Source organism: Pseudophryne corroboree (genome assembly GCF_028390025.1).
Source record: "Pseudophryne corroboree isolate aPseCor3 chromosome 3 unlocalized genomic scaffold, aPseCor3.hap2 SUPER_3_unloc_90, whole genome shotgun sequence".
Classification (NCBI taxonomy): domain Eukaryota; kingdom Metazoa; phylum Chordata; class Amphibia; order Anura; family Myobatrachidae; genus Pseudophryne; species Pseudophryne corroboree.
Window position 1 is genome coordinate 7,274 of NW_026967586.1, and position 64,507 is coordinate 71,780.

Below are 64,507 nucleotides of genomic sequence, written 5' to 3' on the forward strand. Positions count from 1 at the left end.
ACCTGCCGCCCCCTGCCTGTCCTCTTCTATCCCCCTCACCTGCCGCCCCCTGCCTGTCCCCTTCTATCCCCCTCACCTGATGTCCCCTGCCTGTCCCCTTCTATCCCCCTCACCTGCCGCCCCTGTCTGTCCCCTTCTATCCCCCTCACCTGCCGCCCCTGCCTGTCCTCTTCTATCCCCATCACCTGCCGCCCCTGCCTGTCCTCTTCTATCCTTCTCACCTGCCGCCCCCTGCCTGTCCTCTTCTATCCCCCTCACCTGCCGCCCCCTGCCTGTCCTCTTCTATCCCCCTCACCTGCCGCCCCCTGCCTATCCCCTTCTATCCCCCTCACCTGCCTCCCCCTGCCTGTCCTCTTCTATCCCCCTCACCTGCCGCCCCCTGCCTATCCCCTTCTATCCCCCTCACCTGCCTCCCCCTGCCTGTCCTCTTCTATCCCCATCACCTGCCGCCCCCTGCCTGTCCTCTTCTATCCTTCTCACCTGCCGCCCCCTGCCTGTCCTCTTCTATCCCCCTCACCTGCCGCCCCTGCCTGTCCTCTTCTATCCCCCTCACCTGCCGTCCCCTGCCTGTCCTCTTCTATCCCCCTCACCTGCCGCCCCCTGCCTGTCCTCTTCTATCCCCCTCACCTGCCGCCCCCTGCCTGTCCCCTTCTATCCCCCTCACCTGCCGCCCCCTGCCTGTCCTCTTCTATCCCCCTCACCTCCCGCCCCCTGCCTGTCCCCTTCTATCCCTCTCACCTGCCGCCCCCTGCCTGTCCCCTTCTATCCTCCTCACCTGCCACCCCCTGCCTGTCCCCTTCTATCCCCCTCACCTGCCGCCCCTTTCTATCCCCCTCACCTGCCGCCCCCTGCCTGTCCCCTTCTATCCCCCTCACCTGCCCCCCCTGCCTGTCCCCTTCTATCCCCCTCACCTGCCGCCCACTGCCTGTCCCCTTCTATCCCCCTCACCTGCCGCCCCCTGCCTGTCCCCTTCTCTCCCCCTCACCTGCCGCCCCCTGCCTGTCCCTCTCTATCCCCCTCACCTGCCGCCCCCTGCCTGTCGCCTTCTATCCCCCTCACCTGCCGCCCCTGCCTGTCCCCTTCTATCCCCCTCACCTGCCGTCCCCTGCCTGTCCTCTTCTATCCCACTCACCTGATGTCCCTTGCCTGTCCCCTTCTATCCCCCTCACCTGCCGCCCCCTGCCTGTCCTCTTCTATCCCCCTCACCTGCCGCCCCCTGCCTGTCCCCTTCTATCCTCCTCACCTGCCGCCCCCTGCCTGTCCCTCTCTATCCCCCTCACCTGCCGCCCCCTGCCTGTCGCCTTCTATCCCCATCACCTGATGTGACACTGCAACCCTGGCACTCCACATGCATTCCTACTGTCCACTTTCTGTCAAGAACCTCATCTCCCAGTCATCAAACCCCGGCGCCCCTATTCCACTGTTAACTCGCTCCTCTGCCCATCCCCCCCCCCCCCCCCTCCTTACCTCCTACCAACTCTGACATCTCTCTTCTCTGTATCTAGTGTGGAAGTCATGGCCCTCAGCCGTTCCTCACCCCCTCCACCTCCCCATGTGACCCTATCACCTCCCACCTCCTCCGCTACCTCTCTTCTTCTGCCTGTTCCCATCTTGCCCATCTCATTCTCTCCCTCTCATCAGACACTGTCCCCTCTGCCTTCCATCATGCTCTTGTCTCCCCTATTCTTAAAAAACCTTCCCTTCATCCAACCAATCTCTCCAACTATCGACCATCTCTCTCCTCCTAACTCCTTGTGCGTATTGTCTACATCCGCCTGTCTTTCCTCAAACTCACTGCTTGTCCCATTCCAGCCTGGCTTCCGTCCTCTCCACTCCACTGATACTGCCCTCGCTGAAGTCTACAAAGACCTCCATGCTGCCAGATCCAATGGTCACTACTCTCTGCTTATTCTCCTTCACCTCTCTGCTGCATTGGACACTGTGGACCACCCTCTGCTGCAATTACTTTTCTCTAGCATCCACAAGGGATATTGGGGACAGAATTAGTACCATGGGGTGTAGACGGGTCCAAAGGAGCACGTGCACTTTAAACATTCTACCACTGGGTGTGCTGGCTCCTCCCCTCTGTGCCCCTCCCACAGCTCAGTTTGATAAAGTGCCCTCAGGAGAGAATGCACACTCTGCAGCTCCAGAGTTTTTCTTCATTTTTATTTCTAAATTTCTCTAACCTCCTAGTGGATGCTGGGGACTCCGTAAGGACCATGGGGAATAGACGGGCTCCGCAGGAGACAGGGCACTTTAAGAAATAATTTGGATACTGGTGTGCTCTGGCTCCTCCCTCTATGTCCCTCCTCCAGACCTCAGTTTGAATCTGTGCCCGGACGAGCTGGGTGCTGTTTAGTGAGCTCTCCTGAGCTTGCTAATAAGAAAGTATTTTGTTAGGTTTTTTTTATTTTCAGGGAGCTCTGCTGGCAACAGACTCCCTGCATCGTGGGACTGAGGGGAGAGAAGCAGCCCTACTCACTGTGGATAGGTCCTGCTTCTTAGGCTACTGGACACCATTAGCTCCAGAGAGATCGAACACAGGAACTCACCCTTGGTCGTCCGTTCCCGGAGCCGCGCCGCCGTCCCCCTCGCAGAGCCAGAAGACTGAAGCCGGCGAGTAAAGCAAGAAGACGTCAAAATCGGTGGCAGAAGACTCCTGTCTTCAGATGAGGTACCGCACAGCACTGCAGCTGTGCGCCATTGCTCCCACATTACACCCACAGACTCCGGTCACTGTCGGGTGCAGGGCGCAGGGGGGGGGGGCGCCCTGGGTAGCAATTAAGTACCTCCTGGCAAAGTGGGCATATAAAAAAAGCCATTTGTTTCCCCCAGCACCCTGAATCATAACCGTAACTAGATATAAATTCCACATGATAACAGAATTCAGAGATCTTCGTTACACATATTTGCGCAAATGTGTGAATAAGCCCCAAAGCCGCATCAAGGCATCTCTGTATATTTGGGGTCCCTAGCGCTATATCTAGGTGCATGGTGTGGCACCCCAAAACACCAGCATAAGCCAGAAAGCACAGCGCAGCATACCAGTGAAAAAACTATAGTGTTAATAAATTAGTATTTAGGAAGCCGAAGCTATAGAGAAAGTGATACAAAATGAAATGCAATTAAAATAGAGAAATAGTGTTAAGAAATTAATACGTGAAAAGTGTTAATAGAATGTAAAGGTATGCCACACTAAGGCCATCCAGCTCAGCCAGTCCAGAGGCACCACACCTCACACCTCCATTACCCCAATCTGGGTCTAGGATTAACCAGCAAGGAGCCACGTGATAATGGCTCCTTACTACAATATGTCTGAGCTAAGAGCTACCTACCTTGGAGCAACCCCATAATGCTCCCTGTGGCATGTCAGGGCCTGCACCTCCTCCTAATGCAGAAACCTCTCTGCCTCTCACAACAAACACATATATTGGTAGATGCTCAATTAGCTTAGTGATATCATTCAGGTGCTCGAAAGGGAGGGGTATTTCTAAGCAAGAAAAAAAGCCATTTGTTTCCCCCAGCACCCTGAATCATAACCGTAACTAGATATAAATTCCACATGATAACAGAATTCAGAGATCTTCGTTACACATATTTGCGCAAATGTGTGAATAAGCCCCAAAGCCGCATCAAGGCATCTCTGTATATTTGGGGTCCCTAGCGCTATATCTAGGTGCATGGTGTGGCACCCCAAAACGGCTTTGGGGCTTATTCACACATTTGCGCAAATATGTGTAACGAAGATCTCTGAATTCTGTTATCATGTGGAATTTATATCTAGTTACGGTTATGATTCAGGGTGCTGGGGGAAACAAATGGCTTTTTTTCTTGCTTAGAAATACCCCTCCCTTTCGAGCACCTGAATGATATCACTAAGCTAATTGAGCATCTACCAATATATGTGTTTGTTGTGAGAGGCAGAGAGGTTTCTGCATTAGGAGGAGGTGCAGGCCCTGACATGCCACAGGGAGCATTATGGGGTTGCTCCAAGGTAGGTAGCTCTTAGCTCAGACATATTGTAGTAAGGAGACATTATCATGTGACTCCTTGCTGGTTAATCCTAGACCCAGATTGGGGTAATGGAGGTGTGAGGTGTGGTGCCTCTGGACTGGCTGAGCTGGATGGCCTTAGTGTGGCATACCTTTACATTCTATTAACACTTTTCACGTATTAATTTCTTAACACTATTTCTCTATTTTAATTGCATTTCATTTTGTATCACTTTCTCTATAGCTTCGGCTTCCTAAATACTAATTTATTAACACTATAGTTTTTTCACTGGTATGCTGCGCTGTGCTTTCTGGCTTATGCTGGTGTTTTGGGGTGCCACACCATGCACCTAGATATAGCGCTAGGGACCCCAAATATACAGAGATGCCTTGATGCGGCATTGGGGCTTATTCACACATTTGCGCAAATATGTGTAACGAAGATCTCTGAATTCTGTTATCATGTGGAATTTATATCTAGTTACGGTTATGATTCAGGGTGCTGGGGGAAACAAATGGCTTTTTTTCTTGCTTAGAAATACCCCTCCCTTTCGAGCACCTGAATGATATCACTAAGCTAATTGAGCATCTACCAATATATGCAGGGGCGGATTGGGAACAAAAAGTGGCCCTGGAAAAATGTGTACTAGTAGCCCCACATGTACAGCACCAGAGGTGTAAGGTCTAGCCATGGGCCATGGCAGCTGCACCCTCCCCCCAAGACTTTCCAGATAGTGGGCTTGTCCAGCTTCAAGGGGGAAGGTAAAAGGAAATAAAATTAAATATTATGAGCACATTATATGATACACCTTCAGAATTTAGGAAACTATATAATTCTTTAGAAATATATATGTTCTTTCCTATTACACCAACCGTATCCCAATCACTATTCACTCAATCTTATATGTCAGCCAAGCAGGCAGACCATACACTGGATCATCTGCAATCAAAGTAATTTTCATATATGCAAATTATTTTGCATCTTATTCATTATGTCTATAAATAGGACCACATGTCCTCAAACAAAACATGCCCACCACGGGTGCGTCGGCCCACCGGGAATCTTCCCTGTAAGCCCTATGGCCAATCCGCCTCTGAATATATGTGACTGCTGACATCAATCCCAGGGATCGTGGTCTCATACTACCTCTGGAGCCTATGATCCCGAAGGCCTAGTACTGGTGCACCCTAGGTGGCAGCCACGTCAGTGACTGTTTGGTAGTCTCCTCCAAAACAGTGCAGCTGTGTCCGTGTTCCCCCTCTAAGCAGAACTGATGCCTTACCTTCTCCCCATGCTCCGGCCACAGCCTGGTAACTTCTGCTGGAATTGCTAGTATATATCCGACACAGACGCCCGCCAAAAATGCACTGTGTACACGTGGGTAAGCATTGTCACGACTCAGCGGGGATTTGTTGGAGTGACTCTTTCTAAGGTGCGTGTAAGACGCTTTTTAGAAAGATCACTCAAGAAAAAGACTATAAAAATAAAATAAGAAAGCTTATGGCTGCTAAACACCAGCAGCCCTCTGACCATGGTCTGGCTCCTGTCACACCAAACAAAAAACTGATTTGCCTGAGCCAGGAGGTGGGGGGATACATGGACGGGCCCACTGCATGCTGGGAGGCCAAAAGCTTTGACCGTTTGGTGCAAATCTGCTGTTGCGTCATCATATCCCAATGTTATTCTGTGGATAACCTGTGGACCCTGCAGGAGAAAAAACTGTTGCAGCAGCTGGGAGAGTTACATGAAATGAGGAGCTGGTGCAGCTGGTTAATAAGCTGGAGGAAATCACAGGAACTATACAGCAGCTGCAGCAAATAAAGAGTCAAAAGTTATATTAATGCTGATTCCATGGACCTGTGTGTGGCTGGCCGGGATGCTGATGCAAAGGAGATCAAAGCTGGTGGTGAAGGAAACCTGCAGAGTTCCAGCTTAGATGTGGAAAAGTGGCTGTCTAGGGGAAGGTAGATCTGATGGCGGGTAACAAAGTGCCAGATGTGGCAGCTTCTAGGTACACATTGTGGATCTGGTGGTGGCTGTGGTCTCTCAGGGTCTGGTCTAGGATTGGCTATCAACCATTGATGATCTGGAATCATTGATGGTCTATACCTGATGATAACTAGTTTTACCATCAAAGGAAGAGAGCCAGGTAGTTACCCACCATCGATAGTAGCAGTGAAGATACTAGGTTCCAAATCAATCAGGCACAGTGGTAGATGAAAATCCAACAGTGGTTTATTGAACAGAATGGGTTATAAACAGCTCAGCACACCTCTGTAATCCAATTCCACATGACAATTCCCACCACAAACTCCTGACAGAACATTTATTTTTAGTCAAGGAGCATAGAATCTCTTTCAGCTCTCTGGTTAGCTCTACTTATACCCCCAGAAGCTTCATATTACATGGGGTGTGTGTGACTTCTTTGTCTAAGCATCTTACAGCATTGGAATACAATACATATTCTAATCAAGGTGATTACATCAGCCAGAGAGCAACCATGTCTGGTCAGCTCACTGTTGGACAATAGGGAGTAAACAAAAAGGGCCAATGGTACCTTATTGTAACGATTTCTAGAGTTCTCTGTGTGTGCGCGCTTGGAAAGATGTCAGCTGAAGCCAGGTGAAAATTAAGTAAAGTTTATTGTAGAAAAAGTGATAGTAAAAATAAATATAAACTGGATCCTTGATTACATGGAACAAAACACGATAAATGGAATATTTCAGGTTAAACATAGATACAAAATAAACATGAAGATATCCGGGTTTAAATCAAGCAGGGGAAAAATAACATACCAAAAAATGAAGTGATCAGGCAGGAATGGAAACAAACTGCAAATAATAGTCCAGGAATGTAGATGCTGAACCGGCAGGGTAAGAAGTCCAGAAGCAAGGCACATGAATTGGCAAACTGCAGGGAAGTCTCCAAGATGCATATAAGGCAGAATCTGGACAAGGTAACTGGAGAGAGCCCAGTCTCACTCCAGACGGAACCACAATGATCTGCCCCTAGATGCCTGTGAGCTGGAGTTAAATAGCAGCACCAGGAGTTGGGCTCCAGGTGCACACAATCAGGTAATTACCCTGCAGAGGCAGTGTGCAACTGCCATTCAGACCTGAGGCAACAGGTGAGACCCCTAGAGGCAGGAATGAGGTAATGCAAGGCAAAAACAAACACAAACATTCCTAACATTATCCCCCCCTTAAACAGGCGGATTCCAGACGCCTCAAAGTTCACCTTCTCTTCTTTTTTCCTTTTTTCTTTATGGGTTGCCTAACCCTATTTGAAGGTGTCACAAAGACACTATTAGGCAATACAGGTCCATCAATAACGAGTCTCGGATCATCCAGAAGCTCACTCTCAGAGTCGGAGCCACCACCCAGCGGTAGAACTGACCTCTTATTTTCCTGGATGGAATCAAGAGCGGATGGTAAACTTGTAGATGTTAAACTTGCTGAGCAATCTGCGTGAACACCTAGAGATACCTGCCCACATCTGAAAAACTGAGGATGCTCCCCAGACTGCAAAGGCAGGTTCTCAGAGGGGCACACCTTAGTAGACTCATCTAGGAGAGTGAGGACAGTTGGTGGACTGAATCTTTCGGTCACAGCCTTGAGGAAAGCGGGCAAATCTTGTAACACTGGATCTCCCTTATCTATCAGACCATTTACCCACTTCAAGGCCCTCCCTCTGAATCTCATACATAAGTTAGCGATGATATCTATAGGGGACAAGTCATCAAAACTCAGATAATATCTGAAGAGAGCTAAACAGTGAGAGATATTTCCGTAAAAGTAAGGCAGTTCCTCAACGACTTGGGTTTCCAAATTAGATTTAACATCAGGGAGGATAGACAACTGTGGCCTCTCAGACAAGACGGACTCTTCTTGCACCTTAGACAGAGAAGTCTCAGATGGCCTCGGCTGGGCAGATACCTCGGGCAAATCTTGGATTTCGGGCATGGCAGGCACCTCTATCTGGTGCTGGACAGGCGGAACCCCCTCCTGGTGCTGGACAGGCGGAACCCCCTCCTGGGGCTGGGCAGGCGGAACCCCCTCCTGGGGCTGGGCAGGCGGAACCCCCTCCTGGGGCTGGGCAGGCAGAACCCCCTCCTGGGGCTGGGCAGGCAGAACCCCCTCCTGGGGCTGGGCAGGCAGAACCCCCTCCTGGGGCTGGGCAGGCAGAACCCCCTCCTGGGGCTGGGCAGGCAGAACCCCCTCCTGGGGCTGGACAGGCAGAACCCCCTCCTGGGGCTGGACAGGCTTTGGCCGAACCTCTGGCAAGGTGGACACCTCTCGGACCTCTGGCAAGGCGGGCACCTCTCGGACCTCTGGCAAGGCGGGCACCTCTCGGACCTCTGGCATGGCGGGCACCTCTCGGACCTCTGGCAAGTCGGGCACCTCTCGGACCTCTGGCAAGGCGGGCACCTCTCGGACCTCTGGCAAGGCGGGCACCTCTGGCAAAGCAGGCACCTCTCGGACCTCTGGCAAGGCGTAGACCTCTGGCAAGGCGTGGACCTCTGGCAAGGTGGGCACCTCTCGGACCTCTGGCACCTCTCGGACCTCTGGCAAGGCGGGCATCTCTCGGACCTCTGGCAAGGCGGGCACCTCTCGGACCTCTGGCGAAGCGGGCACCTCTCGGACCTCTGGCAAGGCGGGCACCTCTCGGACCTCTGGCAAGGCGGGCACCTCTGGCAAGGCGGGCACCTCTCGGACCTCTGGCAAGGCGTGGACCTCTGGCAAGGCGTGGACCTCTGGCAAGGCGGGCACCTCTCGGACCTCTGGCACCTCTCGGACCTCTGGCAAGGCGGGCATCTCTCGGACCTCTGGCGAAGCGGGCACCTCTCGGACCTCTGGCGAAGCGGGCACCTCTCGGACCTCTGGTGAGGCAAGGGCAACGGGGACCTCATGCCGTGAGGCAAGGGCAACGGGGACCTCATGCCGTGAGGCAAGCGACACGGGGACCTCATGCAGTGAGGCAAGGGCAACGGGGACCTCATGCCGTAAGGCAAGGGCAACGGGGACCTCATGCCGTGAGGCAAGGGCAGCAGGGACCTCATGCCCGAAGGCAAGGGCAACGGGGACCTCATGCCGTGAGGCAAGGGCAGCAGGGACCTCATGCCCGAAGGCAAGGGCAGCAGGGACCTCATGCCGTGAGGCAAGGGCAGCAGGGACCTCATGCCGTGAGGCAAGGGCAGCAGGGACCTCATGCCGTGAGGCAAGGGCAGCAGGGACCTCATGCCCGAAGGCAAGGGCAGCAGGGACCTCATGCCCGAAGGCAAGGGCAGCAGGGACCTCATGCCCGAAGGCAAGGGCAGCAGGGACCTCATGCCCGAAGGCAAGGGCAGCAGGGACCTCATGCCCGAAGGCAAGGGCAGCAGGGACCTCATGCCCGAAGGCAAGGGCAGCAGGGACCTCATGCCCGAAGGCAAGGGCAGCAGGGACCTCATGCCCGAAGGCAAGGGCAGCAGGGCCGGACACCCCTCCTGGGGTCGCAGGGCCGGACACCCCTCCTGGGGTCGCTGGGCCGGACACCCCTCCTGGGGTCGCTGGGCCGGACACCCCTCCTGGGGTCGCTGGGCCGGACACCCCTCCTGGGGTCGCTGAACCGGACACCCCTCCTTTTGAAATTTGAGCACCACAGTGGCATAACTGAGCAGAATTTGGCACTATGGCAGAATGAGGAAAGCTCTTTTTATGTTTGCGAGCAGGACATAACTGAATAAAATGTCCCGACCTGCCGCAATAAAAACAGAGCTTCTTATCCCTTCTATGTCTCCTTTCTTCCTCAGAGAGGCTGGGTCGTGGAAAGCTCCAAAACTTGCCTTTGCTTATGCTAGGAAAACAGCAGCCAGAATTGAGATCACCAGACTGATCTTTTCCCCTTTTTTCCTGCGTCTCCTTAAAGGGAGCAGGTAATCTTACTGAACCTTCAGGCAGAGCAGACAGTATCTCTGAAGACAGGATTTAAATACCCTCCAGTTTCTCTCTGAAATCCACCAGCAATGCAGAACTCAAATACGGCAAAAACTTGAGAGGCAGGGAACCTTTCTGAAGAGAAGCCATTTTATGAGATTCAGCTGTACAACAAAACTCCTGCACACGTTAATTTTGGCAGATCATTCTGTAACGATTTCTAGAGTTCTCTGTGTGTGCGTGCTTGGAAAGATGTCAGCTGAAGCCAGGTGAAAATTAAGTAAAGTTTATTGTAGAAAAAGTGATAGTAAAAATAAATATAAACTGGATCCTTGATTACATGGAACAAAACACGATAAATGGAATATTTCAGGTTAAACATAGATACAAAATAAACATGAAGATATCCGGGTTTAAATCAAGCAGGGGAAAAATAACATACCAAAAAACGAAGTGATCAGGCAGGAATGGAAACAAACTGCAAATAATAGTCCAGGAATGTAGATGCTGAACCGGCAGGGTAAGAAGTCCAGAAGCAAGGCACATGAATTGGCAAACTGCAGGGAAGTCTCCAAGATGCATATAAGGCAGAATCTGGACAAGGTCACTGGAGAGAGCCCAGTCTCACTCCAGACGGAACCACAATGATCTGCCCCTAGATGCCTGTGAGCTGGAGTTAAATAGCAGCACCAGGAGTTGGGCTCCAGGTGCACACAATCAGGTAATTACCCTGCAGAGGCAGTGTGCAACTGCCATTCAGACCTGAAGCAACAGGTGAGACCCCTAGAGGCAGGAATGAGGTAATGCAAGGCAAAAACAAACACAAACATTCCTAACATTATCCCCCCCTTAAACAGGCGGATTCCAGACGCCTCAAAGTTCACCTTCTCTTCTTTTTTCCTTTTTTCTTTATGGGTTGCCTAACCCTATTTGAAGGTGTCACAAAGACACTATTAGGCAATACATTTCCATCAATAACGAGTCTCGGATCATCCAGAAGCTCACTCTCAGAGTCGGAGCCACCACCCAGCGGTAGAACTGACCTCTTATTTTCCTGGATGGAATCAAGAGCGGATGGTAAACTTGTAGATGTTAAACTTGCCGAGCAATCTGCGTGAACACCTAGAGATACCTGCCCACATCTGAAAAACTGAGGATGCTCCCCAGACTGCAAAGGCAGGTTCTCAGAGGGGCACACCTTAGTAGACTCATCTAGGAGAGTGAGGACAGTTGGTGGACTGAATCTTTCGGTCACAGCCTTGAGGAAAGCGGGCAAATCTTGTAACACTGGATCTCCCTTATCTATCAGACCATTTACCCACTTCAAGGCCCTCCCTCTGAATCTCATACATAAGTTAGCGATGATATCTATAGGGGACAAGTCATCAAAACTCAGATAATATCTGAAGAGAGCTAAACAGTGAGAGATATTTCCGTAAAAGTAAGGCAGTTCCTCAACGACTTGGGTTTCCAAATTAGATTTAACATCAGGGAGGATAGACAACTGTGGCCTCTCAGACAAGACGGACTCTTCTTGCACCTTAGACAGAGAAGTCTCAGATGGCCTCGGCTGGGCAGATACCTCGGGCAAATCTTGGATTTCGGGCATGGCAGGCACCTCTATCTGGTGCTGGACAGGCGGAACCCCCTCCTGGTGCTGGACAGGCGGAACCCCCTCCTGGAGCTGCCCTCCTGGGGCTGGGCAGGCAGAACCCCCTCCTGGGGCTGGGCAGGCAGAACCCCCTCCTGGGGCTGGGCAGGCAGAACCCCCTCCTGGGGCTGGACAGGCAGAACCCCCTCCTGGGGCTGGACAGGCTTTGGCCGAACCTCTGGCAAGGTGGACACCTCTCGGACCTCTGGCAAGGCGGGCACCTCTCGGACCTCTGGCAAGGCGGGCACCTCTCGGACCTCTGGCAAGGCGGGCACCTCTCGGACCTCTGGCAAGGCGGGCACCTCTGGCAAGGCGGGCACCTCTCGGACCTCTGGCAAGGCGTGGACCTCTGGCAAGGCGTGGACCTCTGGCAAGGCGGGCACCTCTCGGACCTCTGGCACCTCTCGGACCTCTGGCAAGGCGGGCATCTCTCGGACCTCTGGCAAGGCGGGCACCTCTCGGACCTCTGGCGAAGCGGGCACCTCTCGGACCTCTGGCAAGGCGGGCACCTCTCGGACCTCTGGCAAGGCGGGCACCTCTCGGACCTCTGGCAAGGCGGGCACCTCTCGGACCTCTGGCAAGGCGTGGACCTCTGGCAAGGCGTGGACCTCTGGCAAGGCGGGCACCTCTCGGACCTCTGGCACCTCTCGGACCTCTGGCAAGGCGGGCATCTCTCGGACCTCTGGCGAAGCGGGCACCTCTCGGACCTCTGGCGAAGCGGGCACCTCTCGGACCTCATGCCGTGAGGCAAGGGCAACGGGGACCTCATGCCGTGAGGCAAGGGCAACGGGGACCTCATGCCGTGAGGCAAGGGCAACGGGGACCTCATGCCGTGAGGCAAGGGCAACGGGGACCTCATGCCGTGAGGCAAGGGCAACGGGGACCTCATGCCCGAAGGCAAGGGCAGCAGGGACCTCATGCCCGAAGGCAAGGGCAGCAGGGACCTCATGCCCGAAGGCAAGGGCAGCAGGGACCTCATGCCCGAAGGCAAGGGCAGCAGGGACCTCATGCCGTGAGGCAAGGGCAGCAGGGACCTCATGCCCGAAGGCAAGGGCAGCAGGGACCTCATGCCCGAAAGCAAGGGCAGCAGGGACCTCATGCCCGAAGGCAAGGGCAGCAGGGACCTCATGCCCGAAGGCAAGGGCAGCAGGGACCTCATGCCCGAAGGCAAGGGCAGCAGGGACCGACACCCCTCCAGGGATCGCAGGGCCGGACACCCCTCCTGGGGTCGCAGGGCCGGACACCCCTCCTGGGGTCGCAGGGCCGGACACCCCTCCTGGGGTCGCAGGGCCGGACACCCCTCCTGGGGTCGCAGGGCCGGACACCCCTCCTGGGGTCGCTGGGCCGGACACCCCTCCTGGGGTCGCAGGGCCGGACACCCCTCCTGGGGTCGCAGGGCCGGACACCCCTCCTGGGGTCGCAGGGCCGGACACCCCTCCTGGGGTCGCAGGGCCGGACACCCCTCCTGGGGTCGCTGGGCCGGACACCCCTCCTGGGGTCGCTGGGCCGGACACCCCTCCTTTTGAAATTTGAGCACCACAGTGGCATAACTGAGCAGAATTTGGCACTATGGCAGAATGAGGAAAGCTCTTTTTATGTTTGCGAGCAGGACATAACTGAATAAAATGTCCCGACCTGCCGCAATAAAAACAGAGCTTCTTATCCCTTCTATGTCTCCTTTCTTCCTCAGAGAGGTTGGGTCGTGGAAAGCTCCAAAACTTGCCTTTGCTTATGCTAGGAAAACAGCAGCCAGAATTGAGATCACCAGACTGATCTTTTCCCCTTTTTTCCTGCGTCTCCTTAAAGGGAGCAGGTAATCTTACTGAACCTTCAGGCAGAGCAGACAGTATCTCTGAAGACAGGATTTGAATACCCTCCAGTTTCTCTCTGAAATCCACCAGCAATGCAGAACTCAAATACGGCAAAAACTTGAGAGGCAGGGAACCTTTCTGAAGAGAAGCCATTTTATGAGATTCAGTTGTACAACAAAACTCCTGCACACGTTAATTTTGGCAGATCATTCTGTAACGATTTCTAGAGTTCTCTGTGTGTGCGTGCTTGGAAAGATGTCAGCTGAAGCCAGGTGAAAATTAAGTAAAGTTTATTGTAGAAAAAGTGATAGTAAAAATAAATATAAACTGGATCCTTGATTACATGGAACAAAACACGATAAATGGAATATTTCAGGTTAAACATAGATACAAAATAAACATGAAGATATCCGGGTTTAAATCAAGCAGGGGAAAAATAACATACCAAAAAACGAAGTGATCAGGCAGGAATGGAAACAAACTGCAAATAATAGTCCAGGAATGAATTCTGTTATCATGTGGAATTTATATCTAGTTACGGTTATGATTCAGGGTGCTGGGGGAAACAAATGGCTTTTTTTCTTGCTTAGAAATACCCCTCCCTTTCGAGCACCTGAATGATATCACTAAGCTAATTGAGCATCTACCAATATATGTGACTGCTGACATCAATCCCAGGGATCGTGGTCTCATACTACCTCTGGAGCCTATGATCCCGAAGGCCTAGTACTGGTGCACCCTAGGTGGCAGCCACGTCAGTGACTGTTTGGTAGTCTCCTCCAAAACAGTGCAGCTGTGTCCGTGTTCCCCCTCTAAGCAGAACTGATGCCTTACCTTCTCCCCATGCTCCGGCCACAGCCTGGTAACTTCTGCTGGAATTGCTAGTATATATCCGACACAGACGCCCGCCAAAAATGCACTGTGTACACGTGGGTAAGCATTGTCACGACTCAGCGGGGATTTGTTGGAGTGACTCTTTCTAAGGTGCGTGTAAGACGCTTTTTAGAAAGATCACTCAAGAAAAAGACTATAAAAATAAAATAAGAAAGCTTATGGCTGCTAAACACCAGCAGCCCTCTGACCATGGTCTGGCTCCTGTCACACCAAACAAAAAACTGATTTGCCTGAGCCAGGAGGTGGGGGGATACATGGACGGGCCCACTGCATGCTGGGAGGCCAAAAGCTTTGACCGTTTGGTGCAAATCTGCTGTTGCGTCATCATATCCCAATGTTATTCTGTGGATAACCTGTGGACCCTGCAGGAGAAAAAACTGTTGCAGCAGCTGGGAGAGTTACATGAAATGAGGAGCTGGTGCAGCTGGTTAATAAGCTTGAGGAAATCACAGGAACTATACAGCAGCTGCAGCAAATAAAGAGTCAAAAGTTATATTAATGCTGATTCCATGGACCTGTGTGTGGCTGGCCGGGATGCTGATGCAAAGGAGATCAAAGCTGGTGGTGAAGGAAACCTGCAGAGTTCCAGCTTAGATGTGGAAAAGTGGCTGTCTAGGGGAAGGTAGATCTGATGGCGGGTAACAAAGTGCCAGATGTGGCAGCTTCTAGGTACACATTGTGGATCTGGTGGTGGCTGTGGTCTCTCAGGGTCTGGTCTAGGATTGGCTATCAACCATTGATGATCTGGAATCATTGATGGTCTATACCTGATGATAACTAGTTTTACCATCAAAGGAAGAGAGCCAGGTAGTTACCCACCATCGATAGTAGCAGTGAAGATACTAGGTTCCAAATCAATCAGGCACAGTGGTAGATGAAAATCCAACAGTGGTTTATTGAACAGAATGGGTTATAAACAGCTCAGCACACCTCTGTAATCCAATTCCACATGACAATTCCCACCACAAACTCCTGACAGAACATTTATTTTTAGTCAAGGAGCATAGAATCTCTTTCAGCTCTCTGGTTAGCTCTACTTATACCCCCAGAAGCTTCATATTACATGGGGTGTGTGTGACTTCTTTGTCTAAGGATCTTACAGCATTGGAATACAATACATATTCTAATCAAGGTGATTACATCAGCCAGAGAGCAACCATGTCTGGTCAGCTCACTGTTGGACAATAGGGAGTAAACAAAAAGGGCCAATGGTACCTTATTGTAACGATTTCTAGAGTTCTCTGTGTGTGCGCGCTTGGAAAGATGTCAGCTGAAGCCAGGTGAAAATTAAGTAAAGTTTATTGTAGAAAAAGTGATAGTAAAAATAAATATAAACTGGATCCTTGATTACATGGAACAAAACACGATAAATGGAATATTTCAGGTTAAACATAGATACAAAATAAACATGAAGATATCCGGGTTTAAATCAAGCAGGGGAAAAATAACATACCAAATAACGAAGTGATCAGGCAGGAATGGAAACAAACTGCAAATAATAGTCCAGGAATGAATTCTGTTATCATGTGGAATTTATATCTAGTTACGGTTATGATTCAGGGTGCTGGGGGAAACAAATGGCTTTTTTTCTTGCTTAGAAATACCCCTCCCTTTCGAGCACCTGAATGATATCACTAAGCTAATTGAGCATCTACCAATATATGTGACTGCTGACATCAATCCCAGGGATCGTGGTCTCATACTACCTCTGGAGACTATGATCCCGAAGGCCTAGTACTGGTGCACCCTAGGTGGCAGCCACGTCAGTGACTGTTTGGTAGTCTCCTCCAAAACAGTGCAGCTGTGTCCATGTTCCCCCTCTAAGCAGAACCGATGCCTTACCTTCTCCCCATGCTCCGGCCACAGCCAGGTAACTTCTGCTGGACTTGCTAGTATATATCCGACACAGACGCCCGCCAAAAATGCACTGTGTACACGTGGGTAAGCATTGTCACGACTCAGCGGGGATTTGTTGGAGTGACTCTTTCTAAGGTACGTATAAGACGCTTTTTAGAAAGATCACTCAAGAAAAAGACTATAAAAAATAAAATAAGAAAGCTTATGGCTGCTAAACACCAGCAGCCCTCTGACCATAGTCTGGCTCCTGTCACACCAAACAAAAAACTGATTTGCCTGAGCCAGGAGGTGGGGATACATGGACGGGCCCACTGCATGCTGGGAGGCCAAAAGCTTTGACCATTTGGTGCAAATCTGCTGTTGCGTCATCATATCCCAATGTTATTCTGTGGATAACCTGTGGACCCTGCAGGAGAAAAAACTGTTGCAGCAGCTGGGAGAGTTACATGAAATGAGGAGCTGGTGCAGCTGGTTAATAAGCTGGAGGAAATCACAGGAACTATACAGCAGCTGCAGCAAATAAAGAGTCAAAAGTTATATTAATGCTGATTCCATGGACCTGTGTGTGGCTGGCCGGGATGCTGATGCAAAGGAGTTCAAAGCTGGTGGTGAAGGAAACCTGCAGAGTTCCAGCTTAGATGTGGAAAAGTGGCTGTCTAGGGGAAGGTAGATCTGATGGCGGGTAACAAAGTGCCAGATGTGGCAGCTTCTAGGTACACATTGTGGATCTGGTGGTGGCTGTGGTCTCTCAGGGTCTGGTCTAGGATTGGCTATCAACCATTGATGATCTGGAATCATTGATGGTCTATACCTGATGATAACTAGTTTTACCATCAAAGGAAGAGAGCCAGGTAGTTACCCACCATCGATAGTAGCAGTGAAGATACTAGGTTCCAAATCAATCAGGCACAGTGGTAGATGAAAATCCAACAGTGGTTTATTGAACAGAATGGGTTATAAACAGCTCAGCACACCTCTGTAATCCAATTCCACATGACAATTCCCACCACAAACTCCTGACAGAACATTTATTTTTAGTCAAGGAGCATAGAATCTCTTTCAGCTCTCTGGTTAGCTCTACTTATACCCCCAGAAGCTTCATATTACATGGGGTGTGTGTGACTTCTTTGTCTAAGCATCTTACAGCATTGGAATACAATACATATTCTAATCAAGGTGATTACATCAGCCAGAGAGCAACCATGTCTGGTCAGCTCACTGTTGGACAATAGGGAGTAAACAAAAAGGGCCAATGGTACCTTATTGTAACGATTTCTAGAGTTCTCTGTGTGTGCGTGCTTGGAAAGATGTCAGCTGAAGCCAGGTGAAAATTAAGTAAAGTTTATTGTAGAAAAAGTGATAGTAAAAATAAATATAAACTGGATCCTTGATTACATGGAACAAAACACGATAAATGGAATATTTCAGGTTAAACATAGATACAAAATAAACATGAAGATATCCGGGTTTAAATCAAGCAGGGGAAAAATAACATACCAAAAAACGAAGTGATCAGGCAGGAATGGAAACAAACTGCAAATAATAGTCCAGGAATGTAGATGCTGAACCGGCAGGGTAAGAAGTCCAGAAGCAAGGCACATGAATTGGCAAACTGCAGGGAAGTCTCCAAGATGCATATAAGGCAGAATCTGGACAAGGTAACTGGAGAGAGCCCAGTCTCACTCCAGACGGAACCACAATGATCTGCCCCTAGATGCCTGTGAGCTGGAGTTAAATAGCAGCACCAGGAGTTGGGCTCCAGGTGCACACAATCAGGTAATTACCCTGCAGAGGCAGTGTGCACCTGCCATTCAGACCTGAGGCAACAGGTGAGACCCCTAGAGGCAGGAATGAGGTAATGCAAGTCAAAACAAACACAAATATTCCTAACACTTATATGACTCACCGTTTGAGTGTCCACTGTGGTGGTAGTAAACAATAGAAAACTAGGTCTAACATGAATACATTATCCAAAGGGTAACAGATAACGTAACACAATTGCATATATTAACAATATTAAGGTTGATTTATACACAATATTGGGTGAGCAGTAATGGACATGTTATGGAGAATGAGGAAACAGATGAATGTATAGGGATATGGGGATAAAAAGTACATATCTGACATGAGAAATGAGACATAGTTATATTGTCACAGACCTCTCATTTCCTCACAGTAGCCATGGGCCAGATGTTATTTCCCATCATTTACAGACTTCTGCCGCTGCACCGAGATGATAGGCTGTCAGCCAGTAGCCCTGCACCGCTCCGGCTCTTACATATAGTGTGCTGTTCCGGCTGGGAATGGGATGCCCCATCCACCTCACTGACGATCATAATTCTTATCATATAGAACTAAAGAATACTTCGATATAGTGGGCAATATAAACTGCCAGACAACATTTGTGGTTTATGTAATCTCCTGCATTTGCGGTTGCCAATATGTCGGTAGAACAATACGCTCTCTAGGTTTTTAGAACATAGAAGATTAATTCTTAAAAAGTCATCTAAACAAAGTGTACCTAGACATGTTTGCTCACTCCATGGAGGTGATTGTAAGGTTCTGTCCATACAGGGAGTTGAACATATAAAACAGACATTCCCAGGTGGGGATAGATATAACCTCCTCTGTAAGAGGGAAGCATACTGGATTTGTATGATAGATACTTTGTTCCCTCTAGGTCTCAACGAAAACATTGAGCTGAATAATATATGAATCAATATCTGTATGTTATTCTATTTTATCCTATAGCTCCTTTTTTTTCTTCTTTCCTCCCCCTTTTTTTCCATTGCTGTTTTCTTATCCTTCTGTTAAGAAACTTAGTCTATACATACATATATATCCTCTGCGATATCTACGGAGTATATTATACACATGGTACTTTGTATCTATCTCTGGATTATTCTTTCTCTAGTGTGATATGAGCAACAATAGACTTATATATATATATATATATATTCACCAATTTACACTGAATATGACGATGCATATGGCTAACTCAGATGGTCTCTTGTCACAACGACTGATGTTTTTTCTGTTTAATTATTATTATCTGTATATCTTAGGAACATCTATTTGAATATTTTCGCTCCTACTATTTTGAATACAGTGGTTTGGTCCGATATGCTTTGGGTGGGTTATAAATAGTTTATACAGCTGTAGGTATTTCCTCCACCTTAATCTTGCCACAACTTGTGATTTATTTGTTGCCTCTTCTCAATATACATACCTAATAGATTAAACCTATAATATAAATGTATTCCCCAATAACAACTATTGGGGTGTCCTTCAACTGTTCTAAATGGCTGTAAACATTCAAACATATGAACAATATAGAATTCTATATAAAGTAATTGAGTCTAGGTTGGATTTGAACCGATGACATCTCTCACTGTAGCTCAGTCACTTACTCACTTTGCAGTTTGCCGACACAGTGTCCACCAGTATACTATATATAGCAGTACGATACGGAAGGCCACTGCTGTGCCTACCTCTGTGTCGTCATTAAGTATACTATCCATCTACATTCTATACCTGTGGTGCATTTTAGTTTTGCAGTTTGCCGACACAGTGTCCACCAGTATACTATATATAGCAGTACGATACGGAAGGCCACTGCTGTGCCTACCTCTGTGTCGTCATTAAGTATACTATCCATCTACATTCTATACCTGTGGTGCATTTTAGTTTTGCAGTTTGCCGACACAGTGTCCACCAGTATACTATATATAGCAGTACGATACGGAAGGCCACTGCTGTGCCTACCTCTGTGTCGTCATTAAGTATACTATCCATCTACATTCTATACCTGTGGTGCATTTTAGTTTTGCAGTTTGCTGACACAGTGACCACTAGTATATATAGCAGTACGGTACGGAAGGCCACTGCTGTACCTACCTCTGTGTCGTCATTAAGTATACTATCCATCTACATTCTATACCTGTGGTGCATTTTAGTTTTGCAGTTTACTGACAGTGACCACCAGTATATATATATATATATATATATATATATATACACACAGCGACCTTGGTGCGCCTCTTTTTTTCTTTGCGGGACAATTTTTTTGAAGTGCCATCCTGCCTGACGCTGCAGTGCCACTCCTAGATGGGCCAGGTGTTTGTGTCGGCCACTTGTGTCGCTTAGCTTAGTCACACAGCGACCTCATTGCGCCTCTTTTTTTCTTTGCATCATGTGCTGTTTGGGGACTATTTTTTTGAAGTGCCATCCTGCCTGACACTGCAGTGCCACTCCTAGATGGGCCAGGTGTTTGTGTCGGCCACTTGTGTCGCTTAGCTTAGTCACACAGCGACCTTGGTGCGCCTCTTTTTTTCTTTGCATCATGTGCTGTTTGGGGACTATTTTTTTGAAGTGCCATCCTGCTTGACACTGCAGTGCCACTCCTAGATGGGCCAGGTGTTTTTGTCCGCCACTTGTGTCGCTTAGCTTAGCCATCCAGCGACCTCGGTGCAAATTGTAAGACTAAAAATAATATTGTGAGGTGTGAGGTGTTCAGAATAGACTAAAAATGAGTGTAAATTATGGTTATTGAGGTTAATAATACTATGGGATCAAAATGACCCCCAAATTCTATGATTTAAGTTGTTTTTTAGGTTTTTTGAAAAAAAACACCCGAATCCAAAACACACCCGAATGCGACAAAAAAATTTCGGTGAGGTTTTGACAAAATGCGTCCGAATCCAAAACACGGCCGCGGAACCAAAACCAAAATCCGAAAAATGTCCGGTGCACATCACTAGTTATTATGAGCTCTTTTGAAATACTTGTTTCTTGGCGCTTTCCAATTAAATTAATGGTTATACTCAGAGATTCCTTTTTATATTGAATATATGTGTTTTCAGAAAGTGGTGGGAATAACTTGAAACACAAAACCTCTCCAAAGCAATAGAGAGGATGATAAATATTCAAACTATATATAAAAAATAATCTCTATAAAGCAAGACATATTTAAAGTCAAATTAATAAAGCAACATATTAGGTATCTGTATGTCCATTAGAAATTCTATCTGTATATACATATATATGGGGATTAGTGTGTTCTTTGTTTTCCCACCACTATCTACTATAAGTACTAGTTTTATTGTTTAAGCTTGATATTATCTGTATAGTTCCTTTTTTTTAACAAAAGAGCACCTGCATTAATTACATCATGTGGATATACTCTATACAAATTAAGCAACACCGAGCATTCACTCAGGTGTGCATATCACCACTCAAATGCCAATTGGATACAAACGGTTTAAATACCCATTTACTTCTTCATTGGGTATTCATATCTCCTGAGGAAACCGCCGTCTGCCTGTGGTGGAGAAACGCATTGAGGATTGTAGCTACTGTCGGTCCACTGAAGGAGATTCATCCACTTCGTTTAACCCTGCTATAAACAATGTCATTGATCCTCACTGCTGTCACACGGGACGGAACACTACCGCCCTCCGCTGTGCTGACGCCGTCTGCAGACTGATCATCGGAGCTCGCGGCATCTCCCTCTGGTCCATCTGTGAAGGATACCTGCAGCCGCTTGTAGCTCACACTGCACTTTGCTATTGACGGGAACCAGCGGAGATTACCAACATTGGGTGAGAACACTGACCTATAAGTGAGGATATTGAACTACTTAAATTATCCACTTTCATACCGTGGGATCCCTTTGGTATATACATAAATTGGAGTACTCCTACACTCTAATATGTTAATTAATGGACCGCAGTACTGCACATATCAGCTGATTCAGCTGCATTTAAATACAATCGATCTATGTGAGTGATTACAGCTGAATCTGTATACAGTTTATATACAATCAGAAATAGTGTGGCTACATTTTATCTGGTTATTATTGGCATAACTGTTTTTATTGTATTGAACTCTAATAAATATTAGAAATATTTTTATTTATATACCATCAGCGCTCTTTTATGTCTCTATTGAAACTTAAACAATCTATATCGTCTAAGGCATCCAGTTGCCGCATAGGAGCTGCTATCTAATAATCAATATATTTGGTGCTCATTTAATACATGTAACATTGCATTAGCGCCTGATTTAGCTAGGTGATTATATCTTGCATTTTGTCACCTCACTGACGTGACAGGCTCAGCTGTCAGTGATGCAGCCCCACTGCGCCCACTCTCTCCGTACTCATACATACATGCCTTTCTGGGAGTGTCTCGTCCTGGTTGTCAGTGAGACAGTATATCTGGAACAGCTGTGTAATCATGATGTGAGTGTGTGCTGAGTAGTGAGTAATGCTAGCAGCAAGTCTTACAGCTTAACTGCAGTGTAGCAGTGTGGTGGGGGTGGGGAGAAGGGGGTTGCTACACCAATGAGTCAAGGAGAGGAGGAGTGGTTGGATGGGACTCACACAGCAGGTGGTGAAAAGCTTAAAAAGGAGGAGTGGTTGGAAGGGGAAGGAACTAGTAGGTTTAGAAGGGATTAGTGAGGGTAAGGACTCTCAAGGGAAATTGGAGTGGGATCCCACAGGTACCAAACTGGTTAAAGAGCAGCTCTTAGGAAGGAAATTGGTGAGCCAGTCCCTGTGGTTGACCCTTCTCTGCCTCATGCGGGGTGGATCTTTGGACTCTCTAGTTCCTCAGGAGGCTGTGGATTCTTCTTGCCCACTACCTGGCAGTTCTGTGGTCATCTCAGGCCATGAACCTCCCAGATACCTGGCTTCCAGATAAACATGTAATGGTCATGGAGATGGTCCTGGGCTCTGTGAAGGAGGAGGCGGAACAAGCAAAGGAAAGTTGTGTCCCTTCTGAAGGGGCAATGGTGGACATTGTGAATGGTGAAGGGAAGGTTTTTGTGGGCAAAGAGGGAGTTATGCCATATATCCCAGAAACATGGGTCCTCAGCCTATATGATGTGCCACCATTAATTGGCTTCTGTCTTGTCCGACCAAGCTTGATTTATGGGCTTTGTCATTTTTATAAGCAGGATAAAGGCTGAGTTTTTTATTTCTGCAGTAGACTAGAATAAGCCCAGACAGTCCCACTTCCATTATACCACCTGAATGTGACGGTCAGTGACCACCGTGCCATCACTTACCTGTATGCTTACACGAAACAGAATGATGGAACACTTACACGGTTTCTTTACATCTTCTGGGGTCCACTCCGAGATTAGACATTATGGCGTAATTACTCAGACGGGAATATAAAACAGATAAAAAAATAAAAGATTTAATGTAATAATTAGATGCAAACAAAAGCTTTTATTATGAAATACAGGGGAGTATCCGCACCATATAGATGTAACATACAACAAACCACCGCAGATGAAACCCGGGTGACTCTAATGCACATGATAATGTACAGGGTATATATGGACAGGATCTTGTATCTGAAAACACTCGACACTCCTGATCAACATGAGTGTCTGCAACAAGTTAGGCAAACTACAAGTGAAAACACGTTCCAATGGCCGCCATACTGTCGTGCACAATACAGATTGTGGAAACTGGTATTAGACATTCACATTTACACAAAGCACAAGATACTAAATAAACAGCAGAAAAAAGACCTAAGCATTTGGGATGTATTATTTAGGAAGTAAATAGAGGTACATTAATGAAAAGCATGAGTAACAGTCATCAGTCTGCTTGTGAAGGTCTCTAGAGTGGAGGCCTCTTGGACTGTGCAAGGCAGTGAGTTCCATGGTCAGGGCTGCAAAACTAAACGTTCAACCCATAAATGAATGACAGGAGATTCTTGGTACTGCTGGTAACAGTCCTTCATCTGTAGAAGCAAGCAGGCAGGGCAGTAAGGAGGCAGAAGCTGCTTCTAGTACCGTGGACCATGTAATGTTAGGCTGGGAAGGTCAGTTAGCCAATTATTAAATAGATTTGTCATCTTACAGGCAGCCGGTGAAGGGAGCAGAGCATGGGTGTTATGTGGCAGGAACGGGCTGGTTAGGTAACAGCTTGGCTGCTGCATGTTGTACTAGCTGCAAGCTCTGTAATTCTTTTGCTGGGTGACCCAGGTAGATGGCATTGCACTAGTCTATGAACTTCTGAGGGAATCAAGTGCTTGATTCTGGCTATGGTCCACAGATGGAAGAATGAGGATTTGTATGTGGCAGATATCCAATGTCAGTGTCAGCCACAAACCAGGACATCACAAAGATTCAGCACATGTTCAGTATTTTGCAATTCTGAACACCAAAGCATAAATCCAGATGGTTGGTAAAGCTGTAGTCTTGTCCTTTGTTGGGGAGCTTCTATTATGTTTCACAAAGACTGAATCACAGCCAACTGGCATCATCCACCCCTGGCGCTCAGCTAGACAACCATTTAGGATTGGTATTCGGTTCTCAGTACATGGAGCAAAAAGCAGGTAATCAGCATAGCAGTGGTAGACCAGGCCAAGACGTCTGATTATATAACCCAGTGGTAGCATGTACTGTATATTTTATAAAGCCTAGGAGATAGGATTGACCCTTGAGGAACATTGCATGACAGTGATAATTATACTCCAGAAGATTTAAATGGTTCCGTACTTGGGTAATGTCTAATATGTTCAACAAGAGCAGATTTATTTCTCTCACAGCATGAAAATGGCTTCTCACCTGTGAAATCGCTGATGTTTAACAAGAACTGATTTCCGTACAAAACATTTTCCACACTCAGAACAGGAATACGGCTTCTCACCTGTGTGACTTCTCTGATGTGGAACAAGATCTGATTTCTGTGCAAAACATTTCCCACACTCGGAACAGGAAAATGACTTCTCACCTGTGTGTCTTCTCTCATGTCTAACAAGAACTGATTTCCGTACAAAACATTTTCCACACTCAGAACAGGAATACGGCTTCTCACCTGTGTGACTTCTCTGATGTGGAACAAGATCTGATTTCTGTGCAAAACATTTCCCACACTCGGAACAGGAAAATGACTTCTCACCTGTGTGTCTTCTCTCATGTCTAACAAGATGTGATTTCTGTGCAAAACATTGACCACACTCAGAACAGGAATACGGCTTCTCACCTGTGTGACTTCTCTGATGTGGAACAAGATCTGATTTTGATGCAAAACATTTCCCACAATCAGAACAGGAAAATGGCCTCTCACCTGTGTGAGCACGCTGATGAAAAACTAAATGTGATTTGTATGCAAAACATTTCCCACACTCAGAACAGGAGTACGGCTTCTCACCTGTGTGACTTCTCTGATGTGTAACAAGAGCTGATATTTGTGCGAAACATTTCCCACACTCAGAACAGGAATATGGCTTCTCACCTGTGTGACTTCTCTGATGTGTAACAAGAGCTGATGTCTGTGAGAAACATTTCCCACACTCAGAACAGGAATATGGCTTCTCACCTGTGTGACTTCTCTGATGTGTAACAAGAGCTGATGTGTGTGCGAAACATTTCCCACACTCAGAACAGGAATATGGCCTCTCACCTGTGTGACTTCTCTGATGTATAACAAGATGTGATTTGTATGCAAAACAGTTCCTACACTCAGAACATGGAAATGGCCTCTCACTTGCCTTAGCTGGCTGATGGGTAATAGGCTTTGTGTTCTGTGTAATACATTTTGAATCTATAGAACAGGGAAACTCTATATCTACTGTCAGAGCTGTAACAGATGCACCAATATCAGAGTGATCAGGAGAACACTTCCCAGGATCAGAAGGACCAGCTGATAGAGCTGGATGTATAATTCGGGTAATGGGGTTATCTCCTGGAGAATCCTGTATACTATCATTATCTTTTATGTCACAATCCGAGGATAACATTAGATGTCCTTCTGAGATATTCCTGCTTGTGTGTCCATCTGCTGGAAATAAAATACATTATGGAAATATAAAAGCAGACAAGACCCAGGGTGTTACAGGATACAATATATAATTCTATAACTGACATTTTTTACCTGTAATCATTGCTTTTATGTTTATTACAAAACAAGGATGCTTAGACTGGAGCTTGATCAACACTGAACACTCATGTGGGATTACTAGAGGTGACACGGACGCTCATGTGGGATTACTAGAGGTGACACGGACGCTCATGTGGGATTACTAGAGGTGACACGGATGCTCATATGGGATTACTAGAGGTGATAAGGACGCTCACGTGGGATGACTAGAGGTGACACGGACGCTCACGTGGGATGACTAGAGGTGACACAGACGCTCACGTGGGATGACTAGAGGTGACACGGACGCTCACGTGGGATGACTAGAGGTGACACGGACGCTCACGTGGGATGACTAGAGGTGACACAGACGCTCACGTGGGATGACTAGAGGTGACACAGACGCTCACGTGGGATGACTAGAGGTGACACAGACGCTCACGTGGGATGACTAGAGGTGACACAGACGCTCACGTGGGATGACTAGAGGTGACACAGACGCTCACGTGGGATGACTAGAGGTGACACAGACGCTCACGTGGGATGACTAGGAGGTGACACGGTCGCTCGTGTGCGATTACTAGAGGTGAAACGGATGCTCGTGGGATGACTAGAGGTGACACGGGCGCTCATGTGGGCTTACTAGAGGTGACAAGGACGCTCATGTGGGATTACCAGAGGTGACATGGACGCTCATGTGGGATTAGTAGAGGTGACAAGGACGCTCATGTGGGATTACTAGAGGTGACATGGACGCTCATGTGGGATTACCAGAGGAGGTGACATGGACGCTCATGTGGGATTACTAGAGGTGACATGGACGCTCATGTGGGATTACTAGAGGTGACATGGACGCTCATGTGGGATTACTAGAGGTGACATGGACGCTCATGTGGGATTACTAGAGGTGACATGGACGCTCATGTGGGATTACTAGAGGTGACATGGACGCTCATGTGGGATTACTAGAGGTGACATGGACGCTCATGTGGGATTACTAGAGGTGACATGGACGCTCATGTGGGATTACTAGAGGTGACATGACGCTCATGTGGGATTACTAGAGGTGACATGGACGCTCATGTGGGATTACTAGAGGTGACATGGACGCTCATGTGGGATTACTAGAGGTGACATGACGCTCATGTGGGATTACTAGAGGTGACATGGACGCTCATGTGGGATTACTAGAGGTGACATGGGCACTCATGTGGGATTACTAGAGGTGACATGGACGCTCATGTGGGATTACTAGAGGTGACATGGGCACTCATGTGGGATTACTAGAGGTGACATGACGCTCATGTGGGATTACTAGAGGTGACATGGACGCTCATGTGGGATTACTAGAGGTGACATGGGCACTCCTGTGGGATTACTAGAGGTGACATGGATGCTCATGTGGGATTACTAGTGGTGACATGGACGCTCATGTGGGATTACTAGAGGTGACATGGGCACTCACGTGGGATTACTAGAGGTGACATGGGCTTTGCAATAATAAAACAGCAAAGAAGAGACAGTGCTGTCCTGTTTGCGCACTAATAAATAATATATAACCTTTATTATGTACAGTAAAGTATGTAAGATAAATCAGTGATATATTAAACACAAAGGTAAATGTATAAAGGTGAATAATGTAATAAAAAAACAAGTGTATTTGTTGTTACACATTGGCATGTATATTATATTGGGTGTTAACCGATTCAGTGCTGGTAATCATGTTCAGTAAGAATAATATTAATATATTACACCCATACGAGAACGGGCTAAATTACATTCAATAATATTGTGGCAGAGTTTCCTCCAGCGGTAATCTCAATGTAACATCATACTGTATGTATAAACACTGTGTGGGGGGGATTCAGTTCATCGCAAAAACTCCCTAACCAATTAGCAGCAAAAAGTTATTGGTGATAATTCTCCATAGGTTTTACTGCAAGATTTTAATTCTGCGCAGAAATGACTGCGCACTGAGCAGTTGTGCGGTGTTAGGAGGAACTCTTTTAAAAAGGCTTTTTAGATGTTTCCTACGGTATTGTTTTACTAACCTATAGTTTCCTACTGTATTGTCTTACGGACCTATAGTTCCTTACTGTATTGTTTTACTGATCGAGTTCCCTCTGTAATGTCTTACTGACCTATATAGTTTCTTACGGTATGGTCTTATTGACCTAGTTGCCTTCTTTATAGTCTTACGGTTTTCTTCTGTATTGTCTTGCTGACCTATAGTTTCCTACTGTATTGTCTTACTGACCTATAGTTTCCTACTGTATTGTCTTACTGACCTATAGTTTCCTACTGTATTGTCTTACTGACCTATAGTTTCCTACTGTATTGTCTTACTGACCTATAGTTTCCTACTGTATTGTCTTACTGACCTATAGTTTCCTACTGTATTGTCTTACTGACCTATAGTTTCCTACTGTATTGTCTTACGGACCTATAGTTTCTTACTGTATTGTTTTACTGATCGAGTTCCCTCTGTTATGTCTTACTGACCTATATAGTTTCTTACGGTATGGTCTTATTGACCTAGTTGCCTTCTTTATAGTCTTACGGTTTTCTTCTGTATTGTCTTGCTGACCTATAGTTTCCTACTGTATTGTCTTACTGACCTATAGTTTCCTACTGTATTGTCTTACTGACCTATAGTTTCCTACTGTATTGTCTTACTGACCTATAGTTTCCTTCTGTAATGTCTTACTGACCTATAGTTTCTTCTGTATTGTCTTACTGACCTATAGTTTCCTTCTGTATTGTCTTACTGACATATTTTCCTACTGTGTTGTCTTTTCTTACTGCTATAGTTTCCTTCTGTAATGTCTTACTGACCTTTAGTTTACTACTGTAATGTCTTACTGACCTATAGTTTCTTACTGTTTTGTCTTACCTATAGTTTCTTCTGTATTGTTTTACTGACCTACAGTTTCTTAAGTCTTTAAATTGCTGATGTGATGGAGAATGACAGTAATTACACCAACACTTTTGCCAGAGAATTTAGTATTGTCTCATTTGTCTCCTGAAGCTATTGTCCCTATAAATGGGATATTATCTAGGCATTTTATTTGACTGAGCATCTGCTGCCCAGGGGCCTAAACAGACCGTTCACATGGCCCAGGGACCGAACCAGACCCTTCCCCTGGCCCAGGGACCGAACCAGACCCTTCCCCTGGCCCAGGGACCGAACCAGACCCTTCCCCTGGCCCAGGGCCTAACCAGACCCTTCCCCTGGCCCAGGGGCCTAACCAGACCCTTCCCCTGGCCCAGGGGCCTAACCAGACCCTTCCCTTGACCCAGGGGCCTAACCAGACCCTTCCCCTGGCCCAGGGGCCTAACCAGACCCTTCCCCTGGCCCAGGGGCCTAACCAGACCCTTCCCTTGACCCAGGGTCCTAACTGAACCCTTTACCCTGGCCGAGGGGCCTAAAAAGACTGATCCCCTGGCCCAGTGGTCTAACCAGACTATATGTTTCTCTGCCCAGTGGCATTTCCAGACCATTCCCCCTAGACCAGGGGCCTAACCAGACCATTCCTCTGGCCCAGGGACCTAACCTGACTTCTGCTCAGTGTAATAACCAGATTGATCCTCTGCTCAGGGGGTGTGACTGGACTATTCCTCTAGCCACTCCAGCTGATGGCGTAGACCTTTCCGAGATTACAAGGTGTCCAAAGAAGCCGCTTACAGGAATTCTATCTCTCCAAACATGATCCCTACTCTGTAAAGAGGGAGTCTGGATACCTTCTCCAGAACACCCATACAGAATGCCCATAATCAATCTCCTCATGATTTACAAAGCAACTCTATGAGGTATATCTAATATAAGTATATCTATGAGGTCTCTACGCAACGCCAGTAGCTACCTTAGGGAACAATTTGTATCTCTTCACCCTTAAACAGATACAACCTTAAAGGTATCCAGATGTCACACACAGTTCCCATTACTGTTTTAGAAACTGGGAACAACGCAGCCGTTTTGGGTCCTATCTACGGCATGGTCCCCTGGATCTAGCTACCTCCCATGATGCATTGCACACGCATGGGCAGAAAACAGTTGGTGACATCCAGGCCTGTCATTAACTATAGGTATTCGGTGTGGGAAATCGTCCCGCTTGTTATATGGGTGTGCCTATCAGGGAATGAGGACTCTAAGCCGGATTTGTTCCTTACAGAATGTGTATGACCTGTTTATACATGAAGATATTGATTATTGTATTATAGGGTGTAATGACTTGGTCACCATGGTGACTGCCCAGCCAGGTAAGCTATCCTGTGTCTCTTTGGCAGTGTTGCTGTGTGACCTACAGGAAGTCCCAAGGCTGACACCCCACACTGCCCCCTCTCTCACTGGAGGCCATGAACAGCTGAAGGGGCTCTGACATCACAAATGACTGCAAGGGGTTAATAGCGACCAGTTTTATTGCCCCGAGATGCAAATCCCCCTGTCAATGTGATGGAGTGGGCTTTATTGTAACCTTGTCTTTGTCAGACAGCCAGGCAGCAAAATCCGCAGGGGTAAGTGGGGAAAAACAGACTGTTCTGTAGCCAGTCCCTTCATTCATATCACCCAAAGCTAGGCCTCAAGGGTGCCACCCATCAGGTAAAAGCTGATGTTTTATAATGGCAAACCGAGGACTTTATGGCCCTCATTCCGAGTTGTTCGCTCGGTATTTTTCATCGCATCGCAGTGAGAAATCTCTTAGTGCGCATGCGCAATGTTCGCACTGCGCATGCGCCAAGTATCTTTACTATGAAGAAAGTATTTTTACTCACGGCTTTTTCGTCGCTCCGGAGAACGCATTGTGATTGACAGGAAATGGGTGTTACTGGGCGGATGTACGGCGTTTTAGGGGCGTGTGGCTGGAAACGCTACCGTTTCCGGAAAAAACGCAGGCGTGTCCGGAGAAACGGTGGGAGTGCTTGGGCGAACGCTGGGTGTGTTTATGACGTCAGCCGGGACCGAAAAGCACTGAACTGATCGCACAGGCAGAGTAAGTCTGAAGCTACTCTAAAACTGCTAACTCGTTAGTGATCGCAATAATTCGCATACATCGGTCGCACATTTAAGAAGCTAAGATTCACTCCCAGTAGGCGGCGGCTTAGCGTGTGTAACTCTGCTAAAATCGCCTTGTGAGCGAACAACTCGGAATGAGGGCCTATATGTTAGCTCAGATCACTTCCTGAAACCTGAGATACTGGAACTGTGGTGTCTTGGTTCCTGTCCAGGGGACTCCTCAGGCCAAAGTGGTTTGGACATGGTAAGGTTCTCAGAGTGTGGTTAATACTGCTGGCCATTCTGTATGTAGTGTATATAGATTGTATTTACTGATTTTACATGTATATACAGTTTGTGTAAAAATAAAATTTTAAACCTACCGGCAAATATTTTTCTCCTAGTCCGTAGAGGATGCTGGGGACTCCGTAAGGACCATGGGGGTATAGACAGGCTCCGCAGGAGACATGGGCACTATAAAGAACTTTAGATGGGTGTGCACTGGCTCCTCCCTCTATGCCCCTCCTCCAGACCTCAGTTAGAGAACTGTGCCCAGAGGAGACGGACAGTACGAGGAAAGGATTTTTGTTAATCTAAGGGCAAGATTCATACCAGCCACACCATCCAGACCGTATAACATGGAATAAACGCAGCCAGTTAACAGTATGAACAAAACAGCATCAGCCAAAGACTGATCTTAACTGTAACATAACCCTTATGTAAGCAATAACTATATACAAGCCTTGCAGAAATATGTCCGCACTGGGACGGCGCCCAGCATCCTCTACGGACTAGGAGAAAAAGATTTACCGGTAGGTTTAAAATCTTATTTTCTCTTACGTCCTAGAGGATGCAGGGGACTCCGTAAGGACCATGGGGATTATACCAAAGCTCCAGACCGGGCAGGAGAGTGCGGATGACTCTGCAGCACTGATTGAGCAAACATGAGGACCTCATCAGCCAGGGTATCAAACTTGTAGAATTTTGCAAAAGTGTTTAAACCCGACCAAGTCGCCGCTCGGCAAAGCTGTAAAGCTGAGACGCCTCGGGCAGCCGCCCCAAGAAGAGCCCACCTTCCTAGTAGAATGGGCATTTACCGAATTTGGTAACGGCAATCCAGCCGTAGACTGAGCCTGCTGAATCGTGTTATAGATCCAGCGAGCAATAGTCTGCTTAGAAGCAGGAGCGCCAACCTTGTTGGCTGCATACAGGACAAACAGTGCCTCTGTTTTCCTAACCCGAGCCGTCCTGGCTATATAAATTTTTAAGGCCCTGACTACATCAAGGGACTTGGAATCCTCCAAGTCATCAGTAGCCACAGGTACCACAATAGGTTGGTTCATATGAAACGATTAAACCACCTTAGGCAAAAATTGAGGACGAGTCCTTAATTCTGCTCTATCCACATGGAAAATCAGATAGGGGCTTTTATGAGACAAAGCCGCCAATTCGGACACCCGCCTTGCAGATGACAAGGCCAACAACATGACCACCTTCCAAGTGAGAAATTTTAATTCAACCATTTGAAGAGGTTCAAACCAGTGAGATTTTAGGAACTGTAACACCACGTTAAGGTCCCATGGTGCCACTGGAGGCTGTATGTACAGCACTCCCTTTAAAAAAGTCTCGACTTCTGGGAGAAAAGACAATTTCTACTGAAAGAAAATTGATAGGCACGAAATCTGTACCTTAGTGGAGCCTAATTTTAGGCCCATATCCATAGAAAGTGGAGAAAACGGCCCAGATGGAAATCTTCCGTAGGAGCATTCTTGGCTTCACGCCAAGATACATACTTTCTCCAGATACGGTGATAATGTTTCGCAGTCACCTCCTTCCTAGCCTTTATCAGAGTAGGGATGACTTCTTCCGGAATGCCTGTCCCAGCAAGGATTCTGTGTTCAACCGCCATGCCATCAAACGTAACCGCGGTAAGTCTTGGAACATGCAGGGCCCCTGTTGCAACAGGTCCTCTCTGAGAGGAAGAGGCCATGGATCTTTTGTGAGAATTTCCTGAAGATCGCAATACCAGGCCCTTCGAGGCCAATCTGGAACAATGAGTATTGTCTGCACTCTTTTTCGTCTTATGATTCTCATTATCTTTGAGATGAGTGGAAGAGGAGGGAACACAAAGACCGACTGAAACACCCACGGTGTCACCAGGGCGTCCACTGCTACTGCCTGAGGGTCCATTGACCTAGCACAATACCTCCGAAGCTTCTTGTTAAGGCGTGACGCCATCATGTCTATTTGAGGAAGTCCCCAATGACTTGTTATCTCTGCAAAAACTTCTTGATGAAGTCCCCACTCTCTTGGATGGAGATCGTGTCCGCTGAGGAAGTCTGCTTCCCAGTTCTCCACTCCCAGAATGATGACTGCTGCCAAAGCGCTTATGTGATTTTCCACCCAGCGAAGAATCCTGGTGGCTTCTGCCATTGCCACTCTGCTCCTTGTCCCGCCTTGGCGGTTTACATGGGCCACGGATGTGGCGTTGTCTGATTGAATCAGAACCGGTAGGTCGCGAAGAAGAGTCTCTGCTTGACGTAGGCAGTTGTATATGGCCCTCAATTCCAGTACGTTGATGTGTAGACAAGCCTCCTGGCTTGACCATAGTCCCTGAAAGTTTCTTCCTTGTGTGACTGCTCCCCATCCTCGGAGGCTCGCGTCCGTGGTCACCAGAACCCAGTCTTGAATGCCGAACCTGCGACCCTCTAGAAGGTGAGCACTCTGCAGCCACCACAGGAGAGACACCCTGGAACTGGGGGACAGGCTTATTTTCTGATGAATTTGAAGATGGGACCTGGACCACTTGTCCAGAAGGTCCCACTGAAACGTCCTCGCATGAAACCTGCCGAAGGGGATGGCCTCGTAGGTCGCCACCATTTTCCCCAGTACTCGAGTGCATTGATGGACTGACACTCTTTTCGGTTTTAACAGGTGTCTGACCATGTTCTGGAGTTCCTGGGCTTTATCCATTGGGAGAAAAACCTTCTTATTTTCCGTGTCCAGAATCATGCCTAAGAAAGATAGCCGAGTCGTTGGAACTAACTGTGACTTTGGTAGATTTAGAATCCAGCCATGTTGCTGCAGCACTCTCAGGGAGAGCGACATGCTGTTCAGCAACTGATCTCTTGATCTCGCTTTTATCAGGAGATCGTCCAAGTACGGGATAATTGTGACTCCTTGCCTGCACAGGAGCACCATCATTTCCTCCATTACCTTGGTGAAAATCCTAGGGGCCGTGGAAAGCCCAAACGGCAACGTCTGAAACTGGTAATGACAGTCCTGTACAGCGAATCTCAGGTACGCCTGATGAGGATATATGGGGACATGAAGGTATGCATCCTTTATGTCTAGTGACACTATAAAATCCCCCCCTTTCAGGCTGGAGATAACCGCCAGGAGCGATTCCATCTTGAATTTGAACTTTTTCAAGTACAGGTTTAGGGATTTTAAATTTAGAATGGGTCTGACCAAAACATCCGGTTTCGGGACCACAAATAGGGTTGAATAGTACCCCTTCCCCTGCTGAACTAGGGGAACCTCGACAACCACTTGTTGACACAGTTTTTGAATTGCAGCTAAAACTATCTCCCTTTCTGGGGAAGAAGCTGGTAAGGCCGATTTGAAAAACCGGCGAGGAGGCACGTCTTCGAATTACAGTTTGTAGCCTTGGGATACAATTTCCATTGCCCAAGGATCCCCATCTGACTGGACCCAGACTTGGCTGAAGAGTCGAAGACGTGCCCCCACCGGCGCAGACTCCCTCAGTGGAGCCCCAGCGTCATGCGGTGAATTTAGTAGAAGCCGGGGAGGACTTCTGCTCCTGGGAACTGGCCGTAGCAGGCAATCTTTTCCCTCTACCCTTACCTCTGGCAAGGAAGGAGGAGCCCCGACCTCTTCTGGACTTATGCGACCGAAAGGACTGCATCTGATATTGCAGCGTTGTCTTTTGCTGTGGGGAAATATAAAGTCGAAAAGTAGATTTACCCACGGTAGCTGTGGAAACCAGGTCCGCGAGACCATCCCCAAATAAATCCTCCCCTTTGTAAGGCAAAACTTACATATGCCTCTTTGAGTCGGCATCACTCGTCCATTGGCGGGTCCACAAGGCTCGCCTAGCAGAAATCGCCATGGCGTTGGCTCTCAAACCTAGCAGACCAACGTCTCTCTGAGCGTCTCTCATATACAAGACTGCGTCTTTAATGTGACCTAAGGTCAATAAAATGGTATCCCTATCAGGGTATCAATGTCAGCTGACAAAGTATCCGTCCAAACTGCTACAGCGCTACAAACCCAAGCCGACGCTATTGCCGGTCTGAGCAAGGCACCCGTATGTGTATAAATTGATTTTAAGGTAGTTTCCTGCCTGCGATCAGCAGGATCCTTGAGGGCTGCTGTGTCTGGAGACGGCAGCGCCACCTTTTTGGACAAGCGCGTTAAAGCCTTGTCCACCCTGGGTGAGGATTCCCACCGTAACCTGTTCTGCGCAGGGAAAGGATACGCCATAAGAATCCTCTTGGGAATCTGCAGTTTTTTGTCTGGAGTTTCCCAAGCTTTTTCAAATAACGCGTTCAGCTCATGAGATGGGGGAAAGGTTACCTCAGGTTTCTTTTCCTTATACATGCACACCCTCGTGTCAGGGACAGAGGTGTCATCTGTGATATGCAAAACATCTTTTATTGCAATAATCATATAATGAATACTTTTGGCCACCCTTGTGTGTAACCTCGCATCATCGTAGTTGACACTTGGGTCAGAATCCGTGTCGGTACCAGTGTCTGCTACATGTGACAGGGGATGTTTATGAGAGCCCGAAGGGCCCTGTGACAAAGTCAAAGCCATGGATTGGCTCCCTGTTCTATCCCTGGACTCTGCTTTGTCCAATCTCTGATGTAATAAAGATACATTTGCATTAAAAAGATTCAACATATCCAACCAATCAGGTGTCGGCGTTGCCGACGGAGACACCACAATCATCTGCTCCACCTCCTCCTTAGATGAGCCTTCCGCTTCAGACATGCCGACACACACGTACCGACACCCCCACACACTCAGGGATATATCTATATGGAGACAGTTCCCCAATAAGGCCCTTTGGAGAGACAGAGAGAGAGTATGCCAGCACACACCCAGCGCCACCTGACACTGGAAACCAAATTCCCAGTTAAAACAGCGCTTATATATATATATATATATATTAAACACACTCACTGCGCCAATTAAAAGTGCCCCCCCTCTTTTTTGCCATCTGTCACCGTGTTCAGCAGGGGAGAGTTCGGGGAGCCAGCTTCTCTGCAGTGTGCTGTGGAGAAAATGCCGCTGGTTAGTGCTGGAGGACCAAGCCCCGCCCCCTCAGTGGCGGGCTTTGGTCCTGCTCAAATTTTCAATACGGTTGGGGGTTAATTTATAGTATATATATATATATATATATATATATATATATATATATATGAACAAAAGAGGTAGTATAGCGCCACTTGTGAGGTTAGAGTCTCAGTAAAAAACCATATGAATATATTAGAAAATTCTATTATAAAAGCCCACGTAACCTTGTAAAATGGTGTCAGCCTACCCCTAAAAATACAAAACTGGTGTAGTAATGTTAAAAGGTATAGAACGGGGGGGGGGGGGGGGGATAGGAGTACTGGCGACAAGTGTGGCTAAAAACTATGTTTTTAAAAGCTTAAAATTAGAAGCCAAAAAAGTTATAAAATTTATAAAAGTACTTTTAATATATATATGAGAGTAAAAACAGTTTCCAATAAAGGTTTTTTCAAGGGGTCCCTTTGAAGAAGTCTGTTGAGACGAAACGCGTTGGGCTTATAAATTTTATAACTTTTTTGGTTTCTAATTTTAAGCTTTTAAAAACATAGTTTTTAGCCACACTTGTCGCCAGTACCCCTATCACCCCCGTTATATATATATATATAAGCCAGTCCCTTGAGCTTTATTATTGCTGCCCAGGGCGCCCGCCCTGCGCCCTTACAGTGCCCGCTGTGTGTGTATGTGTGGGTGCAATGGCGCGCGTTATCCCTGTGAAGATCTGAAGTCTTCTGCTGCCTTTGAAGTCTTCTTTCTTCTTATACTCACCTGGCTTCTATCTTCCGGCTCTGGGAGGAGGACGGCGGCGCGGCTCCGGGACGAACGGCGAGGGTGAGACCTGCGTTCCGACCCTCTGGAGCTAATGGTGTCCAGTAGCCTAAGAAGCAGAGCCCATCAGTTAAGTAGGTTTGCTTCTCTCCCCTCAGTCCCATGATGCAGGGAGCCTGTTGCCAGCAGTGCTCCCTGAAAATAATAAACCTAACAAAATTCTTTACACAGAGAAACTCAGGAGAGCTCCCCTGTAATGCACCCATTCTCCTCTGGGCACAGAATCTAACTGAGGTCTGGAGGAGGGGCATAGAGGGAGGAGCCAGTGCACACCCATCTAAAGTTCTTTATAGTGCCCATGTCTCCTGCGGAGCCCGTCTATACCCCATGGTCCTTACGGAGTCCCCAGCATCCTCTAGGACGTAAGAGAAATAGAGGTATCATTTGTATCTTTGCTATTGTGTGTCCTGTGTGATCTGTAGGACTTGGAGAAGGAAGCAGGGTGCCAGTTTGGCACATACATAGACCTAGGACCTTCACATTTGGTGGCAAGCAGTGGGTAATGCACAACTACACCTTCCCATTTACTGATATGGAAGATGGACACCTATTAACCAGCTGGCAGGGGATCTATGAGGACTGTGTCCAAGAGGAGATAACCATGGATGGGGTATTATTGTCCTACTTCCTGACCACCAGTCGAGGGTGGCATCATGCCCCCGGCTGACCAGCATATTCAGCTGACAAGACAATTATGAATTATTGTTCCCACTTAGCAATTTAGAGAGTGAGGAGCTGAAATCTGAGAGCTGGTCTGTACCTTGTGGATTAGAAAGGACACGTGTATCAGAGGCTGATAACCCAAGATCAGAGCAGGAACTAGATGGGGATATGTTGCGCTACTGTAAGCCCCATAAAAGTTTTGTGGACTGTAACTATGTCAGCACTAGGAGACATCCAAGCAAATGCTGATAAAGTGGATGTTAGGAGACAACACTTGCAACCCAGTCTTCTCTGTGATGTAGAAGACTCAAGTCTAGCCAGCAGAGCACAGAGGAGAGACAGGGATAATGCACCTGGGGTCATGAAGGAGATGCCAGCAAGAGTAAGAATAGCATTCAGCCAGGCCCTCAGCCGGTCAGGATGGGGGAGGTGAGCGATCTGGGGAAGATGGAGGATCCTCCAGGTGACATCCAGCAATAATACACTGGAGGGGGCAACAGTGATTTAAGCCCCAAAGGATGGAGTAGGGGCTGTTGAGGGGATAGCATAAGAAGATCTGCAGATACCCCCTGCAGCCAACTTCTGTGCAGACGGAGGTCCTCAACCGTTGCCTACCACTGCCAGGTTCCTGGATACGGGCCTGCTGATGCAGATTACGCTCCTTGGAAAAGTGATTTATAGTAAAAGGACTGAGTTCTCCGCATTAGTCCCAGTGCTTGGAGGGTTATATTATTACCATATGTCTCCTGCTTCTGATGGATGATGGAACCATCAGTATATGGACTAGAGCGGCAGGGATGTAAGGAGCATGAAGAGAGTTCCCTTTGTAAATTCTCCATACAGGGAAGTTACCCATTGCAATGGCTGACATGGAGGATGAAGAGGGAAAACACTGCTGTCTCCAAGCTTGCGGAAACCATTCCCAATATTCATATGAAGGCCCGGCGAGGGTACAAAGGTGACCCCTGTACTGGGCATCAAAGTGCCAAGGGGCCCCAAGCAACAATATCACTAGACAAACTAAATTTGTTACACGCTGGCCGGCAGAGCAAAAATATTAAAAAACAAACTTAAAAGTGACCACCCCATAGTGCGCATGTGCAAAAGTAATCAAAGATGGCGCATGACGATGTGTGGCTCTTGCGTGTGATGTGCGGTGCTGGTGCGTCGGTATAGGCCTTTCCTGGATTATGCAGTGGGCGCCTAGTAGAAGCCGACCCAGCTGAGGAAGCAGCACTTGATTCGCAGCAGGCACAGCACATAAGCGGTAGGACAACATCTCTGCCCATTACTTTGCAGAACATATGTTACTTGCACTACACTCCCTCATTCATTGTGTGTGTCTAGTATCCACATTAACTCTTCTGCTGTCCAAACAACCGAGAGGTCATCAATAAATCTCAAATAAAGTGCCACTTCAGACCCGAAATGTTCTTTTCTATGATAATGGGTACTATTTACAAGTGCCAGGCTGTGCCATGGGGTCCTAAGTGGCCCCAGCATATGCCAATACTTTCATGGCATCTACAGAAATGGCATTGGTTGTTTTACCAAAATGGTCTTAGGTCTGAAGTGGCACACTACCTGATTTATACTGATGACCTCTTGGTTGTAGTAGACTGCTGCCAGATCTGTGCAAACTGAATAAGTAAGTCTCCCACCATGGGTTCCCTCAGGAGGAGGCCTGCACCATCAGGCTGATGGCTTATATTCAGATTTGAAAAACGGTCTGGTAGCCCAATACCTTTTAGTTTTTCCAGACCTGTTGGATTGGGACTGTTTGCCTTTACCCTTTCCTTTTGCTTTTCCTTGATTCGGAAAGGACAGGAAAGCTGGAAACTAGGCTTGAAATTTTGTGTGAAAGGAAACTTCACTTTCTTAGAGTCTGATTCGGACTCCAACATACTGTTAATTCCTTACCAAAAAAAATATCTACAGTAAGCAAAGATAAGACCCCAGAACCTTCCTGGATTCTGAGTCAGCTTACCATGTACGTAGCCAACCCGCTGCTGTCTGAGAGGCCATTGTACCCATATACAGGTCCACTGATCGCTGCCTGTTTGATATGTGCAATATGAGACCTTTGCTCTCTAGATGCCACTAAAATATCCTCCTTCGATGCATCAGCCCAAGCCATGGCTGGTCTAACGATTGTCCAAGACAAAAGAAAAAATGGTCTTTAGAAAACAATCGACTCTCCTACCCGTTGCTTCATTTATTGATGTTGAAAACAAAAGTAATGCAGATTTTCGCACCAATCTAAGACCTGCGAATCTACTTTGGGAGCCACGTGCCTTTTTTTTTTTTAAACAGTCCCCAGCTGGACGAGGATAATTGGAATTCCACTTCTTGGAATTCTAACTTACTACTGGGCGTAACCCAAAATTTCCATCAGTTGTTTTGGGATGTTTTAAACACAGTTGCCTTAGTTTTTAAAACAGGCTCTGCTGCCTCTTCTAAGGATAGAATGGCTTACATAGCACTAATTAGATCAGGTATGTCCACTAAGCTGAGACCTTCCGAAGTGCAATGAGTCCTCATCCTCCAACGAATCCTCATCTAAAACATGTGTAGACTGTGAAGATGTTGTATCATGTCTATGTGATTTACTTACCACCAGCCTTTCAGCCTGCTTTTTTGAGAGTGATAAAAAGTGGAAAGAAAGGGTTGGCGCTGAGGGTGAAATAAAAGATTGATACTTATCTAAATAACGTGGTGTGTTGACTTTATGGCGTCTCTGCTTTCCCCTTTATATTCTTAATGTTATTCCTCCAAAGAATTTCGGACAGTGCATGTAAAATAAGGATTGCAATGATTGTAGATTATATGTTGAACCCAATTACGGATGAATTACTCCTGTCTGGTTATTCTTATATGTAATTTATCTTAATAGATGTACCAAGCTTACACAATAAATGGTATAATGAAACCCATAGCAGTTTCTTTTCAGAAGATTTAGGAACCGCACATATTTCAATAGGGTAATCTCATGAGGTGGACGCGTACCTCAACTTACACAATGAAAATTGATAGCAGACTTATCAACGTATCTTTAAGACAAGACCACGCTCCAATAAAGTACAACAAAACAGTGCACAGAATGGGTTCCTACAGTGCGTACCTAACTAACACTGGTTAGGTGTAATATCCTCATATAAAAGGTATCTTTCAAGTACAAAAGGGCGTACCTGTACTCACAGGTGTTCTTATATATTGCAGTCACATAAAGGTATCTTTGTCTTCTTTTCAAGAAGATGGTGGCTCATTTAAAAAGTATAAACAAATTTTAATTAAAAAAAATCTTATAAAAGAATTACAGAGAATAAGTAAAGCATTGATTGACGGAAAGCACCGCCCGTGTGGGGGATTGGGAGGACCAATATTCAGTCTACAAGAACCGGCATCTATAGGCTAAATATAGTAAAAACAATGGCCGTACCTTTCTCCCAAAAACGAGCGGTGTATTGTCCAGCAGGCAATGGTCCTCGACCAACGCGTTTCGAGTTTACTACTCTTTATCAAGGCTGATGGAGGACTGTGAAGAGAATGTATTTATATTAAAAATCCGGAAATTGGAGCAGATGACATCACTATACATTCTCTTCACAGTCCTCCAAACGGCATCCTACTATAAATTACATATAAGAATAACCAGACAGGAATAATTCATCCGTAATTGGGTTCAACATATAATCTACAATCATTGCAATCCTTATTTTACATGCACTGTCCGAAATTCTTTGGAGGAATACCATTAAGAATATAAAGGGAAAGAAGAGACGCCATAAAGTCAACACACCTCGTTATTTAGATAAGTATCAATCTTTTATTTCGCCCTCAGCGCCAACCCTCTCTTTCCACTTTTTATCACTCTCCTGTATTTTCTCTGGATCTTCTGGGATAGATCCAAGTTAAAAGCGGGAGGCAGCAGAGATTTGAACAGGAGCGTCAACAAATTTCCCAAAAAATCCTTTTCTGCTTTTTTGAGAGGCTGACAATTCCCTAGGTGTATAAACCTCAGAATGAATGTTGCATGTAAGGGTTAATAGGGAAACCTATCACTGGTATAGGAGCTGGTATAAACTACTCAGCTACATTGGATAATGTCTGTGCAAAGTAGCCCATGAAGGTTTACCAGAACCTGTGCCTGCCTCACTGTACACGTGGGTAAGCGTTGTCGTGACCCGGCGGGGAGTTGTTGGAGCGACTCTAAGGTGCGTATAAGATGCTTTTTACAAAGATCACTCAAAAAAAATAGTAATACTACAAAAATAAGAAATTACTTACCGATAATTCTATTTCTCGTAGTCCGTAGTGGATGCTGGGGACTCCGTCAGGACCATGGGGGATTAGCGGCTCCGCAGGAGACAGGGCACAAAAATAAAAGCTTTAGGACTAGGTGGTGTGCACTGGCTCCTCCCCCTTTGACCCTCCTCCAAGCCTCAGTTAGGATACTGTGCCCGGACGAGCATACACAATAAGGAAGGATTTTGAATCCCGGGTAAGACTCATACCAGCCACACCAATCACACTGTACAACTTGTGATCTGAACCCAGTTAACAGCATGATAACAGAGGAGCCTCTGAAAAGATGGCTCACAACAATAATAACCCGATTTTTGTAACAATAACTATGTACAAGTATTGCAGACAATCCGCACTTGGGATGGGCGCCCAGCATCCACTACGGACTACGAGAAATAGAATTATCGGTAAGTAAATTCTTATTTTCTCTGACGTCCTAAGTGGATGCTGGGGACTCCGTCAGGACCATGGGGATTATACCAAAGCTCCCAAACGGGCGGGAGAGTGCGGATGACTCTGCAGCACCGAATGAGAGAACTCCAGGTCCTCCTCGGCCAGGGTATCAAATTTGTAGAATTTTGCAAACGTGTTTGCCCCTGACCAAGTAGCAGCTCGGCAAAGTTGTAAAGCCGAGACCCCTCGGGCAGCCGCCCAAGATGAGCCCACCTTCCTTGTGGAATGGGCATTTACAGATTTTGGCTGTGGCAGGCCTGCCACAGAATGTGCAAGCTGAATTGTACTACAAATCTAACGAGCAATCGTCTGCTTAGAAGCAGGAGCACCCAGCTTGTTGGGTGCATACAGGATAAACAGCGAGTCAGTTTTCCTGACTCCAGCCGTCCTGGAAACATATTTTCAGGGCCCTGACAACGTCTAGCAACTTGGAGTCCTCCAAGTCCCTAGTAGCCGCAGGCACCACAATAGGTTGGTTCAGGTGAAACGCTGACACCACCTTAGGGAGAAACTGGGGACGAGTCCGCAGTTCTGCCCTGTCCGAATGGAAAATCAGATATGGGCTTTTGTGAGACAAAGCCGCCAATTCTGACACTCGCCTGGCCGAGGCCAGGGCCAACAGCATGGTCACTTTCCATGTGAGATATTTCAAATCCACAGATTTGAGCGGTTCAAACCAATGTGATTTGAGGAATCCCAGAACTACGTTGAGATCCCACGGTGCCACTGGAGGCACAAAAGGGGGTTGTATATGCAGTACTCCCTTGATGAATGTCTGGACTTCAGGAACTGAAGCCAATTCTTTCTGGAAGAAAATCGACAGGGCCGAAATTTGAACCTTAATGGACCCCAATTTGAGGCCCATAGACACTCCTGTTTGCAGGAAATGCAGGAATCGACCGAGTTGAAATTCCTCCGTGGGGGCCTTCCTGGCCTCACACCACGCAACATATTTTCGCCAAATGCGGTGATAATGTTGTGCGGTCACCTCCTTCCTGGCTTTGACCAGGGTAGGTATGACCTCTTCCGGAATGCCTTTTTCCCTTAGGATCCGGCGTTCAACCGCCATGCCGTCAAACGCAGCCGCGGTAAGTCTTGGAACAGACAGGGTCCTTGCTGAAGCAAGTCCCTTCTTAGCGGCAGAGGCCATGGGTCCTCTGTGAGCATCTCTTGAAGTTCCGAGAACCAAGTCCTTCTTGGCCAATCCGGAGCCACAAGTATAGTTCTTACTCCTCTCCGTCTTATAATTCTCAGTACCTTGGGTATGAGAGGCAAAGGAGGCAACACATACACTGACTGGTACACCCACGGTGTTACCAGAGCGTCCACAGCTATTGCCTGAGGGTCCCTTGACCTGGCGCAATACCTGTCCAGTTTTTTGTTGAGGCGGGACGCCATCATGTCCACCTTTGGTTTTTCCTAACGGTTCACAATCATGTGGAAGACTTCCGGATGAAGTCCCCACTCTCCCGGGTGGAGATCGTGCCTGCTGAGGAAGTCTGCTTCCCAGTTGTCCACTCCCGGAATGAACACTGCTGACAGTGCTATCACATGATTTTCCGCCCAGCGGAGAATCCTTGCAGCTTCTGCCATTGCCCTCCTGCTTCTTGTGTCGCCCTGTCTGTTTACGTGGGCGACTGCCGTGATGTTGTCCGACTGGATTAGCACCGGTTGACCTTGAAGCAGAGGTCTTGCTAGGCATAGAGCATTGTAAATTGCCCTTAACTCCAGTATGTTTATGTGAAGTGAAGTCTCCAGACTTGACCACACTCCCTGGAAATTTCTTCCCTGTGTGACTGCTCCCCAGCCCCTTAGGCTGGCATCCGTGGTCACCAGGACCCAGTCCTGAATGCCGAATCTGCGGCCCTCTAGTAGATGAGCACTCTGCAGCCACCACAGAAGAGACACCCTTGTCCTTGGAGACAGGGTTATCCGCTGATGCATCTGAAGATGCGATCCGGACCATTTGTCCAGCAGATCCCACTGAAAAGTTCTTGCGTGAAATCTGCCGAATGGAATCGCTTCGTAGGAAGCCACCATTTTCCCCAGGACCCTTGTGCAATAATGCACTGACACTTTTCCTGGTTTTAGGAGGTTCCTGACTAGCTCGGATAACTCCCTGGCTTTCTCCTCCGGGAGAAACACCTTTTTCTGGACTGTGTCCAGAATCATCCCTAGGAACAGCAGACGTGTCGTCGGGATCAGCTGCGATTTTGGAATATTTAGAATCCACCCGTGCTGTTGTAGCAGTATCCGAGATAGTGCTACTCCGACCTCCAACTGTTCCCTGGACTTTGCCCTTATCAGGAGATCGTCCAAGTAAAGGATAATTAAGACGCCTTTTCTTCGAAGAAGAATCATAATTTCGGCCATTACCTTAGTAAAGACCCGGGGTGCCGTGGACAATCCAAACGGCAGCGTCTGAAACTGATAGTGACAGTTCTGTACTACGAACCTGAGGTACCCTTGGTGAGAAGGGCAAATTGGGACATGGAGGTAAGCATCCTTGATGTCCAGGGACACCATATAGTCCCCTTCTTCCAGGTTTGCTATCACTGCTCTGAGTGACTCCATCTTGAATTTGAACCTTTGTATGTAAGTGTTCAAAGATTTCAGATTTAAAATAGGTCTCACCGAGCCGTCTGGCTTCGGTACCACAAATAGTGTGGAATAATACCCCTTTCCCTGTTGTAGGAAGGGTACTCTTATTATCACCTGCTGGGAATACAGCTTGTGAATTGCTTCCAATACTGCCTCCCTGTCGGAGGGAGACGTTGGTAAAGCAGACTTCAGGAACCTGCGAGGGGGAGAAGTCTCGAATTCCAATCTGTACCCCTGGGATACTACCTGTAGGATCCAGGGGTCCACTTGCGAGTGAGCCCACTGCGCGCTGAAACTCTTGAGACGACCCCCCACCGCACCTGAGTCCGCTTGTAAGGCCCCAGCGTCATGCTGAGGACTTGGCAGAAGCGGTGGAGGGCTTCTGTTCCTGGGAAGGGGCTGCCTGCTGCAGTCTTTTTCCCTTTCCTCTACCCCGGGGCAGATATGACTGACCTATTGCCCGCTTGCCCTTATGGGGACGAAAGGACTGAGGCTGAAAAAACGGTGTCTTTTTCTGCTGAGAGCTGACTTGGGGTAAAAAGGTGGATTTTCCAGCTGTTGCCGTGGCCACCAGGTCCGATAGACCGACCCCAAATAACTCCTCCCCTTTATACGGCAATACTTCCATGTGCCGTTTGGAATCCGCATCACCTGACCACTGTCGTGTCCATAAACATCTTCTGGCAGAAATGGACATCGCACTTACTCTTGATGCCAGAGTGCAAATATCCCTCTGTGCATCTCGCATATATAGAAATGCATCCTTTAAATGCTCTATAGTCAATAAAATACTGTCCCTGTCAAGGGTATCAATATTTTCAGTCAGGGACTCCGACCAAGCCACCCCAGCGCTGCACATCCAGGCTGAGGCAATTGCTGGTCGCAGTATAACACCAGTATGTGTGTATATACTTTTTAGGACATTTTCCAGCTTCCTATCAGCTGGCTCCTTGAGGGCGGCCGTATCCGGAGATGGTAACGCCACTTGTTTTGATAAGCGTGTGAGTGCCTTATCCACCCTAGGGGGTGTTTCCCAACGCGCCCTAACTTCTGGCGGGAAAGGGTATAATGCCAATAATTTCTTTGATATCAGCAATTTTTTATCGGGGGAAACCCACGCATCATCACACACTTCATTTAATTCATCTGATTTAGGAAAAACTACGGGTAGTTTTTTCACACCCCACATAATACCCTTTTTTGTGGTACTTGTAGTATCAGAAATATGCAAAGCCTCCTTCATTGCCGTGATCATGTAACGTGTGGCCCTACTGGAAAATACGTTTGTTTCTTCACCGTCGACACTGGAGTCAGTGTCTGTGTCGACCGACTGAGGTAATGGGCGCTTTAGAGCCCCTGACGGTGTTTGAGACGCCTGAACAGGCACTAACTGATTTGCCGGCTGTATCATGTCGTCAACAGTTTTTTGTAAAGTGCTGACACTATCACGTAATTCCTTAAATAAGACCATCCAGTCAGGTGTCGACTCCCTAGGGGGTGACATCACTAATACAGGCAATTGCTCCGCCTCCACACCATTTTCCTCCTCATACATGTCGACACACGCGTACCGACACACAGCACACACACAGGGAATGCTCTGATAGAGGACAGGACCCCACTAGCCCTTTGGGGAGACAGAGGGAGAGTTTGCCAGCACACACCAGAGCGCTATATATGTATAGGGACAACCTTATAAGTAAGTGTTTCTCCCTTATAGCTGCTATATATGTTTATATGCCAAATTAGTGCCCCGCCCCTCTCTTTTTTACCCTGTTTCTGTAGTGCAGGACTGCAGGGGAGAGTCAGGGAGACGTCCTTCCAGCGGAGCTGTGAGGGAAAATGGCGCTTGTGTGCTGAGGAGATAGGCTCCGCCCCCTTCTCGGCGGCCTTTCTCCCGCTTTTTATGAGGTAAAATGGCAGGGGTTAAATACATCCATATAGCCCAGGAGCTATATGTGATGTATTTTTAGCCATATATAGTGTTTACATTGCGTCTCAGGGCGCCCCCCCCCAGCGCCCTGCACCCTCAGTGACCGGAGTGTGAAGTGTGCTGAGAGCAATGGCGCACAGCTGCAGTGCTGTGCGCTACCTTTCTTGAAGACAGGACGTCTTCTGCCGCCGATTTCTGGACCTCTTCACTCTTCTGGCTCTGTAAGGGGGGCGGCGGCGCGGCTCCGGGACCCATCCATGGCTGGGTCTGTGATCGTCCCTCTGGAGCTAATGTCCAGTAGCCAAGAAGCCCAATCCACTCTGCACGCAGGTGAGTTCGCTTCTTCTCCCCTTAGTCCCTCGATGCAGTGAGCCTGTTGCCAGCAGGACTCACTGAAAATAAAAAACCTAAGTCTAACTTTTACTCTAAGCAGCTCAGGAAAGCCACCAAGATTGCACCCTTCTCGGCCGGGCACAAAAACCTAACTGAGGCTTGGAGGAGGGTCATAGGGGGAGGAGCCAGTGCACACCACCCAGTCCTAAAGCTTTTATTTTTGTGCCCTGTCTCCTGCGGAGCCGCTAATCCCCCATGGTCCTGACGGAGTCCCCAGCATCCACTTAGGACGTCAGAGAAAATAAAATAAGAAAACTGATGGCTGCAAAAAAACAGCAGCCCTCTGACCATGGGTGGTCATTCCGAGTTGTTCGCTCGTTATTTTTTTTTTTCGCAACAGAGCGATTAGTCGCTAATGCGCATGCGCAATGTCCGCAGTGCGACTGCACCAAGTAAATTTGCTATGCAGTTAGGTATTTTACTCACGGCATTACGAGGTTTTTTTCTTCGTTCTGGTGATAGTAATGTAATTGACAGGAAGTGGGTGTTTCTGGGCGGAAACTGGCCGTTTTATGGGAGTGTGTGAAAAAACGCTGCAGTTTCTGGGGAAAACGCGGGAGTGTCTGAAGAAACGGGGGAGTGTCTTGGTGAACGCTGGGAGTGTTTGTGACGTCAAACCAGGAACGAAACTGACTGAACTGATCGCAGTGGCAGAGTAAGTCTCGCGCTACTCAGAAACTGCTAAGAAGTTTCTATTCGCAATTCTGCAAATCTTTAGTTCGCAATTTTACTATGCTAAGATTCACTCCCAGTAGGCGGCGGCTTAGCGTGTGCAAAGCTGCTAAAAGCAGCTTGCGAGCGAACAACTCGGAATGAGGGCCATGGTTCGGCTCCTGCCGCACCAAACAAAAAACTGATTTGCCTGAGCCAGGAGGCGGGGATATATGGACAGGCCCGTTGCATGCTGGGAGGCCGAAAGCTTTCACCATTTGTTGCAAATCCACTGTCACTTCATCATATCCCAATGTTATCTTGTGGATAACCTGTGGACCCTGTCAGAGAAATAGATATATATCTAAGAGGATAGAATTTGATCGGTGTTGTTACACTGTTTTGTTGGCAGGTTACTTTATACTTTTGTCCCCATTGGTTACTATAGGTCACGTGAACGACGTTCTCTCCGTGTCTCCGGACGTAGCATTTGTCAGATGACGTCACTTTGATGCGCTGGAGTGTGCAACGGATGGCGACATGGATGGTTCCACCGGGTATATTAGGCGAGTGGTTGTATGTCTCTGTTATTCTGCGCCCATGACGAAAATGCAGCGAATAGAGCATTGAAACGTTGGTACACTAAACTGCCTGGTCTATTTATTCTGAGTGCCTCCTTGTATGGATTCTACATTACGTTGCACCAACTGATACAGCCTGGTTTGGAGGGCACCGGCTATTGATTCTTTAATATTTACTTCACTATATATACACACATACAAACAAAAAACCCAGCACTCACCAAAGTAAACTCACTTATCCTCAACACTTCAATAGTTTAGTTAGTGGATTGGCCAATGCACGGAAGCCTGTATACCGATTCAAGGTACCCCACCTTCATGCAGGTCCTACACTATCACAGAGTCTTAAAACCTGACTACCACACTGCTGCATCATCTGCCTGCTAGATGTAATGTGTACCTGCCACAGACTTTATGGCTTTTAAAGGTACACTAGTCACCTATTGCACTGGCTCAGAGATGATTGCTAAGGAACAGCTGAGACAGGTTCAGGATATTAGAGTCCACACAGGGGTGCATGAGAAAGCTAGTGGCCACGGTTAATAAGAGCTAACCATAGATTAACCCCTTCATATACACACAGAGTAAAAACCACAGCACTCACCGCACCAGAAGCGGGGCACAGCTATGCACTTACCACTCACAGGGTGGGGTGCATGTACCCCGCCCTGTGAGTGGTAAGTACAGCTGTGCACCCCGCTTCTGTGGTGGAGAGTGCAGTGTTACATGCACCCCACCCAGTGAGTGGTAAGTGCATAGCTGTGCCCCGCTTCTGGTGCGGTGAGTGCTGTGGTTTTTCCTCTGTGTGTATATATATATATATATATATATATATATATATATATATATATACACACACACACACACACACACACACACACACACACACACACACATATATATAAGTACAATGACACAGGACGTGCACATGCGTGTAGATGGTGACACTACAACTACTGGATGATCATTGTCAATGTCTGAGGTATTGATACAATGCAAATTTGTTGAGATATTGTTTCTTTTTCAGATGGAACCATGGGTCGTGCACATGATGCAACTGGCAAAAGGGAGCCATTGGTTTTGGCCGAGACCGGCATTTGTTTGTTGGTGATCCCTTGTAGACAGTGAGTAGTATCCATCTACAGTGGAAGAAGCATGGACAGCAAAAATCTCAGCGGCGGAACAGTGGGTGAAAGTAGATCATGACAAATCGGGACCACAGGCATTTAGGGCGTCTAGCAACCACCAATCGTTCCAAACGCATCAGGAACTGCACCAACAGTACAATGCCAGACCCAGCCAAACAGTCCCAGATCTGGTGAATTGGAAGGCCACGTGAGATGTGGTGGCATGTCAGACTGGTGCTCTGAAAAACAATCCAAGCCTTTCGGCCACTGTTCCGCCACTGAGAGCATACCTAAAGTTTAACACTAATGTGATAGCTGTTTTTATGGTAATTATTTTGAGCAATAGAGTAGGACCTGCAGTATAGTGGGGTCCCTTGTCGGGGGCTGCAGGCTTAAATGCACTGAGCAATACATGAACTAAAACTCCACTGTTTATTATTGTTAGTTAAAATAGTGAGTGTAAGACACATTTATGTATGTAGTATGGCTACTGGGAGACCTTAGATTGAGCAATATTGGATCTGGCCATTACATTCCCTAAAGTCATAACCTCAGAACTGCACAGAGCAGGAACTATTATTCACAAGTAATTAGGAATGTGTTCATCATGGACAAGTCCACAATCACTGTCTGAAGGTTACACAATTATTTCAAGTCTACACAACTGATATTTGAGGATAAAGCCTTTAACAGAAAACACCCCTGAAGAAGTCACTATTGAAGAAACGCGTTGGGTGATACACAATTTGTATTTTGAGTGAATTGGAGTGGATAAGAACAAGCTCGCCCATGCAAGGGTGACAACAAGTGCAAAACGCTTGTCTTATGATTATACATATATGTACTTGTGATAAGCTTTTACTCTGTTTTACTTGAAGTTCTAGATTCAAATTTCATTTTATTTCTGAATCTTATACGAATTGTATTTGGTGAGCTCAGGTCTACTGTATAGCAGGAAATATTTCATACCTGCATCATCTAACAAAATGCATATAAATTAGGCACTCCACAAAAAACAATACTAATTATATACATACATATATACACATTTACATATAATCACTAATAATAAACTTCTGCTTGTTACTTTTAATAACATTATCGTGTTGTGTGTAATAACTCTCTACATGTGATATTTGTCATGGATAGCCTTGTGTTATAAACACCCAACTGAGAACAGGGCTGATGGCGGAGGAGGGTGTAGGATAAGAGATTGCTGTAGTGACTGAGCAATGAGAATATGTGACTTCTGTAATAAGTGTTTATTACTCACCTGTGCCGATATCTGTAGGGATCTTCTCCTCCTTACACTGCTGATCACCCCTCACATACGTCTCTTCTTCTCCCTCTATATCTTCTGCCTTTATATCAGTCACATACGTCTCTTCTTCTCTCTCTATATCTTCTGCCTTTATATCAGTCACATACGTCTCTTCTTCTCCCTCTATATCTTCTGCCTTCATATCAGTCACATACGTCTCTTCTTCTCCCTCTATATCTTCTACCTTCCTATCAGTCACATACGTCTCCTCTTCTCCCTCTATATCTTCTGCCTTTATATCAGTCACATACGTCTCTTCTTCTCCCTCTGTATCTTCTGCCTTCATATCAGTCACATACGTCTCTTCTTCTCCCTCTATATCTTCTACCTTCCTATCAGTCACATACGTCTCCTCTTCTCCCTCTATATCTTCTGCCTTTATATCAGTCACATACGTCTCTTCTTCTCCCTCTGTATCTTCTGCCTTCATATCAGTCACATACGTCTCTTCTTCTCCCTCTATATCTTCTGCCTTTATATCAGTCACATACGTCTCTTCTTCTCCCTCTGTATCTTCTGCCTTTATATCAGACAGACTTTCTTCCTAAATTATCCAAAAAATAGGATTTTAATACCTACCGGTAAATCCTTTTCTCTTAGTCCGTAGAGGATGCTGGGGTCACATCAAGAACCATGGGGTATAGATGAGATCCACAGGAGACATGGGCACTTTAAGACTTTCAAAGGGGTGTGAACGGACTCCTCTCTCTATGCCCCTCCTCCAGACTCCAGTTATAGGAACTGTGCCCAGAGAGACGGACATTTCAAGGAAAAGGATTTATTGTTAAACTAAGGTGAGATACATACCAGTTCACACCTCAAGCATGCCGTGCAACATGGCATTTAACACAACACAAGTCAACGGCATGAACAACATCAGCAACAGGCTGACTATAAACGTAACACAACAACATGTGTGTAACCACAACTAATAACTGCAGATACAGTACGCACTGGGACGGGCGCCCAGCATCCTCTACGGACTAAGAGAAAAGGATTTACCGGTAGGTATTAAAATCCTATTTTCTCATACGTCCTAGAGGATGCTGGGGTCACATCAAGAACCATGGGGTTATACCAAAGCACTAGAACGGGCGGGAGAGTGCGGATGACTCTGCAGCACCGAATGACCAAACATGAGGTCCTCATTAGCCAGGGTATCAAACTTGTAGAACTTCGTAAAGGTGTTTGAACCCGACCAAGTAGCTGCTCAGCAAAGTTGTAATGCCGAGACCCCCCGGGCAGCCGCCCAGGACGAGCCCACCTTTCTGGTAGAATGGGCCTTTACCGATTTCGGTAAAGGCAATCCAGCCATAGAATGAGCCTGCTGAATCGTATGACAGATCCAGAGCACAATGGTCTGCTTGGAAGCAGGAGCCCCAATTTTATTGTGAGCATACAGGACAAACAGAGCCTCTGTTTTCCTAAACTGAGCCATTCTGGCGACATCAATTTTCAAAGCTCTTACTACATCGAGAAACTTTGATTCCAGCAAGGCGTCAGTAGCCACTGGCACCACAATAGGTTGGTTCAAGTGGAACGACGAAACCACTTTCGGCAGAAACTGCTGACGAGTCCTTAATTCTGCTCTATCTTCATGGAAGATCAAATAAGGGGTCTTGTGAGACAAGGCCGCCAATTCAGACACCCACCTTGCGGATGCCAAGGCTAACAGCATGACCACTTTCCAAGTAAGGAATTTCAACTCTATCTTCTGTAAAGGTTCAAACAAATGAGATTGAAGGAATTGCAACACCATGTTAAGATCCCATGGTGCCACAGGGGGCACAAAGGAAGGTTGGATGTGCAACACACCTTTCACGAAGGTCTGAATTTCTGGAAGAGAGGCCAATTGTTTTTGGAAGAAAACCGATAAGGCTGAAATTTGAACCTTAATTGAGCGCACTTAAGGCCCGCATCCACATCGGCTTGTAGAAAATGGAGAAAACGTACTAGCTGAAAGTCTTCCGTAGGAACCTTGCTTGATTCACACCAAGACATGTATTTTCTCCAAATATGGTGGTAATGTTTCGACGTTACTCCCTTCCTGGCCTGAATAAGTGTGGGGATAAGTTCCTCGGGAATACCCTTCCAGGCTAGGATACGGCGTTCAACCTCCAAGCCGTCAAACGAAGTTGCGGTAAGTCTTGGAACACGCACCTGCTGTAACAGATCCTCCACCAGAGGAAGAGGCCAGGGATCTCCTTCGACAAATTCCAGAAGATCCGGATACCAAACCCTTCTTGGCCAGTCTGGAACAATGAGGATCGCTCGAACCTTTGTTCTTCTTATGCTCTTTATCACTTTTGGAATGAGTGGAAGCGGAGGAAACACGTACACCAACTGAAACACCCACGGTGTCACTAGGGCATCCACTGCTATTGCTTGAGGGTCTCTTGACCTGGAACAATTTCTCTGAAGTTTCTTGTTGAGGCGAGACGCCATCATGTCTATTTGAGGAATTCCGTTAAAGACTTGTCACTTCTGCAAAGACCTCTTGATGAAGACCCCACTCTCCTGGATGGAGATTGTGTCTGCTGAGGAAGTCTGCTTCCCAGTTGTCCACTCCTGGAATGAAGATCGCCGACAGAGCGCTTGTATGCCTTTCCGCCCAACGGAGCACCTTTGTGGCCTCTGCTATTGCCGCTCTGCACTTTGTTCCGTCCTGGCGGTTTATGTACGCTACTGCTGTTATGTTGTCCGACTGAATCAAGACGGGCCGATTACGAAGAAGATGTTCGCTTGCAGAAGGCCATTGTGAATGGCCCTTAACTCCAGAACGTTTATGTGTAGACACATTTCCTGGCTTGACCATCTTCCCTGGAAGCTTTCCCCCTGCGTGACTGCTCCCCAGCCTCGGAGACTTGCATCCGTGGTCACTACGATCCAGTCCTGGATCCCGAACCTGCGTCCCTCTAGGAGGTGAGAACTGTGCAGCCACAATAGGAGTGAGATTCTGGTCTTGGAAGACAGGGTTATCCTTCGGTGCATGTGCAGATGGGACCCGGACCACTTGTCCAACAGGTCCCACTGTAACACTCTGGCATGGAATCTGCCAAACTGAATTGCCTCGTAGGCTGCCACCATCTTTCCCAGCAACCGAGTGCATCGATACTCTTGCTGGTTTCAGCAATTGTTTGACCAGACATTGAAGTTCCAGAGCCTTTTCCACTGGAAGAAAGACTCTCTGTAATTCTGTGTCCAGAATCATTCCCAAAAACGACAGCCGTCTCGTCGGAACCAACTGTGATTTTGGCAAGTTTAGGAGCCAACCATGTTGCTGCAGAATTGTCAGGGAGAGCGTAATATTCTGCATCAATTGGTCCCTGGATCTCGCCTTTATCAGGAGATCGTCCAAGTACGGGATAATCGTGACTCCTTGTTTGCGTAGGGGAACCATCATTTCGGCCATTACTTTGGTGAAAACCCTCGGAGTCGAGGACAGACCAAATGGCAACGTCTGAAATTGGTAATGACAATCCCGAACTGCAAACCTCAGGTAAGCCTGATGTGAGGAATAAATGGGAACATGCAAGTAGGCATCCTTTATGTCTACTGACACCATAAAATCCCCCTCCTCCAGACTGGAGATCACTGTCCGGAGAGATTCCATCTTGAATTTGAATTTTTTTAGGTAGAAATTGAGGGATTTGAGGTTCAGGATTGGTCTGACTGAGCCATCTGGCTTCGGGACCACGAACAGGCTCGAATAAAAGCCTTCTCTCTGTTATGACAGGGGAACCCTAACTATGACTTGAATGTGACACAATTTTTGTATTGCGGCGCATACCACCTCCCTGTCTAGAAGAGAAGCTGGTAAGGCTGATTTGAAAAATCGGTGAGGGGAGACGTCTTGAAACTCCAGTTTGTACCCATTATTTCTAAAACCCATGAGCCCAGAACTGACTGAAGAGCCTGAGACATGCTTCCACTGGTGCAGACTCCCGTAGAGGAGTCCTAGCGTCATGCGGTGGACTTGGCAGAAGCCGGGGAGGACTGTAGCTCCTGGGAACCGGCCACGGCCGGTGATCGTTTACCTTTTCCCTTTCCTCTCGTAGCAAGGAAGGAAGACCCTCGGCCCCTTCTGTATTTATTGGGCAGAAAGGACTGCATCTGATAGTGGTGTGCTTTCTTTTGTGGTGCAGGCACATAAGGTAAAAATGATGATTTACCCGCGGTAGCCGTAGATACCAAATCAGCGAGGCCGTCACCAAACAACACACCACCATTATACGGTAGAGACTCCATAGCTTTCTTAGAGTCAGCATCAGCACAAATCCACAATGCTCTCCTAGCTGAGACTGCCATGGCATTGGCTCGTGATCCTAAGAGGCCAATATCTCTCGCAGTTTCCTTTAGGTAGACTGCAGCGTCCCTGATATGACCTAGTGTCAAAAGGATGCTATTCCTATCTAGGGTATCCAATTCAGAGGACATGTTATCTGCCCATTTTTCGATAGCACTACTCACCCACGCAGAAGCAATGGCTGGTCTGAGTAGCGTACCCGTGGTGACATAAATGGATTTCAATGTATTTTCCTGCCTACGATCCGCAAGATCCTTTAGGGCTGCCGTGTCAGGGGACGGTAGAGCTACCTTTTTGGATAGCCTTGATAGAGCTTTGTTCACAATGGGTGGTGACTCCCACTTTTCCCTATCACCAGAGGGAAACGGATACGCCACAACAATCCTTTTGGGAATCTGAAACTTTTTGTCAGGACTTTCCCAAACCTTTTCACAAAGCGTGTTCAGTTCATGAGAAGGAGGAAACGTTACCTCAGGTTTCTTTCCTTTATACATACAGACCCTAGTATCAGGAACAGCAGGGTCCTCGGTGATATGTAATACCTCTTTTATCGCCACAATCATGTACTGAATGCTCTTTGCCAGTTTTGGATCTAATCTGGCATCACTATAGTCGACACTTGAGTCAGTGTCCGTGTCCGTGTCTGCCAGCTGGGCAAATGAACGTTTTTGTGACCCCGAGGGGGTCTGGACTTGAAACAGCACATCCTCTGCGGATTTCTTCCAAGCCTGGTTCTGAGACTCAGATTTATCCAATCTTTTATTTATCATTCAAAGCACTCAAAACATTCACCCAATCAGGTGTCGGCGGTGCCGACAGGGTCACTCCCACAGCCGTTTGTGTCCCTAACATAGTTTCCTCCTAGGTAGAGCACTCCGCCTCAGACATGCCGACACACGTGCACCCACCACACGCAGATACACTGGGCCTATAGGGGACAGACCCACAGTAAAGCCTGTCAGAGAGACTCAGAGGGAGATATTGCCAGCTCACACCCCAGCGCCCAAACCCGGTCTGAAAACACTACAGAAAATGTCCCAGACCTGCAGCGCTTTTCTAAGTTACATATAATGCACCAAAATCACTCTGCCCCCCCCACCCCCCCGTTTTGCACCGTTACTTGTACAGCAGTGTGAGGAATAACCAGCGTCTCTGCAGCCTGTGTAGAGAAAATAGCGCCGGGCTGTGTGCTGTGAGGGCTAAGCTCCGCCCCCGTAATGGCGCGCTTCAGACCTGCTCTTTTTTAAACTTTTTTATACTGGCGGGGGTCCGGACAGTGCCCTGGCACTATGTCCGCTCCTGCCAGTCAGTTATTTTGAGGTTAAAATGCTGCCCAGGGCGCCCCCCCCCCCCCCTGCACCCTGTAGTGCCTCTGAGTGTGGGAGCATGGCGCGCAGCGCGGCCGCTGTGCTATACCTCAAAGCCGTCACTGAAGTCTTCTGATCTTCTTCTACGTGCCTGTCTTCTGACTTCTGGCTCTGCAACGGAGGTGACAGCGGGCTCTGGGAACGAGCATCTAGGCGTACCTAGCGATCAGACCCTCAGGAGCTAATGGTGTCCTGTAGCCAAAGAAGCAGAGCCTTGAAACTTACAGAAGTAGGTCTGACTTCTCTCCCCTAAGTCCCACGATGCAGGGAGCCTGTTGCCAGCAGATCTCCCTGAAAATACAAAACCTAACATAGACAACAGTCTTTTCAGAGCTCCTCAGTAGAGCTCCTCAGTGTGCATCCAGTCTGCCTGGGCACAGAATCTAACTGGAGTCTGGAGGAGGGGCATAGAGGGAGGAGCCAGTTCACACCCCTTTTAAAGTCTTAAAGTGCCCATGTTTCCTGTGGATCCCGTCTATACCCCATGGTTCTTGATGAGACCCCAGCATCCTCTAGGATGAGAAAATAATACAATGGTATTTGCATAGTGTTAGCTTAAAATGAGGTGAAACAGTATAATATCGGTGTATAAAACACACAGCTTCTCTACAGATCATATAGTGATGGTCACTTTGGTATATTGGGGAGACCCTAAATCCCACCTACCTGATCCTCCTGTGGGATCCTGTGATTCTCCTCTGTACAATCCTGGGAATACAGAGGACGGGGACATCTCTCTGGGGTATCTCTGTTACTGGACCCATCTGTAGGAGACACACAGTGACTGAGTACAGTGTATATATGTGATTATCAGGTGATGTGTGTATATAGGAGACCCCATACCTGCTCTCCCCTGTACAATACATGACAGTCTCCTCTTACCCAGTGATGTGAGGGGCCGGTGATTCTCCATCATCACGTCCTTGTACAGACCCCTGTGTTCCTCTATATACTCCCCCTCCTGCATGGAGACATAGACAGTGACATCCTGACACCTTATAGACACTGGACACAAACAGTGATACAGTCATCACCCAGACACATCCCCTGGTGTTACTGTATAATGCCCCATTCCCAGCAGTCACCTCTCCAGTCATCACCCAGACACGTCCCCTGGTGTTACTGTATAATGTCCCATTCCCAGCAGTCACCTCTCCAGTCATCACCCAGACACATCCCCTGGTGTTACTGTATAATGTCCCATTCCCAGCAGTCACCTCTCCAGTCATCACCCAGACACATCCCCTGGTGTTACTGTATAATGTCCCATTCCCAGCAGTCACCTCTCCAGTCATCACCCAGACACATCCCCTGGTGTAACTGTATAATGCCCCATTCCCAGCAGTAACCTCTCCAGTCGTCACCCAGACACGTCCCCTGGTGTTACTGTATAATGTCCCATTCCCAGCAGTCACCTCTACAGTCATCACCCAGACACATCCCCTGGTGTTACTGTATAATGTCCCATTCCCAGCAGTCACCTCTACAGTCATCACCCAGACACATCCCCTGGTGTTACTGTATAATGTCCCATTCCCGACAGTCACCTCTCCAGTCATCACCCAGACACTTCCCCTGGTGTTACTGTATAATGTCCCATTCCCAGCAGTCCTCTCCAGTCATCACCCAGACACATCCCCTGGTGTTACTGTATAATGTCCCATTCCCAGCAGTCACCTCTCCAGTCATCACCCAGACACATCCCCTGGTGTTACTGTATAATGTCCCATTCCCAGCAGTCACCTCTCTAGTCATCACCCACCCTGGTGTTACTGTATAATGTCCCATTCCCAGCAGTCACCTCTCCAGTCATCACCCAGACACATCCCCTGGTGTTACTGTATAATGTCCCATTCCCAGCAGTCACCTCTACAGTCATCACCCAGACACATCCCCTGGTGTTACTGTATAATGTCCCATTCCCAGCAGTCACCCCTCCAGTCATCACCCAGACACATCCCCTGGTGTTACTGTATAATGTCCCATTACCAGCAGTCACCTCTCCAGTCACCACCCAGACACATCCCCTGGTGTTACTGTATAATGTCCCATTCCCAGCAGTCATCTCTCCAGTCATCACCCAGACACGTCCCCTGGTGTTACTGTATAATGTCCCCTTCCCAGCAGTCACCTCTCCAGTCATCACCCAGACATGTCCCTGGTGGTACTGCATAATGTCCCATTCCCAGCAGTCACCTCTCCAGTCGTCACCCAGACACATCCCCTGGTGTTACTGTATAATGTCCCATTCCCAGCAGTCACCTCTCCAGTCATCACCCAGACACGTCCCCTGGTGTTACTGTATAATGTCCCATTCCCAGCAGTCACCTCTCCAGTCATCACCCAGACATGTCCCCTGGTGTTACTGTATAATGCCCCATTCCCGGCAGTCACCTCTCCAGTCATCACCCAGACATGTCCCCTGGTGTTACTGTATAATGTCGCATTCCCGACAGTCACCTCTGCTTGCGTGGAATTAAGAAGTGTGTTATCAGAACAGTTAAATAAACAATTGAACAAACATTGAGCACCATTAAGGAAAGGTAACTTACTTAAACCACTTAACCCAAAATGATCTCACAAACGACCACAGCATGTTCATCAAACTACTGTTTCTTATTTCAATTCATGGAATTCTCACCAAAATTAACACATTCTACACTCACCCTAAAACTCACCGCTCTGTGCACATTACAGCTTCTATTCTCCACTCCCCTCTTCTAAACACTCATGAGCTTTATACTTACTTCTCTGCAAGTACTTTGACAACCACAATTGGCCACCAGAATAAACACTAGCAGACATCCAATATTTATCTCACTCTTCTGCCTTTATTAGCTGGTGCCATATCACCAAATCCAGGCCCCAACCACCTGTCCCTCTCACACTCAGCTATCTCAAAACAACATACAAATCCATCTAACCTCATAAATATCACGTGTCTCCCATCCCCCTACAAGTCACTAAAATGTGGCTTATGGAACGCACGCTCTGTTTGTAACAAATTATCATCCAAACACGATCTCTTCATATATCACAACTTTAATCTGCTGACTATAACAGAAACCTGGCTGACACAAATCAGACACGGCCTCCCCTGCAGCACTGTCACACGGTGGTTTCCACTTCATACACACCCCCAGGTCTGGTAATAGTAAAGGTGGTGGGGTTGGAATCTTACTGTCCCAATTTTCCACATACACTGTTCTACCTCAGGTTCCATCACTCGCATTCACATCATTTGAAGTTCACTCTATCAGGATTTTCACCCCCTTCTCTCTGTATGTTGCAGCTATCTATCGCCCTCCTGGGCAACCCAAACAACAATTTCTAGAAGATTTTTCTGCCTGGCTCCCGCGCATCTTATCCTCTGACATCTCCACCATCATTATGGGCAATTTCAATATAGCTCTTGACAGTCCACAATCTGTTCATGCCTTCAAACTCCTCTCTCTAACCTCCTCTCTTGGCCTCACCCAATGGTCCGACTCCTCTACTCACCTGGAGGGCCACTACCTTGATGTTGTATTCACCAGGCTCTGCTGTTTCTGAATTCATTAACACTCCTTTCCCTCTCTCTGATCACAACCTGATCACCTTCACAATCTCTTCTATTACTCAAAACTCTATGACACTAAAACCTAGCAAGCCCCCTCTAACCCGCAGAAATACTAACAATATACATTTTCACCAACTTTCCACTTCTCTGCAACAACTGGTCTCACCAATCTCTACATTTACAACAGCGGACACTGTTGTATCCTACCTGCCACTTCATCAAGGGCACCTAGAGAGTGCCCTTGATGAAGTGGCTCCAACTACCCATCACACTCCACGTAGGCTTAGATGCCAACCGTGGCACTCTAAATCAACAAGACACCTACAAAAACTGTCACGTAAAGTAGAACGTCAGTGGCGTAAATCTCAGAATCCAAGTGACTTCCTCACATATAAGACCACCTACCACTCCTATCATCAGGCCCTGAACACTGCCAAAGAAACATATTCCCAATCTCTCATTTCTTCTCACGCCACCAACCCCAAGTGACTTTTTAATACATTTAAATCACTCCCTCCCTCACTAGCTACTATCAGTACACAAGAATTTGCCTCCTACTTCAAGGATAAGATTGATAAAATCCGAGATGAAATGGTATACTCTTCCTCAGCCAGTGACCTGCTCAATTCCCTACCTGAACCCTCTGGCACTTTCTCTTCATTTGATCCTACAAGTGAAGATGAAGTATCAACACTCTTTTCATCCTCCTACTCCACTACCTCTCCTCTTGATCCTATACCCTCACAAGTCAGTAAAACTTTGTCTCCTGTGCTTATCCCAACCTTAACTAAAATCTGTAATCTCTCTCTCTCTACTGGTATCTTTCCTTCTCTGTTTAAGCATGTAGTGATTACTCCCATTCTAAACAAACACAACTCTAACTCAAACACACTAACTACCGTCCCATTTCTCAGCTACCATGTCCCCCAAAGCTACTTGAGAGACTTGCTTACACTCGCCTCACACACATTCTTAACTCCCACAACTTATTGGACCCACTTCAGTCAGGCTTTCATGCCCAACACTCCACAGAGACGGCACTGACCAAAGTAGTGAATGATCTAGTCACTGCTAGATCTAAAGGCCATTACACACTACTTATTCTTCTAGATCTCTCTGCTGCTTATGACACTGCTGACCACTTTCTTCTCAAATACTACAATCCCTAGGTCTTCAGGACACAGCCTTCTCCAGGTTCTCATCCTACCTATCTAATGGCTCTTTCAGTATTCACTTCTCAGATTCTACCTCTTCTTCTCTACCTCTATCAGTTGGAGTACCGCAAGGCTCAGTCTTGGGTCCTCTGCTGTTCTCAGTCTATACCTCATCTCATCGCTGGGTGATCATATCATACAACCCATTAAGAACCTAGCAATCTAGTGGACCATTATGCAACAGGTAGCATCTATCCTTGTGTATCAATGCCTATTTCCCCATATATTGTAAGCATGCGAGCAGGGCCTTCCTACCTCTATGTCTGTCTGTTTTTACCCAGTTTTGTTCAATAACTGCTGCTGTAATTGTGAAGCGCAACGGAATATGCTGCGCCATATAAGAAACTGCTAATAAATAAATAATAAAATAAATACAACACAGGCCGCTGCCCCTGTATACTATGGCAACACAGGAAGCTACCGCTGTATATTATGACAATACAGGCCACTCCCCTTGTATACTATGACAGAACAGGATGCTACCCCTGTATAATATGCCACTCCCCTTGTATACTATGACGGCACAGGATGCTACCCCTGTATATTATAACAACACAGGCCGCTCCCCCTGTATACTATGACAACACAGGATGCTACCCCTGTATATTATGACAACATAGGCCACTCTTTCTGTATAGAAAGACAATTTATGCTGCTCACCCTATATAATAATAGTAACAAGACACCACAGGCCCCTCCGCCTGTATATTATGACAACACAGGCCGCTCCCCCTGTATATCATGACAACACAGGCCGCTCCACCTGTATAATATGACAACACAGGCTGCTCCCCCTGTATACTATGACAGCACAGGATGATACCCCTGTATATTATAGCAACACAGGCCGTTCCCCCTGTATACTATGACGGCACGGAATGCTATCCCTGTATATTATGACAACACAGGCCACTCCCCCTGTATACTATGACAGCACAGGATGCTACCCCTGTATATTATGACAACACAGGCCGCTCCCCCTGTATACTATGACGGCACGGAATGCTATCCCTGTATATTATGACAACACAGGATGCTCCCCCTGTATATTATGACAACACAGGCCACTCCCCCTGTATACTATGACGGCACGGAATGCTATCCCTGTATATTATGACAACACAGGCCACTCCCCCTGTATACTATGACGGCACGGAATGCTATCCCTGTATATTATGACAACACAGGCCGCTCCTGTCACAACTGAGGGCTGGTGACCGTGACTGGGAGCCTCAGTTGTAGGGGCTGACGGGTACTAGAATTTAGGAGGAGCTATGGGACTCCTGGACATGCGTAATGACAGTAGCAATGAATGCCCGAGGGCGTGACCACGACAACTGGAATTGCCTTCAGTGCTTTTATTAAATAAAAAGTCAAATAACGTGCAAGAGAATAATAGAAAGTCACAAATGACAATTAGGTGCACGACTGATTAAGACCAGTAACCTGGAATATGGAGGAAAGTTCTGGAAACAATAAATGAAGCTAGGGTTCGCTGGAAGATGAAGCTGGGGCTCGTAGGTAACTGAGGACTGAAGCTGGAGTGCGCAGGAATACAGAGAATGTAAATGGAGGAAGGCTGCTGGAAAGCCGGAGTTCAGACACAGGTGAATCAGGGTAGACTGTAGAGGGTTAATCACTGGAGAGTCGGGTTACACTGCAGAGTATAATCACCAGGGTGTCAGGCTGTACTGCAGAGAAAGTCCATGGGAGAACTGCACACTGGAATCACTGAAGACAATTGAAGCACTGACATCCTTCAGTGCTGGGACAGGCTATTTAAACCCACAGGTTAGCAGGGATTGGTGGGCAATTAGGCGCAGCACTTGTCAGCACCGAGGATAGGAGAAACAATGTCATGTGACTGAAGTCCAACATGGCTGCGTCCATGAATACACACAGAAGGGGAATAAACTACTATAGGAAAGGTGTAACAATGGCGATGAAGGCCGCAGTAGCAGAATCACATGCGCCCAGACGCGCACAGCGGCCACAGGGGCAGTCTCAGGAGGCATTTGGAAGGAACATACCACTCCTTCTGTATAGAAAGACTATACATGCTGCTTACCCTATATAATAATAGTAACAAGACATCACAGGCACCTCCCCCTGTATAAAAGGGCAACACAGGTCGCTCCCCATGTAGAGTAGGACAACACATAGCGCTCCCCTATATAGTACAATGCCATTATATGTATAGAATAGCGGTAACGGCGGGGTCTGCTCCACCTGTATTACAGTAACGGCGGGGTCTGCGCCACTTGTATTACGGTAACGGCGGGGTCTGCGCCACCTGTATTATGGTAATGGCGGGGTCTGCGCCACCTGTATTACGGTAAAAGGCGGGATCTGCGCCAACTGTATTACTGTAACAGCGGGATCTGTGCAACTTGTATTACGGTAACTGCGGGGTCTGTGCCACCTGTATTACGGTAACAGCGGGGTCTGCACCACCTCTATTATGGTAACAGCGGGGTCTGCGCTACCTGTATTACGGTAACGGCAGGGTCTGCGCCACCTGTATTATGGTAACGACAGGGTCGGCGCCACCTGTAATACCGTAATGGCGGAGTTTGCGCCACATGTATTATGTTAATGGCGGGGTCTGCGCCATCTGTATTACGGTAACGGCGGGGTCTGCGTCACTTGTATTACGGTAACGGTGCGGTCTGCGCCACCTGTATTACGGTAACGGCGGGGCTGCGCCACCTATATTACGGTAACGGCGGGGTCTGCGCCACCTGTATTACGGTAACGGCGTGGGTCTGCACCACCTGAATTACGGTAACGGCGGGGTCTGCGCCACTTGTATTACGGTAACGGCGCGGTCTGCGCACCTTGTATTACGGTAACGGCGGGGTCTGCGCCACCTGTATTACGGTAACG

General features: G+C 47.4%; 1 protein-coding gene across 1 annotated transcript; it reads right to left on the minus strand.

Moving 5' to 3' along the window:
* Positions 1-23,343: 23,343 nt before the first annotated feature.
* Positions 23,344-57,607, minus strand: LOC134984906 (zinc finger protein OZF-like). The gene is made up of 3 exons (XM_063950378.1): positions 57,515-57,607; positions 51,128-51,719; positions 23,344-25,926 (listed from the first exon to the last, which is right to left on the minus strand). Exons 2-3 carry the CDS (start codon positions 51,603-51,605, stop codon positions 24,707-24,709), a joined length of 1,698 nt encoding a protein of 565 aa, XP_063806448.1. The 5' UTR covers positions 51,606-51,719; positions 57,515-57,607; the 3' UTR covers positions 23,344-24,706.
* Between the last annotated feature and the right edge of the window lie 6,900 nt (positions 57,608-64,507).

What these genes read in the sequence shown, in the direction of transcription:
- LOC134984906 (XM_063950378.1), bottom strand. Translation starts at nt 51,605, where the DNA reads ATGAAGGCAGAAGATACAGAGGGAGAAGAAGAGACGTATGTGACTGAT. An exon ending in CCCTACAGATATCGGCACAG is followed by an intron (nt 25,927 to 51,127) that starts GTGAGTAATAAA and finishes TTTTATTTCCAG; the next exon opens with CAGATGGACACACAAGCAGG.